This window comes from Mercenaria mercenaria, chromosome 1 (assembly GCF_021730395.1).
Source record: "Mercenaria mercenaria strain notata chromosome 1, MADL_Memer_1, whole genome shotgun sequence".
Lineage (NCBI taxonomy): Eukaryota > Metazoa > Mollusca > Bivalvia > Venerida > Veneridae > Mercenaria > Mercenaria mercenaria.
The window spans coordinates 92,316,271-92,388,359 of NC_069361.1; the positions used below are offsets into that span (position 1 = coordinate 92,316,271).

Consider the following 72,089-nt stretch of genomic DNA (forward strand, 5'->3'; position numbering starts at 1 on the left):
TCCTAAGTGTGAAGATTAAATAAGATCCAAACCTTTGTTCTTCTATAAGCTACCTATAACTAAAGTTATTGAGCGGAAATCATTTTTTCTATTTTTAGCAACAGCAACCTTGACCCAAATGCTATACTAACCATTGTCTCCTTACCATCTATCTAAAGGCCATGTTGGGTGTCTATAGCTTGTTCCAAATCAAAGTTATTGTGTGGAAACTAAGTTTGACACCTGCCCGCCCAACGGCATACCCCAATCTAATAACCATTTTTCTATGAAAACCTGGTTAATAAACTGATCATTTTTTTGGCCAAATATACTACATATGTAGTAAGAATGGGGTCTTTCATTTTAATAATACATATATGGTGATCTATAAAGTAAACAAATCTTCTAAAACAACACTTAGATTTTTGCCAATACCTTAATATTATTGGAGGTAATTTTCTTATACCAGTATTTGGCATATCTTAAGGTAACTGCAATGCAAATGGCATACAGAAATTCAATAAAAATTCAAACCATCTGATAATTCTACCCATTTTACAATCACACACAGTATTTAGAAAGTTACAAAAAGCACATAAACAAACATTTTAAACAAGGACATTTTATTTTAATAATATAAACAAAGCATGAAATATGTAACAATGCCACTGTTTTGTCAACGCTGGGAAGAAAAACTTTTTGAAATATACTTTTGATAAAACGTAAATCTTGATATACTCACAGACTGTGTAGAGTTTCTTTGACAGAGGAAAATAATAAAGGATGTGGAATCCAGTATTAACTACTTATAAATCAAAAATAGCAAATGATCATTATATTAATTCTGTTGAAAGTGGATAGGGATGACTTAACCCCCTGCTGAAATATTCTGACAATAATGGGGTCAAAAGGCGAAAGTTGCCTTGTGTGAAAAAAGAAAATTCTCGTGTGTCACATTCAACAAGAGTGCCAAACTGTCACAATATATGATATCACTGCCAATTACGTTTGACTTTTAAAAACCAACAGTTATGGAGCAGAAAAGACTGTCAATTTTCTAAATTTTGACTTATTCAAGTGCCTAACTTCAGAGCCACAAAGTTTATACAGCTAATTATTGATATCGGCTTATCAATATATGCCCATAAACAGTCTTAGTTTTGTAAAACTGGATAAGAATTGCCTAAGCCATTAAGCCAACATTGTCAACTTTTGAAATTTTAACTTATTTAAGGGCCATAATGCAAGAGTAACTTGGACTATCCAGCTGGTAATCAAAATTACCTGAGTTATCATACCCATGGAACACACATGATGAAGTATGAAACAAAATCATCTGTATCATAAAACATAAAAAAAAAAAAGTATACAGTATATTATCTCCAGAGAGACCTGGAGGATCCGGTTTATAGAAGATGGCTCGAGATATTATGCGTAAAAACCATGTGGCAAAAGTTTGGTGAACACTGGATAAGAACTGCTCGAGTAAGACAGTGGTCAACTTCTGTAGTTGTTATCCAACACAGGTCTTCCCATGTTATGTTCCATTTTCTCAAGCATATAAAAATGCGGTACAGTAAAAAATAAAAGCAATTAACCATAAAAATGTGAGCAAGTTACTAATATGAATGCAATTTATTTACCAATTTGTACGTTGTGACTTTTAAGACTGATGCTGGCAAAAACTAAGCGTTGTGTTACAAGATTTTCGATGTGTGTAGCCTCAACATTATAATGAATTAAACTTGCGTCAATACAATTAAAACTGATTGTCATTTTCCTAATGACTGTTTAAGTTCTGGTAGACAATTTTCTGGAGAATCAACATGTAACTGTAAGGTCCATTGTTCCTCCTATACAGGATGATTAATGTTGTGATTATGGCAGTGTTGTGTTCTTATCACTGAAATATCAGCCACCAATTGCTGCTGTTGTCTTGTATCAAAGTCATCCTACTGCAGCTCTCCTTAATTCAATGTTACAACCAGTAAAATCACATCCTGTTTGTACACTCAGCTAAGATCACATCATGTCTGTTTACTCAGCTAAGATCACATCATGTCTGTATACTGAGCTAAAATCACATCATACTTTAATACTTAGCCAAGATCACGTCATCTTTATATACTTAGCTAAGATCAAATCATGTTTGATGAAAAAGTTTGTCTCTTAACTGGATCCAACTACAATTTTGTACATTTCTAGTACATATTAATAGTTTGCAGCCCTGACCTCTGTTATCTGAATGGACATCCATTAGCCCAATGACCACGGCTACCTGAAATATGTTACACAGTATATACATAATAAGAAAATATATGAGCATTTGATATAAGTATCATCTTGTTTCAGAGTACGCAAAATGGTCTTCTCTGAGAGGATATGGTGATTCAAATATTTGAAATTCAGCCTGACAAAATATTACTAGAGTTAACTCTTATATGGTTATTCTTTAAACTTATCATCAAACTTATTACTTTCTGAACAAGGTAGTCAGTCATCAAAGCAAAAGTAATTTTACAAGTTCTGTGTTTTCAGCACTGTTTTTTATTACAGGCAACTATATCTTCTTCAAAATTATACCTTTCTGACCAACAATTTATACTATGACAGCATTCCATTTCTACTACTTTCATTATGGTCACAAAGACATCATTTTTAAACTGGCTGAGCAGTCAAGTGAGGTATTTTGGAATTGCAGGAAAATGTGCATCAGTCATTCATAATAAATATTTCATGCTATGAAGGTGAGCTGAAACTTAGTGATACTTACCACAGTTATAACAATGACCGTATCCTCCATAGTAAGCATCTCCATCACCTTCAATGTCAGAATCAGACAGGGAATTGTACTCATCATCATCATCAACATCACTGTCATCTTCGTCCTCAGAGATCATGATTGGTGGAGGTGGTTCTGGTAATGCTGGCGGTGCTGCCATCAACCCACCTCTAGTTCTGCCCCTCCCTCGACCCCCACGACCACGCCCCCTTGCTGGAGCAGGGGCTGGCTTAGGTTTGTTGGCTTCATTGAATGCAGCTTCTTCCTCTGTAACACAATATATAAATAAGTGTAAAACCTACAACCAGTCCAAAGTTTCAGTTTTAGATGTACTTCGCAAGAGCATGGTGCCATTACTGTGAAGAGCAACTTACGCCCAAAGCAATGTGCCTGTCAAGTACAAGAATCATAGGTGAAAGCATTCTTATGTAATTGAGCAGAAACTAAACTGCAAACAGGATTGATGACCCAAACCAGAATCACATTATACGCCTGTCTGATCATTCTGCGTGACGGTGACCATAATCTTTGACTAAGGAACCCCAAAATTAAGAGAGGTCTATGGTGAATATTCTTGAGCAACATGTAAGCAACGTTTGAGGGCCGTAGATAGAGTAATTCTTAAAATATTGAGTGGGAACCATTTAGGGATTTTTCTAGGGTTCCAAAAAAGGGCAGGGTGCATTATTCCCTGCTCACCATCTGGGGCAACTATGGAGCACAGTTTCATGGCTATAGAGAAGTCATTTTTAAATTCATTTAATTAGCATGTTTAGTATTTTTTAACTTCCACCTGAAAAAAAAGAAAATCTTCCATTTTATTTTGACTACAGTTTCTGTAAAGGTGTATATTAAATTAAAGTGTTTAAAAACTTACTTTTACGTTCAACAACTAGTTCTTGTCTTCGTGTTTTCATTTCTTTACTGAATTGTTCCACCATTTTTTCTATATAACTGTCTAGCACTACAGAGTGCATATGTGTAGTAATGGCTGCTCTACACTGGGGACATTCTTTCTTCACTTTCATCCACTGGTTAATGCACAATGAACAGAAGGCATGGGAACAGTTTAATGATGTTGCCTGCAATCAGGAAATTGGAATAATTTTTACTTTTCTGCATTATATAGTTTAGTAGAAATGTCTGTACGTTGCAAATGAGAAGTTTTTTTTGTAATTGTGATATACATTATACATACTTTATAAGTAAGCCGGTCATAAAGAAATTTTTATATGCTAGTACCTGTTTATGACTTTGAAGTTACTAAATTATATTCCATACATACTAAGTCTTATTATACATACTGTGAAATCATTAATATTTGTGAGGGACTAATTTTCATGGATTTCGTAGTTGAGTCAATCCACGAAATTTAATCCTAAAGAACAAATAAAATTGCCATTCATTTTATGTGTAAAAATTAAAATCCACGAATTCATATCCCCACGAAATTGCCATTTAGACCAAAACCACGAAATTTCATGCCCACAAAATTAAATGATTTTACAGTATTGCAAATATTTGTTTGTGTGTGAAGTCTAAAGAAGCCTCTTGTAGCCACGGTGCAGACATACAAGGTGAAAGGTATACATTGTATTGGGTTTATCTGTAAACTGATTAAAGAGAACACAAACATGCTTTTGGTGTCAATATTTTTAAAAACCCTACTTATTTGTTAATTTTGATTCAATGTATTTTAGGTCTGTAAGATCTGCATTGACACCAACAATTTCAAGGGTTATGGACTACAAAGTGTATGAGGAACAAAGTGTATGAGGAAAGTGTGCAAAGTTTCAATGATTCAGCTGCTTTGAGTAATAACTCAGATATGAGTTTGCAGAAAATCATTAACAAAGTGTTAACACGATGCCAACAGTATGGCAACAGTTCCATGGTGAGATTAACATGCAGTATGAAAATAAAACAACATGCCCTTAGGTGTTATTTCTCTGAATTTCTGTAAAACTGCTCTATAATATTCTGTATGTAAGTCTTTGAAAATATACAAACTGTACTGTATTTAAATTCTTTCATAAACTTGTATAGAAATCACACAGAATTCTAATGAATGTCAACAAACATCCTGTTTCATAAATCATCAATACTGTTAACACTTGATATACATCATTTTCTCACCAAAAATTTGCAAAGGTGACAATATTTTCATCTAGATGTATTACAGTACTGTAACTTCTTACCCTTACAAACAGTTCATTACATATGCTACACTGTAACTCTGTCTCCATCAATTCAGCAAAGTTCGATAGGACATCTTCTTTGGCTCGTAGCACCTCTTCTTCTTTCCTATCTTTCTCCTTCTTTGTATCATTGAGCTGACTTTCTAGCAATTTCTGCTCTGCTTCTTTGTTTTCTATCACCTTCAAATGAAAGATATTTCAATAGCTTGAAATCACAAACCTCATCAAGTTTATACACATCTGCTTGTCAAATATTATCTAAATATCAACATCCAGCTTTCATCACAATCAAGCTAAAATAAATTAAACTAAACTAAACAGAATGTTGAACAGTACAAAGAAATTTCTGAATAGAAACTACACCAGATCCAACCTAACTTTGATAATCTACAATGTAAATCGAGATGACAACAAACAGATAATATATCCAGTGTTGCATCTAGGACACACGATTCCCGTATAATTTTGGCCGATCGCGCTAAGTTTTTGCTGAATGAGCGACCAATCGCGCGCATATATTGGCTGTTCAAGTGTTTCGATGCTGAATCCATTCCAACCGTGGTGTAAACTAATCTCCACCATCTTTATCCTGGGCTGTGTCTATAACCCGTACTGAACCGGTATTGACACCGATATTCGTCAGCGTTTAAGTCAGTAGTGATCACCATTACCAGTAGTCTTCTGCGTGTTAGTGTAACACTTGTAAACAAAAGAAAAGTTTTATGCAGCTTATAGTTTGCTGTTAATCAGTGTAAATTGAAAGGTTTGTTATTTTTCTGCATTAGACATACTTCTTTGGACACCAACCCCCCATTTTTCACAGACCCCCACCCCCCTATTTTTTCTGAGTAGGAGCGGGGGAAATTCCCCCCTCTTTTCCGGATCCTAGATGCAACACTGTATATCTAAGAGACTCTTTTTCCTTATATCATATCATACAAGTCAATTCAAAGCTGACAAACAATGTAATTATGTTATAGTATATTTTCATTCTAAACTTATTTTTCTCAGTAAAAAATGGAATACAGTAATTTCATCTCAAAAATGCATTCTGAGAATCACGTCAAGCTTCAATGAGTCTGTCAACAATTTTCATCATTTATACAAAGATGTTGTCATCCAAGTTTCATGAAAATCCTTCAAGGGGTTAAGGGGATAGAGACCTCAAACCTTTGACCTTGAGTTTTGACCTTGACCTTATGTTGACATGGCTGACTCATGAGATCATTTGACCCAAGTTTGATGAAACTCCTTCAAGGGGTTTAGGAGATACAGAGTGAAAACAAAATGGAAGACTCAAACCTTTGACCTCAAGTTGTGACCTTGACCTTGAGCTGGCAAGGCTGACTCGTAAGTTCTGCAAATTGTCTTGATGAGGTGATCATTTGACCCAAATTTTATAAAATTCCTTCAAGGGTTTTAGGACATATAGAGCGGACATGAAATGTAAGGCTAAAACAATTCACCTTGAGTTGTGACCTTGACCTTGAGCCGGCATGGCTGACTAATGAGTTCTGCACATCGTCTTGGATAAGTGATCATTTGATCAAAGTTTCATTATGAATCCTTCAAGGGATTTTAGGAGATACAGATCGGACACAAAATGGAAGGCTCAAACCTGTGACCCTGAGTTGTGACCTTGACCTTAAGCTGACATGGCAGACTCATGAGTTCTGCACACAGCCTTAAGAGGTGACCATTTGACCTAAGTTGGATGAAAATCCTTCAAGGGGTTTAGGAGATACTGAGCGGACACAAAATGGAAGGCTCAAACCTTTGACCCTAAGTTGTGACCTTGACCATGAGCTGGCATGGCTGTCTCATGGGTTCTGCACATCGTCTTGATGAGGTGATCATTTGACCCACGTTTTATAAAATTCCTTCAAGGGGTTTAGGAGATATCGAGCGGACATGAAATGGAAGGCTAAAACCTTTGACCTTAAGTTGTGACCTTGAACTTGAGCTGACAAGGCTGACTCATGAGTTCTGCACATCGTCTTGATGAGGTGATCATTTGACCCAAGTTTCAAGAAAATCCTTCAAGGGGTTTAGGAGATATGTAGCGTACACAAAAGTGTTATGGACAGATGGAAGGAAGGACGGAGAGAGACCATTCCTATAACCCCCACCACTCGTGGCGGGGGATTAAAAACACTTTATCCAATACTGAAATATACTGGATATATGGTCACATGGTACAAATACATATCACTGACTGGAAGTGAACAGGAGGACCATGATGGTCCTGAATTGCTCACCTGTCCCCAAATGACCCAGTTTTGAACTGAGTATGACGTCGTTTTTTTCTATTATTTGACATAGTGACCTAGTATTTGAGCTCATGTGATCCAGTTTTGAACTTGACCTAGATATCGAGATAAAAATTCTGATTCATGATTTTTGTTTGTTTCGGGTTTAACGCCATTTTTTAACAGTATTTCAGTTATGTAACGGCAGGCAGTTAACCTAACCAGTTTTCCTGGATTCTGTACCAGTAGAAACATGTTCTCCGCAAGTAACTGCCAACTTCCCCACATGAATCAGAGGTGGAGGACTAATGATGTCAGACACAATGTCGTTTATCAAATAGTCACGGAGAACATACGCTCCCCCCCCCCCCCCCATGATCGAACTCATGACCCCGCGATCCGTAGACCAACGCTCTTCACCTACTGAGCTAAGCGGGCGGGCTCAACTTTCATGAAGATCCATTGAAAAATATGGCCTCTAGAGAGGTCACAAGGTTTTTCTACTATCTGACCTAATGACCTAGTTTTTGAAGGCACTTGACCCAGTTTCGAACTTGACCTAGATACCATCAAGGTGAACATTCTCACCAATTTTCAAGAAGATCTCATGAAAAGTACGGCCTCTAGAGAGGTCACAAGGTTTTTCTATTAACTGACCTAAGGACCTAGTTTTTAAAGGCACGTGACCCAGTTTCGAACTTGACCTAGATATCATCAAGGTGAACATTCTGACCAATTTTCATGAAGATCTCATGAAAAGTATGGCCTCTAGAGAGGTCACAAGGTTTTTCTATTTTTAGACCTACTGACCTAGTTTTTGACCACACGTCATCCACTTTCGAACTTGACCAAGATATCATCAAGGTGAACATTCTGACTAATTTTCATGAAGATCCATTGAAAAATAAGGCCTCTAGAGAGGTCACAAGGTTTTTCTATTTTTAGATCTAATGACCTAGTTTTTGAACGCATGTGACCCACTTTCGAACTTGACCTAGATATCATCAAAGTGAACATTCAGACCAACTTTCATGAAGTTCCATGGAAAAATATGGCCTCTAGAGAGGTCACAAGGTTTTTCTATTTTTAGACCTAATGACCTAGTTTTTGATGGCACGTGACCCAGTTTCGAACTTGACCTAGATATCATCAAGGTGAACATTCTTACTAATTATCATGAAGATCCATTGAAAAATATGGCCTCTAGAGAGGTCAAACAGTTTTTCTATTTTTAGACCTACTGACCTAGTTTTTGAAAGCATGTGACCCAGTATCGAACTTGACCTAATTTTCATGAATATCCATTTTAAAATATGGCCTCTAGGGAGGTCACAAGATTTTTCTATCTTTAGACCTACTGACCTAGTTTTTGACCGCACGTGACCCACTTTCGAACATGGCCTAGATATCATCAAGATGAACATTCTGAAAAATTTTCATGAATATCCATTGAAAAATATGGCCTCTAGGGAGGTCACAAGGTTTTTCTATTTTTAGACCTACTGACCTAGTTTTTGATAACACGTGATCCATTTTCGAACACGGCCTAGATATCATCAAGATGAACATTCTGACCAATTTTCATGAAGATCCATTGAAAAGTATGGCCTCTAGGGAGGTCACAAGGTTTTCTATTTTTAGACTTATGACCTAGTTTTGGACCGCCCGTGACCCAGTTTCGAACTTGACCTACTGACCTAGTTTTGGACAGCACGTGACCCAGTTTCGAACTTGACCTAGATATCATCAAGATGAACATTCAGACCAACTTTCATACAGATCCCATGAAAAATATGACCTCTAGAGAGGTCACAAGGTTTTTCTATTATTTGACCTACTGACCTAGTTTTGATGGCATGTGACCCAGTTTCAAACTTGACCTAGATATCATCAAGGTGAACATTCTGACTAACTTTCATGAAGATCCATTGAAAAATATGGCCTCTAGAGAGGTCACAAGGTTTTTCTATTTTTAGACCTACTGACCTAGTTTTTTGATCGCAGTTGACCCAGTTTCAAACTTCTTCACCAAGATGAACATTCTCACCAACTTTCATAAAGATCCCATGAAAAATGTGACCTCTAGAGTGCCACAAGCAAAAGTTTACGCAAGGATGGACGGACGGCGGACCCTGCACGATCACAAAAGCTCACACTGTCACTTTGTGACATGTGAGCTAAAAATAGATATACAATAATGTATTATAGCTGTAATAATCTTTTTTGATATACATGTAATGTAATATTTACAGGAGATTTATGCTAATACCTTTTCAAGTCTCTGCCTTTGCTGTATAAGCTCCTCTGACAGCTGTTTGTCCTTCTCTCGCTCTGACTCAAGTTCCTTTTTCAATTTCTCCTCTACTTTCTTCTTCTCTTCCAGTAAAGCTATAAAAAATGTTTGAATTTTTCTAACGGGGTTTAACACTGTTTTCAATGGTATTTCACTTTAATATGTGATGACAGGCAGTTATTCTAATTAGTGTTCCTGGATTCTGTACAAGTACTAACCTATTACTACTAACTGTTAGAACTAACCGTACTGAGCTAGTGGACTAAAAACTTTTGAAATATCAACATTTTTACACAGTCTATTAAAGAACACTTGTTTTTCAGGAACATTTTAATTTGGAGAGGTCCTATATTTGTTAATTTAAAGACATTTTTATTCTTACCTACATATTTCTTTTTAATGTATGTAATATATACATGAATATTTATACAAGAGCACCGCAATGCAGAGCAATATATGCCCGAAAGGTATGACCTTTCATCCCTAAGTGTGACATTGACCTTGAAGTGAGCCATCCGAAACATGAACTCTGCACATCGTCTTGATGTGGTGAACATTTGTGCCAAGTTTCTTTAAAATCCTTCCAGCAGTTCAAGAGATCCAGAGTGGAAATGAAACAAAGTCATATGACCTTTGACCCGTAAATATGAGCTTGAAGTGAGCCATCCGAAACATATGCTCATTATGTCGTCTTGATGTGGTGAACATTTGTGTCAAGTTTCTTTGAAATCCTTCAAGAGGTTCAAGAGTTACAGAGCAGACACGAAACTGCTAATGGACAGACAGACAGATGGACAGACAACAATAACACAATACATCCCTTTGGGCATATAATAAACGAAAGGGATCATATTAAAAAATTCAAATCGTTAAGCCATACAAAAATCATCACATCACTATTAAACAAGTCAAAATGACTTTGGTCAGATTTTTTAATAAGCACAAAATATATAAATTTCTTGTTTATTTGCTATTTTTGGGCATAGTCACTTCTTTTATTTGTAAAAGGTTAGAATATCTGGTTTACATAATAGAAATGACTGTGAAGTCCATTCTTTTTATATTACCTCCTATCTATAGCTACGTTAGTACAAGTTCATATGCAACAATTAAAGTACTGTTTTTTTACTTGGACAGCTGTTTAATCTGTCTCTAATATAAAATTTAAAGCACTACAGAACCTTAATTTATAACACAAAAATTTAACATACACAAACTTTAAACTTTTAAGTGCCAACAAAGGCTCAGAAAACCTACCTTGTTTCTGTTTTTCAAGGTTCTCTAAGAGTGTAGCTTCTTTTACCTCAAGCTCTTCTTTCATTCTCTCCTGCATCTCTTCTTTCTCTCTAGCAAGCTCCTCCTACATAACAAAATTTAAACCAGTTAGTTCTTAATGTAAAGTTTAATTTCACAAAGATTATATACTAAAATTAACAACAAGAGGGCCAAGATGGCCCTAGGTCGCTCACCTGAGAAACACACCATAATACACCATAACAGTGTAAACATGTTTGACCTAGTGATTTCATAGAAAAAAATATTCTGACCAATTATCATTAAAATTGGAGCAAAAACAAGTATTTTCTTTGATTTGACCTACATTGTAGTGACCTAGTTTTCGACCGTAGATGACCCATATTCGAACTAGATCTAGATTTTATCAAGGCTATCATTCTGACAAAATTTCATGAAGGTCAGATGAAAAATACAGCCTCTATCACATACACGAGGTTTTTCTTTGATTTAACCTAGTGACCTACTTTTTGACTACAGATGACCCATTTTCGAACTCGGCCTAGATTTCATCAAGGTAATCATTCTGACCAAATTTCATGAAGATCAGTTGAAAAATATAGCCTCTATCGCATACACAAGGTTTTTCTTTGATTTGACCTAGTGACCTAATTTTTGACCCCAGATGACCCATATTCAAATTTGACCTAGATTTCATCAATGCAATCATTCTGACTTAATTTCATGAAGATCAATTGAAAAATATAGCCTCCATCACATACACGAAGTTTTTCTTTGATTTGACCTAATGACCTACTTTTTGACCCCAAATGACCCATATTCGAACTTGACCTAGATTTCATCAAGGTAATCATTCTGACCCAAATTCATGAAGATTAACTGAAAAATACAGCCTCTATAGCATACACAAGGTTTTTCTTTGATTTGACCTAGTGACCTAGTTTTTGATCCCAGATGACCCATTTTCGAACTCGGCCTAGATTTTATCAAGGTAATCATTCTGACCAAAATTCATGAAGATTAATTGAAAAATACAGCCTCTATCGCATACACAAGGTTTTTCTTTGATTTGACCTAGTTTTTGACCCCAGATGACCCATATTCGAACTTGACCTAGATTTCATCAAGGTAATCATTCTGACCAAAATTTATGAAGATTAATTGAAAAATACAGCCTCTATCGCATACACAAGGTTTTTCTTTGATTTGACCTAGTGACCTAGTTTTTGATCCCAGATGACCCATTTTCGAACGCTGCCTAGATTTTATCAAGGTAATCATTCTGACCAAAATTCATGAAGATTAATTGAACAAGAGCTGTCTCCATAGGATGACACATGCCCCCGATGGCACTTTGAATGAATAGTTATGGCCGATGTTAGAGTTTAGGACCTTTGACCTACGGAGCTGGGTCTTGCGCGCGACACGTCGTCTTACTGTGTCACACATTCATGCGTAGTTATTTTAAAATCCATGCATGAATGACAAAGATATGGACCGGACACGCCCATCAATGCACTATCATGAAAAATGACCTTTAACGTCTAAGTGTGACCTTGACCTTTGAGCTACGGACCTGGGTCTTGTGCATGACACGTCGTCTTACTGTGGTACACATTCATGCGTAGTTATTTTAAAATCCATCATGGATGACAAAGATATGGACCGGACACGCCCATCAATGCACTATCCTTATAACGTCTAAGTGTGACCTTGACCTTTGAGGTACGGACCTGGGTCTTGCGCCGGACACGTCGTCTTACTGTGGTACACATTCATGCCAAGTTATTTGAAAATCCATCCATGGATGACAAAGATATGGACCGGACACGCCCATCAATGCACTATCCTTTAAAGTCTAAGTGTGACCTTGACCTTTGAGCTACGGACCTGGGTTTTGCATGCGACACGTCGTCTTACTGTGGTACACATTCATGCCAAGTTATTTGAAAATCCATCCATCGATGACAAAGATATGGACCGGACATGCCCATCAATGCACTATCCTTTAATGTCTAAGTGTGACCTTGACCTTTGAGCTACGGACCTGGGTCTTGCGCGCCACACGTCGTCTTACTATGGTACACATTCATGCCAAGTTATTTGAAAATCCATCCATCGATGACAAAGATATGGACCGGACACGAAAATTGCGGACAGACTGACAGACCGACAGACGGTTCAAAAACTATATGCCTCCCTTCGGGGGCATAAAAATACAGCCTCTATCGCATACACAAGGTTTTTCTTTGATTTGACCTAGTTTTTTACCCCAGATGACCCATTTTCGAACTCGGCCTAGATTTCATCAAGGTAATCATTCTGACCAAATTTCATGAAGATCAGTTGAAAAATACAGCCTCTATCGCATACACAAGCTAAATGTTGACGGACAGACAGACGCCGGACATCGAGTGATCAGAAAAACTCACCTGAGCATTAAATTAGAATCAAATCTATTTTGTTGCTGTTTTCTTTTCCAAGTATCTAATATTTCATTATGTACAAAATGTATTGAGCATGATTTAAGGAGGTAGGTTACCTTTATATTTGTATGTGCGCATGTCCAACCGGAAGCTAACGTGACGATTTACGACGACGTTTACGACAAACTAAATGTGTTTGTATATTCATTCTTCTGAAAACAAATCACAGACCTGTCTTCGATCTGACGCTTTATGGTTTAATAATGCAGAAATAATGAATAAATTGCCGCAGAAACGCTTCAAAACAATGTTGCCTTAAAATGAAGTCATTGACGTCATGACGTTACGTGTCAGTTACCGCGCAAAATTAATAGCTTTTATCTTGAAAGTACGTAATTCTGTGCATTTTCTTTATTCAAACTATTTTCAAATAACCATTATTTGCTGAAATATTTTTTATAAATCTTTTGCTCTGAATAATAGTCAATATTTTGCTTCTTTTATGTAGTTATATTGAAATGTTATGCGGAATGTAAGAAAATGGATGATGGTATTGTTATGTTATTTGGAATATAGTTGGGTCAGAGGTTACTTGTTACGGCCATTTTCAAATACAAAATCTAGCAGTTTGATTTGTAATACCTATTTTACAGGTTCCGTTGATAATTTGTTACTTATATACTAAAACTAAGATCTAAAATTGTTCAAATTTCTGTAGAAAATTGTGGTTTCTTGAATTGAATTGATGTTACCATGGAAACGAAGCCCGTGACCTATGTATCTAAATGTAAAATTCAAAAGCGTTGACACTAGTCTATTTAAGAAACACAGCTTCGGCTTTTTATTTTCATTTCAACAATATCCATGAGAATAATAGTAGCATGCTGAACGATTTTTCCATGAAAAATGCCAGACGAGGGGTACTGCTGTAAGTATTCTAAGCTTAGAAATTTGTTTGAATAAATGCAGATAACACGAAAATATAACTTACGTTAGAAATAATATGTTTTAAAGCTACATCAACTAGAAAGATAATCTTATTCAATATTATTTTATAAGAAATTACGACAAAAAGCAAGATATAAGCCATTTTAAACATCTCTGTTGCCATGGTTACTTTAAACTTTAAGAAAAATAGGGTACCATGTATAGTGCTTGGTATTTTGCTAATAATATTACCCAAATATTCCATGTTGGTCATTAACAGAATGGCACTGAAGCCATCGAAAACCCCTATTTTTATACATAGTTGTTTAAAAATGAGAGAAAATTCGTTACCATGGAAACACGAGCCCCGCGACATATACATTTTAAGCTTATATTAGAAAGCTAACGTGCATACTAGTAAAATTATAGATTATGCTGACTTCTACGGATATCAATGAAACTAAAATATACTGAAAAGTGTTAATTATCCGTATTTTCCTTCTTCTTTCAATATGAAATACCTTTGGAGGGTCATGTTCCTCAAACCTGAATAAAAAATGAACTTGAAGGGACAGAGACAAACGAAACTGAGATTTTAGCAGTTAAAACTTCATATTACACGAAATACAAAAAGATGCTGCGGTTCAACTAATTTGAATTTACCCTTGTAACAAGGTAACCTACCTCCTTAAGAGAGCACAATATTATCATAGATAGAATCCAATCTGAAATAGATGTTTTTATAGAAAAGCAAGTCTCCCCTAAAGCATTGTTGTAATAGGCAAAAAGTCAAAAGGGGACAGAAGCGAAAGACAAAGAGACTCTGCATGTCCAATCATCCCATGAAGTTTTAATGTTCTGGGTCAAGCGTTTCTCAAGTTATGGAATGGAAACAGTTTTTCAAGTTCAGACACCTGTGACCATGACCTCATCTACTTAGCATGTCCAATCATCCTATGAAGTTACAACATTCTGGGATAAGTGATTCTCAAATCGGAAACAGTTTTCCCTTTTCAAGCCCCTGTGACCTTGACCTTTGAATAAGTGACCCCACAAAATCAACAGGGGTCATCTAATTTGCATGTCCAATTATCTGATGAAGTTTCAACATTATGGATCAAATGGTTCTCAAGTTATTGATCAGAAACGGTTTTCCATGTTTAGGCTCTTGTGACCTTGATTTGTGATGGAGTGATCCCAAAACAGTAGGGGTCATCTACTCCGTAAGCCCTATCATCCTATTAAGTCTGAAGGTTCTAGGTCAAATGGTTCTCCAGTTACTGATCGGAAACAGTTTTCCATTATATGTCCTCTTTGACCTTGATCAAGAGATCCGAAATCAATAGGGGTCAACTACTCTGCATGTCCAATCATCCTATGAAGTTTCAACACTTTTGGTCAAGTGGTTCTCAAGTTACTGATGGAAAATTGTTTTTCCATGTTCAAGCCCCTATGACTTTGATCTTAATCAAGACCCCAAAAACAATTGGAGTCATCTATTCAATAAAACCTATCATTTTATGAAGTTTAAATGTTCTAGATCAAAGGTTCTCCACTTATTCATTGGAAACGTATTTCCAGGTTTTGTCCCCTGTAACCTTGACCTTTGATGGAGTGACCCCAAAGAACCATAGGAGTCATCTACTCTGTAAGTTATATCACCCTATAAAGTTTTAAGGTTCTAGGTCAAATGGTTCTCCAGTTATTGACTGGGAATGAAGTGTGACGGATTCTAGCCCCTGTGACTTTGACCTTTGATACTGTGACACCAAAATCAATATGGGTCATCAACTCTGCATATCCAATCATCCTATGAAGTTTCCACATTCTGGGTCAAATGGTTCCTAAATTATTGATCAGAAATGGTTTTCCATGTTCAGGTCCCTGTGACCTTGACCTTTGATGAGCCCTATCACCCTATGAGGTTTGAAGGTTCTAGGTGAAACGACTCTCCAGTTATTGATCAAAAATGAAGTGTGATGGATGGACAGACAGGGAAAGAACAATGTCTCCCCCAGTGGAGGGAGAGGAGGTTCAACTGAACATTTAGCTCAGAAATCTGTACAGCAAAACTAAGATCTTTATCACCTGTTTCTTCTCTAACTCTTCTTTCATTTGTTTTTCTTTCTCTTTCAGACCTTCCAACATTTTTACTTGGTTTTCTCGTCTCTGCTTCTCTTCCTTTAATTCCTGTTCCATTTCTTCTTTCGCTGAATCCTTTTCCTATTAAAATGTAGCATAATTGGTACTATAACACTACAGATGTTTGCAACCGTTGATGAACAGAATGTTTTTCTGATGGTGAACAAAATATACATATTAACTATTAGTTGAATAAGTTTTGTTTAAGGAAGGGGTTCATTTATCATCAAACTATGAAGATAAGTAAGTTTTAATGTCCGTTTCTAAAACATGGCAGTCCTAAAGTGATACCATTTTAAAGGGCAAGGAATGCCTGACAAGTGATATTATAAATCCTAGCTGACGAAATTTACATAAGAACAACTTTGCCTTTCCCTTTAAAATCTTTTAATTTGTTACGTGAACAACTTAAGGTATAGGTCCATGTTTCAGAGAAAAAAGTTCGAACATCATCAAATCATGGAAAGAAAGCATTGTTTTACTTGAAAATTTGACAGCATATAAAACATTTATATTATTCTACAAAACCATTATCAATTTACTGATATATGTATTGAATTCCGGAAAGGGACTGCATGAAGGGGCCACACTTCTGGACAGTTCAGCGCCTTTAAAAACTCACCATTTTTTAAAAGCTGTTTTCACATCTTCGTTTTGATGCATTTGCAACATCGTGCGAGTGTTTAAACTTTACATAACTAGGTAAAACATCGTTTTTGACAATTGTTTACATTTTTTCTTTACAAATGGCATTCTTATTTAAAGGGGGACAACTAATTAAGAATATTTTAAGTATCCAACTCTGTGGGACAGAACAGTAAAACATGTACTGGACAGATAAGTTGTGTGTCAAGATGCTGTTCATTCGTTAAAAAAATCTGTTGTTTTGTGATATACTACTAAACCTTAACTGAAGGTTACTCTAGTTTTCATGACTATTCGAGATGTCACTTTATAGGAAAACATACAGAAACTGACTGACAATATGCACAAATTGAAAGATTCCTTCTTCACATTATATATATTTTCAAGTATATACATTTTATCTTGGCAGTAAAATTCTGAGTTCTTACCTGTAGTAACCTTTGCATTTCTTTGAGTTTAGATTCCATTTCTGCTAATTTTTCTACTGCTTGGGCTTCCTGTTCCTCCATTTTCTTCCTGTACTTCTCATATGGAGAATCATGACCTGCAAGAGGTCTTTTCCGTTTTCTTGGACTAACATCATACCCAAGATCTGGCTGGGAACTAGTCACAGCACTGTCACCCGTTGGTTTCCCTGTCCTACTACAAGATGGTTTTTCTTCCTAAAATGTACAGTTATCATTCAGTAGTTTAGTTTAGCGTCTTCACAATAATTAAATTATACTTTCAAACACAGGTCCATGCCTGCAAATCTCAGGTCAATAGATACAACTTTTTTTTATCAAAGTACTAACTTCACAGTTAGAGCATACAAGTTTTACATCAATATTACAACTTCACCTTAATATTTAATTAAAACATGACAAGATAATGGGAAGTACGTTGACAATTTACCTCAGAACCTTCAATACTGTATATCCTGCAGAAAGACTTATAAACAGTCAGGGGTGTAACTGTTTTAAGTTATGTAACCTATTTCAGTTACTTTTTCAAGCATTTTATAACCTGTATTAGTTATAAAATATAGATAACCCAGGTAAGTTATTCAAGAAAAGCCTTTTTACTGTTCTCACAAAGTGACCTTCAACGTGTAATTAGTAGCAAACCAGGGTTTTCCCGGACGCAGGTTTTCTGCGTCCCTGACGCGCTTTTACTGCTTTCAACTCGCATTTTTTAGTGCCTCTGCGTCCACTGGACCCGCAAAATCGGTCACGGAACTCCTTTGCACTGAAGCCTCCTTTGCGCAGATACTCATGTAAAATGCGCAGTTTTTTACCAACGGGACCATCCCCGAATCGTTGGTGCTCATTATACACAGGTATAGACGATTTTCCAACTTCAAAACAAGTTTTGTTATCGATGTTCGCCATATTGGTAAAGGGAAACTACTCTCCGCGCTAACTGTCATCGCTAAAATCTAAAATTGCCGTTATGTTTCGTAAAAGATCGAATGGTTTATTTTTTTATTAAACAAAATTAATTTCATATAAATTTAAAGTATTTTGATGAAAAATATTAATAAATCACAAAAAATTATGATACTAATTAAGGATCGAGTATTATCTTTAACCGAGATAAAACTGTGAACAACATAATTGACACGAGGTGACACCTTAATTGCCGGTAATTACTGGCTATTTGATCATAACAAAAAGACTATCACACCTTTTGTAATCGGTCTGAATTGAGAAGCTCATGCCATTTTGAAAGATACCATTCCAAAATATTGAATCAACTGCTATCTAAATTAAAAAGATACAATTAAGTTCATTCGTTTTTAGGGTAAATTTTTATAGTATTAATGTCCAATTTCAAGATAAATAACTTGTGGACCCCCAAAAATTATTAGGGACCCTTAAATTAGCAGCCATGGGAGTCCAATAAAAAACTCGAGGGAAAACCCTGGCAAACTGTGGTTAATCAAATTCTCTTTTAGTCTGATCATGACCTGATGAGCATAATGGATGTAAAGAGTTTTATAGCTTAAAAACCATTTGCGTAAGACTTTATCAGCCTTGCGTAAAAAAATTTACTGCATAGCTGGAAAGATTAAAGGCCAAGGATTCAGGAAATGATTGCATTAGTCACATTCAAAATGAGGAATTGACACAAGAGGGCTTTGTAATATTTTATGATAACTGAAACAAGTTATGAAAGTAAACGCAATAACTCAAATGGGTTATAAACTGTGATAAATTGAAACAGTTACACCCCTGACTGATAAATGTAACTTAATAATGCCAACAATAAATTAATTGATCAACATATTCAGGATTGTGACTCATTACAACCTCTGCCTCATTGCCATCCAGCCTCCGTCTTTTCCCAGATGACTTCAATCCATCTACAGTATCCTCTGCTTTCCTCACATGCTTTACTTTGAGTGCAGCGTAGTACTGGAATAGGAACTCAGGCGGTGCTTCTGGACTTGTTCTCACTCCAAACTGAACTTTATCTCCATCTTGTAGCTTATACAATACCATAGGCTCTAACTTCTTGTCATTGATAAACACTCCATTCAAACTCTATAAATAATATAGTATACTGAAGCAACAAAACAAAACTTCATTTTTCTACATTCAATAAAATGGATAAAACAAGACTTAAGGATGTTACAATAAGCAAAGCAGTAAGAAATCTGCAATCTTTCTACAACATTTTCTCCAAACAAAGTTTAAGCTAAACCTATACAATATATAAATGCTCCGGACAAAGTAATTCTTGTATCTGACTTTTGGCCTCAAAGTGTGACCTTGACCTTAGACCTAGGGAATTGTTTCTTACAACATGCATGACACTCCGTCTAGTGGTGGTGAACATTTGTGCCAAGTAAAATCAAAATCCCTCCATGCATGAAGAAGAAATGCTCCGGACAATGTTGTCATTCTTGTATCCTTTGACCTTTAAGTGTGACAATGACCTTAGTCCTGGGATCTGGTTCTTGTGCATGACCAATTATGCGTATGGAGACGTCGAATTTGGCGTTTCCGAGAACCCTGTCTATTTTAATAATGACTATGTATGTTCCTTTTCTTTTAATCAAACACGGCACTTGAGAAATTTAGTATGGATACAAATCTGCATTGTACCAATGCCACCAAAGGAATATCAAACATATAGGAAAGGTCTTTCCAGATCAGATTTTACAGGAGTTGAAATCCTCATACATCACCAGAGCGGACAGATGATTATCACCCTCTACAGTACACTACCAAGCTATGTTTACAAATCTATGATGAAAAGAACCTTAATTCCCATGTGCAGGCAGCAGGGCTTTTCATCAGGATATTGGGAAGAGGCCTTGGCCTTTCAAACTGGGAAATTTATGCGTGACAATTGTCCACTTTGAGAAAAATAATCAACTGGAAGTAAACACGGAAAGATAAATTAAATTTATCTCCCTTGAAACACGGACTAAAATCCAGGCCATGGAACATAACAGATTAGACTTGTAATGTGTCACATGTGGTTCTGTGCACTGTTAGGCTATAATGCAACAAAAAATCAATGCCAGACATACGCTTTCTCTGGAAATACTAAAATGTAAACAAAATCTTAACCATCTGCTGGCATGATTTTGGGAAATCTACCTTACATTTTGGGAAATATCTCTGCCACGGTTGGGAAAAAATAGTATAATGACCTTATACAGGTCTCTGTTATATGAGGATGAAAAGGCCTGCACTGAGTAGATATTTTACACAAGCTAACCATGACTGCACTTTAAGAAATAAATGTATGAAATACCCAGTGACTGGGAAAGAATTTTTGTCTATGGGACAATGTCTCGTAATACATAAAAAGTTATGAGACATTTGAAAAATTTATGTGACATTCGGAAATTTCTATGAGACAGTTGCAACTTGTGTTCTAGGAATCAGTATCTTTGCAGATTAAAGCACCTCTTACATGTGATAGTAACTTAACACTGTGACAGCTTCACAACTTTATTTTCAATCATTTATGAATTTCAAAACAATGGCAAATAAAGTAACATTTAATACTTTTCAGACTTGAGTGTACGTCATTTAAAAAACCAACACAAAGAACCTTACACTCAACCATAATACTGTTTTTATACACTTTAAAACAGCTTTATCTTCTAAACAGTGTGATTGCTAGACTGCCTGCTGAAATTCAATAGCAAGTTTGGTGCCTCAGTTGCATTAACGTGGTCAGAGGGAGCTTCATGTCTCGTCATTGATCATAATAAGCTTGAAGCTTATATCAGACATAAAATTGTTTTTCTTCTCGTTATCAACACATGGTTTACAATATAAAACACCATCAGATTCATATAGCCAAGGCCAGAGTTTAAACCAATTAGACTGAATTTTTCTAATGTGTTTTTAAGTAGATGCAGTTGTTTCAGGCTCTGACTGACTAGACTTTTCTTGATCAACCTCGGTAGGCTCGGTCTCGGATAATGTCATTTTTCGGTGCCTCGTTATTGTTGACATCCTTTTGCATAAAATTAAATGGTAACTTCTGTTGACCTTTAATGGGCAACAATTTTCTCTTTCTGGAGGTCATGCTTGAAAACTTACATAAAAAACGAAGACTAGAAAGAAATGTTCTCCCAAAACAAACGTTTCTTAATACCGGAAGCGCTTTCACTACGCGCACAAGTTACATCCCTTTACATCAGATTCGTACTCAAAAATATTCGACATTTCGCCCTTTCGCGTTTTTATGCGACGCAGGGCGCACCAGCGCTTAAACTCGTGAGACATTTTTCATTTTTATGTGACTATGGCGCATGGCGCATGGGTTTCCCAGTCACTGATACCTTGTTATCTTTTATAGTCCAATCTCCACTCTTTTTTTTCTTCAGTATTGCATGGCATCTCGATATCATAGTAGATAAAATACACACAGTCACATCTGGATTCCGGCCTATGGTAACCTGCCCAAAACAAAATCAGTGCTTGTCAATAGTTGGCCAGAGCTCCTGAAAAGCTACATGTATTTGCCTATTTACGCAGTTAAATTTGCAGAAAACCCAATTGAATTCATGCAGTGTGCGTACTGAAATGCAATGAAATTTCCTAATACCCAATTCATTAAACTCGCTTGCGTATCGCATTATCCGTATCCTGGTTCCTTCCATGGATTCCCGCAAACATTAAATTTTCTTGAACAAACAAACAAGAGGGTCATTGACCCTAAAGCGCTCACCTGTGTACAAGGCTTTAAGTGTGTTTGTATAAGTACAGAGTTAGGTTTCTTCTATGTTAGCCTCTATTATATACGCCACACACACTTCTGAACCTAGGGCAATAATTTGAACAATTATGGTAGACATTACAATTAATTTTTATCTGATATCACATGCCAAATATCAAGGCTCTAGCTATTATTGATTCATAGAAGAAAAGTGACCACGCCCCCTGGCAGCCATGTTTTTTGACGAATCGGAATAATTTGAACGATCTTGGTAGAGGGTCACACAAGAACCATTTGTGTCAAATTATTGTAAAATCGGGCTTGCAGTTTCAAACAAGAAGATTTTTAAAGTTTCCACTATATACATATAGGGAAAAGTGACCACGCCTGCTGGCAGCCATGCTTTTTGACAAATCAAAACAATTTGAACAATCTTGGTAGAGGGGTTCACCCAAGGACCATTTGTGTCAAATTATTCTAAAATTAGGCTAGCAGTTTCACACAAGGGTGGTTTTCAAAATAATGAAGCAAAAGTGTGACATAGGGGTTGAAAATTCAAACTTATTTTTCAGGGTGGTCACCTATTTTTTATGATAGCAAATACTTCAAATTTGAAGGAAATAACTCTCGGAAAGTGTTGAGAAATGCCAATAAGAAAATATTTCAGCCTCTAATTTGAAAGTTCAGTGAATTTTTTCCATAAGATGGGTGATAAATGTTGCAGTGTTTTATGACAAGGAAATATGTATAACAGTAATTTTTTCAACATAAATGATAAGTAATGGGTGTATGTGTATGGTTTGAAACTTATTTACTCATATGTTTGTGGACATTGGCTTTTAAAATCACAATTTTTGCACAAATCTGACATGAAAATAATACTTTACCTAGAAAAGTTGTTGCTAAATGCAAAATAACTAACATATAATTATAAAACCTATTTTTCTCTCTCACTTTGCATGTTTATAAACCACATGCCAAATTTCAAGAATGTCCAGTAATTCTAATTTCTAGAATTGTCAACTCAAAATTGAGTTATTGTACAGATGCACAGGGGACACATACTGAAGATCAGTGTAAATTCATCCATTATTAGTTTTCTATTCGTAAAAAGACTAATGGTGATCAACTTTAGACAAATACTATTAAAAAATTAATTTATTCCACAAAATAACTACAAAATTGAAAATTTTCACTATAAAAACATGAAAATTCAACTGAATGTAATGCTTTAAATGAAAAAATAAGTGACTTTATACATAACTAATACACTGAAATCATTTAGTTTACATGCAATGCTTATTCATAGTAGAAAAATGACAAAATGCCATGCATGATAAAATGGAATAGTAAAATTCATACATACTTTATAATGTTACTAAAAAGGGTGCACAGGGGACAAATTGTATCAAAATATTTATTCATAGAATATGTTCATGGTAAGTAAAATTCTTTTAACTACACACTATTTACTAGTGAACATTACATATTAAGGTAAACTTAAAGAGCTTAAGAAGCAATAAAATTGATGTTTCCACTTTTAAACTTGAAAATTGGCAACTTCAGAAATAAATGCAAACAATGAATTTTAAATTGTTCAGGGTTTCTTATATAATGCTAAATTATCAAGTAATGCCTAAATTTTGCTTTCAGACTGTTAAGAATATAGAACTGCCACCACAAATTACAGTAATGCTATGAAAATTGATATATGTCAAAAAAGGGTGCACAGGGGACATCACTTTTGGCTCTGTGAATGTTTAACGGTCAGTAATATGTGAAGTTGAATGCTGCTTTTGTATCTGTTGTAACTCCCTTCCAAGGAAAATTAAGTAAAATCCCATTTTATTTAAAGAATATAAGAAATCTGACACTTTACAACTGAAAAGGTGCACAGGGGACATTTTTAGGTGTATAGACATCCATCAAGTTTCTGAGAAAGTTGATTTATTAAAGAAAAAAATCATACTGTGTCTTCACAGCTGAAGGGATAAGGATCTTAGAAAAACATTAAAACTTTAGAAAAGTAATAGGATTATGAAATTGTAGTGTTCAACATTTAAATTTAGTATTTTTTTCATTATTTTTTGTGAAGGGGGTTCCATCACAAGATGTGAAATATCGGTAACAATAAGATGTAGGTAATGAAAAGAAGTATTTTATTCAAATGTGAAGAGTTTAAGTTACACAAAAAAGCCAAAGCTGTAACAATAAAGCATGGTTTTAAAAAGTTAGCCACAGTTGAAAACTATACTTCATGTAAAATGTCACACTTTTTTGGGTGCACAGGGGACAAAATTAGCTATATAATTTAATATAACTTTAAAACTGTTTGATTCATTAGGCTGAAATTGCACACATTTATTGACTACATTGATTTGGATATAATTTGTCCCAAAATGCATTCTAAAACTAAACTGAATTAAAGTAAGGTGAGAGAAAAGAAAAAGCTTCATTATTTTGAAAACCACCCACAAGAAGATTTTTTTAAAGTTTCCACTATATACATATAGGGAAAAGTGACCACGTCCTCTGGCGGCCATGTTTTTTGATGAATCAAAATAATTTGAACAATCTTGGAAGAGGGTCACACAAGAACCATTTGTGTAAAACTATTCTAAAATCGGGCCAGCAGTTTCACACAAGAAGATTTTTTTAAAGTTTCCACTATATACATATAGGGAAAAGTGACCACGTCCTCTGGCGGCCATGTTTTTTGATGAATCAAAATAATTTGAACAATCTTGGAAGAGGGTCACACAAGAACCATTTGTGTAAAACTATTCTAAAATCGGGCCAGCAGTTTCACACAAGAAGATTTTTAAAGTTTCCACTATATAGATATAGGGAAAAGTGACCACGCCCTCTGGCGGCCATGTTTTTTGACAAATCAAAATAATTTGAACAACCTTTGTAGATGGTCAAACAAGGACCATTTGTGTAAAAATTATTCTAAAATCGGGCAAGCAGTTTCATACAGGAAGATTTTTAAAGTTTCCACTATATACATAGGGAAAAGTGACTACGCCCTGCTGCTGCCACTTTTTTGGACGAATTGGTATTATTTGAACAATCTTGGTAGAGGGTGACATAAGGACCATTTGTGTGAAATTATTTCAAAATCGGACCATCGGTTTAGGAGGAGATGTCGTTCGAATTTTTTTCTATTTTTAGCTCTGGCAGCCCCTATGTGCAACCAAGCGGAACTGTTGAACAAGTTTGGTAGAGGACCACCCAAGGAACATCATGGCCAAGTTTCGTCAAAATCCATTCATTGGTTTTGGAAGAGATGTCGTTTAAACACAAATGTTGACGAAGGACGGACGACTTGACGGACGGACGCAAGGAGACACGACGGATGACGGACACAGCGTGATCACTACAGCTCACAATGAGCACTTTGTGCTCAGGTGATCTAAAAATATCTACCGTTTCTACATGGGGCGTCGCTTAATTTGCATACATGTATAATCAACGTGGCCGATTTAATTCATTTCAAAGTTGACAGGTGACTTGGTGAAAAACGTGATAAAAACTGTGTACATGATAATTGCAGCGTTTTAATGAGATCGGGTAAATTATTGTTTTGTTGTTTTGTTTTTCAAGGCCTTGATCGAAAATGTAATTTTAACAGTGCAAATAATAAAGCACATTGTTAATTGTGGTTTTATTGACATATTTCGAACTTATGATATATATAGAAATTTTGGTAAATAAACGAGACAAGTTGTAACGACGAGTCCAATTAATTTTTAATTATTTAGTAATTTATTTTCGATAAGAATCTATTGGCCAATCTTTTTCATGATAAAATTGTTATGATTCTGGTGGCTGAACTGATCTTATATTTTGACCACCGACCGCATATTTTTTCGACCTCAAGTCCAAAATAACACACCAAAACGGGTCGCGAAATTAGGTGACAATGCAGGAAATGCAATGAACCACGTTAACGTAGACAGGTAAACGGTAAGATTAATTTAAGCATACAGCTATAAACTGTCTCTCTGTTATCTTTTAAAAGTTGGACGCCAACATTTTGCTGTTGGATTATTCCTTTTCACAAGACTGGAAACCTGGATTCTTATTTCTGAATTCCTGGTGAAAGCCCTGAACAATTTATTACATAAAGATTAAAATTATATTTTTTTATTTCACTTATTACTGTATGGGAAAACAGGTTGCTGTTAATCAGAAAATCACATGGTAATTCAAGCCACAAGAAGTGAATTACCAAACTGGTTTTAGCAAATACCAAATAACTTCTGAAAAGGCTGGTTAATGATATTATTTTTACCCAATTCAGATTTCCAATACTCAATTCAGACAAAAAGTGATGCATGAATACCCAATTGCACCGAAAGCTTACCTGGAGCCCTGGTTGGCACCGATTATTTTTCGTACATACTTAAAGACACAACTTGTTTGTTTGTTTGTTTTGTTTGTTTTGAGTTTAACGCCGTTTTTCAACAGTATTTCAGTCATGTAACGGCGGGCAGTTAACCTAACCAGTGTTCCTGGATTCTGTACCAGTACAAACCTGTTCTCCGCAAGTAACTGCCAACTTCCCCACATGAATCAGAGGTGGAGGACTAATGATTTCAGACACAATGTCGTTTATCAAATAGTCACGGAGAACATACGCCCCGCCTCGGGGTCTGCTGCTTCTTTTTACACCACATAAAAGAAATTTATATGAGATGAAAGAGAATTTTATAAGCTTTTGAAAGGTGTTTATTGTTTTCAGATTGGATGGTAAAAAATGATTTTGCAGCATTTTTTACACAAGTGGTATTACTAATTATTGGATTTCTAGCGATTTCCTGATAAGCCACTTAGACTTTTGTGGTTGCTAACTGATGTCTTAACTACAGATTTGTAGATAACACACCGATTTATGATGATCTCCAACCCGATATAACAGGGCTCCAGATAATTTTTTTGGCCAATGAGTATTTACTCATCATATTTTTTGTGAAAGAGTAAAATTGTAAAATCTGAAATTGGCTAGGAGTAATTTTACTCCTGAATATTTACAATGAATGTGAAAATAAAACAACAAACAGAAATGAGTTTTTTAACATATTCATTGGGGACATAACACCCATGACTTTGTTTGCAGTTCAGTTTCAATTCAGTATTCAAGTTTTTGCTTCTTTTTTTCTCCCTTGGCTTGCTTTGGCTTCATTCAACAAAAAATATGGAAGTTCAATATTCAATATAGATCTACCTTTAGCTATATTTTTGTTGGTTTAACCCTTTACCACACAGAACAGAAGCCAAAGTAACCTCTTTTACATAACACTGATAAGTGATAATCAATAATCGGTATATGGTTGATAAAGGTGACTGTCTTATCTGAACTGAACAGGTGTTGGCATTATTTTGTGAATACACACACTTATGTTAAAAATGTCATTATTTTAATATTTTCTGTAAGTTTGACATTATTTTTGTCAATATAAAGTTTATAGCAATTTAAATTCTCTTTCCGATGATACAAAATTTATTGTAGTTTCTCTTTGAGTTTCAAAGATATAAAGTGTTAAAGTACGGGAATATATATTTTTAGGCATAAAATTCTGTTTTGGATTACTTTCACATTGAAATTCATATACAATTTCATTTTGATGTTTGAAAGTTTGATTTATAGTTAATAGACTTATCTTCCGAATCGGAATCAGTAAGTATTTATATAAAAAAAACAACCATCAAACTGAATAACACTACAAAAATAACGGATCGTAAAATTTCTGGAAGTGCAAAAAGATTGCTGAGATCGAGACTCGTAACCGACTACAGTATTCTTGTGCTAAAAATTAAAATATTTTTAGGATAATATTACGTAATATTTTGATGATCAAACGTCGGTACATCACGGGTGACTTCCGCTGCAATTAACTCTTGGGGTGTCATAAAATATTTGAAAGCCGCGGTCCTTCTGTTTTGATTAAATTCCAAGCCATCGTATACACAAATTGTTGTTTAGGGGAAATCTGCATGTATCACGCATGACCTTCAAGACCTAACACATTTAAAAATACTTTGATGTTAAATGGTTGTTATTTTTAGAACGAGGAAAGCCCGCAAACCGGCCAGTTGCAAGCAGTTTTCTCAGTAATTTTCCATGACGTAGCGTCGTGCACATGTAGAAAAAAACCCCGGTGTCTTTCTTTGTAGCAACCACAGCTGATTTTTCAAAGTAGCTTAACCAGTGTTTTAATAACATATTCATATTCTGCTTAAATAATCAAACAAAGAACTTTTTAAATTTTTGAAATATCTTAAAAAATAAAAAAGTTATGAAGATTTGAAATTTCTTAAAACGTCATTTTTTCTGGAATTTTTCCTCTATATAAATAATAAGGAACTGATTCGCAGTCGCGGACCGTTAAAACTCCTATGTTTACATTAATGTTTGGTGTTCCACTCATTTTAAATGATAAGTAGCTGAAATTTGGCATACTAATGGTATTTTTCCTGTAGAATACATTTCTGGTGTGTGTTTTGGCATAAGGTGTATAGTTGCCTTTATATTTCACTTACAATGAGACATGGTTACGATTTTTTTTTTCTAATTGTTATATCTCGACTCCAACGCTGTCCAAGTTCAAGTATGTTACCATATTCTCACTGTTTTTTTTCATAAGACATACAAGACATAATGTATAGGACTAGGATTCTAAAATAAAGCATATAAAAACTAAATCTATCATTTTAATTAAGAAATTTAATGTATCAGATATTCCAGTGGACTGGCAAAATGGCTTAGACCGGTCATGACTCCAGATGTAAGGCATAAAAAAAAATATGTTTGTTTCCTGTAACATGCTGAAAAAAATGGGGGTCGGTAGGTAGGGAATTTTTTTTTTTTTTTAAATTTTTTTTTAGTAGGTGTCAGAACATTTCAGTGTTTAGTAACCTTATTATCGCCATTTAACTGCCTAATCAGGCCTCAACCTTAACTTTCTTCAGCAGTTGCCAGCAGGTTCACCAACTGCTAAAATCTAGTAGACCTGCTCAGACTTTAGTGGACCTCCAATTCTATCTCATAAATTGTGATGCAGTAGACGTCATAACTTCATATGACTCAAAGAAACAGGACTTATTTCTTAATAATTAAAAATGGAAGACTGTAGCAATCTGTTATCCCGAAAAATAATTATTTTGAAAAGTGTCCCAAAATATGGACACAATCAGCACCAGTGTTGAAAGTGAAAAAAAAAACATCAACAATTATCGGTAATCATTCTGATGATAAACTAAGTAATTGGCCTCGTTTTCGTCATCAATTAACACCCCCTCAAAGAGCTAAAAGAAGTGTGTCGGTTATTGTGGCATCTGCAGTGGAGATCAAAGCGGTATAGTTTCCACGAGATTGTCATTGCATTACGTCATGTTTTCGCGCCATGTGACACATCACTGTCTCATCGTACTTTCTCGATTCCTTTAATTGTTGAGAAGAAATCAGTAAAAAAGTTTTTTCTTTAATTTTTTAAAAAGCGAATGTGCAATATCCCGAATAAACTGACATGTAAATGTGTCAGATCGTGAACGATACTGACCTATTTGCCCTCAAGAAATTTACATTATTGTTTGAGAAGAATATCTAACACAGTGTTGTGTCAAAAAATATATGTACGAAGACTTATTTAAAACTTATTAAAAATCGCAACGACATCATACTGCCTCATTTTAAAACCACATTTGTATTTACGTTCATGAGGTCACGTAACCTATTCTGCCGTGCTAACAGAAATCTGTTTGCCAAAAAATCGTTTTACTCCATGTATTTAAATTGCTGCGGCTTTTTCATTATTTAAGATTTTTTAATTTTGTTTTTTGTACTTTCTGGTCAAAAGTCTGAATTTTATTACCATAGTATGTACCGTTTATTTACTTTAAAAAGGAAATAAATAATCAAGATCGCGCTGTTTGAAATTTTACAAAACATTATATGAAAATTTGATCGTTTTAAAAGAATTTTGCCTACATTCCTGTCGATATCTTATTAAAATTGTTATAGAATTCAAACTGTATTAGTTCTCAAGCGGTGTTGAATATCTGAAGCGAATATATTAAAAAATGAATGCACTACGCGCGTTTTTTGTGTCGAAAGTAACTGCGATGTAAATTAAGTATTACGATAAAGCGCACGTGCTTGTGGAATGGAAAATTACCAGCATGACGTTTTGATATTTTTACGATTCGCGGGTAAATTCCAGTCAATCCAGGTAATTTTGCCTGATGTAATTACTCAATTTGGTAAAGTTACCACGTAAAAACCACTCACCCGATCGGTGGAGTAGTCCATTTGTGCTATCCTGACTTTAACTCGCCAATGCTTATAACTGTAGAATGCCGTACTAAGGCAAAATCAACTTTCGTTTTGTGAATTCGCCGATATGGGTACGATCCCCCACCCCCCATCACCCCTATTTTTCCACTTTTAAGGGTTTTATTTTATTTGCAAACCGTGACTGAAAATTGGTTGACCGTCGGTCTACCCAACTTTTGATAGTGGACCTGCCGATTTTGGTTGCGTCGGTCCAACGGTCCACCGCTAAGGTCGAGGCCTGTATAAATTAAATTACTAATCAAATAAAATTGTTGAAAATTTGCTCCCGCCTTTCAATAACAGATGTTGTTCATACAAGTTTTTTTTCTACACTGATTCCTTTCGTTCAGTAAACATTGTGTAACAGGCAAAGTTGATAGTTTTGCAGACAGACATAGCTTCGGGCCGTTTTTGCCAATTAGAGATTTTCGGGGCCACAATTAATCTTTTGTCGCAAATGGCTCAAGTGCAACCGACAGCGTGACCCCTGAACAAGTGGTACAAACATGACAATAGACTGCTCTTCTACGAATTGTTTATCAATAAACGTTTACACCTTGATCAATAAACACCTTTCATAATGAAGTACAAAATACAAACCGCGAGATAACCACGTGTCAGTCAGCGCGTGGCGTGACTGACATCTGTCAGTAGCTAATTAGTATATGACGCTCCGCCTACTGCCATACTTCCGCTTGTGGCGGCGAACAGTATTGAAATTCACCGAGATTTTGATTGACTAGGGGCAGAACTTTTGAACTCGATATGCATCAAAGAAAACTTCTCGATTTTCGCGGGTGAAAACCCGGAACCTCGAGTCTACCGACAAACAGGCTTTTCGCCATGTTGTTTCATGTCGACAGAACCAGGAATGTCCGTGACTATGCGCGACGAGGTCGGGTGCAACTAAATTATCCCTATAATCAATAAAGATATGATCAGAATCTCGAATTTCAGCCCATAAAAAAATTGCGGTCGGCGGTAAAAACTTACGGTCGGTCGGGTTACAGGAAACAAACATATTTTTTTTTTAGGCCTAATTCTGAAATACACAGTGTAAACTGTATCAGTATATGACTATACATTTTAAATTATTATACATATACCTTTCAAATGATTTCCTAAACAAAAATAATATATAATAATCATTAGACACGTGCCATGTATGAACAATACTATTGAATTGATATTTTCATTTTTTCGTACCCGTTAGGTACGAACAGGTTGAGTACGAAACGCGTATGAAAAATCGTCCTTTTATGCATTGAAATTGCGTAAGTAATAACAATTATTAACAGACTTTAATTGGAAATAAAAACAATTTCTTGGAACATTCACTTCTGGGGGCAAATCGTGACTCTTTTCCTTAAATAAGAAAATAATTCATAACGAAAGTGAAATTCCGGTCAGCTGTTCGTCAGCGTTGTTTCGACATTGAATTTTCTCAATAAATATTACTTCTGCTTCATAGTTTCAGTCAAATATTAATATTTTTACAGACATACATATTTTCCAAATAAAAACCGGTGGAAATAGGTCTTTTTACATGATTTTCGAGCCGAATCAATCGATTTACCGCATTGACCTAATTGATCAATTTTCCAACATGGCGGACCGCCGAGTGAAAAAAAATGGAAGCGGGGAGTTTGAATTTAAAAATGAAAATGCGGCATACTTGTAATAGGTTCCGAAACATAATTTTGGTATCAAATTTATTGTTAGGGTTTGTATTTATTAAAAATAAATGTTAATTCAGCGAATATGGTATATTTGGGCGTATTTTTCACGTCAACTTACGAACATGTACGTTCAGTGTGGGAGAATGCCTACCGTGCTCTGTTACATAAAGCATCCAGACGAATCAGATTTTGTTAACTCTAGTAAAAAGTAATTGCTTGCGTTTTTGTAATTTCATATACGTTTTTATACGCTTAAAAATCATCAGACATGCGTATATGCATTATTTCAAAGCTTAATTTACGCTAATACGCATCTTATCTGGAGCCCTGATATAAAACAATTTGAACGTCAAATTATTTTGACTGAGACTTTGGCGTGAATGGGAATGCTGGGTTCTGTTGTCCTTGAGGTTGTAAACACACATAATTGCCTTCAAAGTATAAAATTTATAGTGTAGTGCCTGCATACAGTCTGGGTTGGCCTGCAGGGCGATAGCCTGAACCCATAGTCGAACTAATGCGATGTATACAGTTTGTTTTATATTGTGACGGTCAAACTGTAACGGTGGCTGGAAAAGTCAGAAACTAAAAAGCAGCCACTCAGCGACAGTAAGCTTGTCTACCTGAACCTAGTCCTGGCTTCCAAAACTCTAAATGCCGCTTTTTTATCCCCCGACGAAAGTCGGAGGGATATAGTTTTGGCGTTGTCCGTCCGTCCGTCCTTCCGTCCGTCCGTCTTTCCGTCCGTCCTTCCGTCTTTCCGTCCGGAGCCATATCTAGGAAATGGTTGGGAATATTTATTTAAAATTTCATATACATGTTCACCACTATGAGTTCTTGCGGCCCGTCAAGTTTCAGTCAGATTGCCCGAGTAACACCAGAGTTATGGCCCTTAGAAGTTTTTAGTATTAACTATATAGGGTACTATAAATATGGCAATTTCTGCATCATAACTTTTGATATATTTGACTTAGAACTATGAAACTTAAACAGAATTTAGATCACCATAATGTGGTTGTGTACACACAATTTCATTCGGATTTATTTTGTAAATTAAGAGTTATTTCCCTTTAATTGTATAAAAATCCACATATTTGTACATAACAAACTTACCATTTGGTAGAATTTCATTAAATTTCTTTCATTCTTTTCCATGAACATTTATTGTAAACATGTGAAGTTGTGTACCCACACCTGGTCACCCCTTACCTTGATCACACACCTCCCCTTGACACCCCCCCCCCCCCCACCCACAAAAAAAAAAAAAAAAAAAAAAAAAAAAAAAAAAAAAATTCCTTATTTTAGATTTTTTTCAAACAAACTTCATATACATGTTCACCACTATGAGGTTATGGGCCCCATCAAGTTTCAGACAGATTGCCCAAGTAACACCAGAGTTATGGCCCTTAGAAATTTCTAGTGTTAACTATATAGGGTACTATAGATCTATAGATATGGCAATTTCTGCATTGTAACTTTTGATATATTTTACCTAGAACTATGAAACTTTAACAGAATTTAGAGCACTATAATGTGGTTGTGCACAGACAGTTTTGTACGGATTTCTTTTGTAACTTCAGAGTTATTGCCCTTTAATTGTCTAAAAATCCACATAATTTATTTGTACATAACAAACTTACCATTTGGCAGAATTTCATTAAATTTCTTTCATTCTTTTATATGAACATTTATTATAAACAAATTCATTTCTTATTTTAGATTTTTTTCAAACCTTCCAAGTTGTACCATTCCCCCACCTCACTTCTCCACCCAGTCATGCCCACCACTGATCATGCATCCTCTCCCCCCCCCCCCCCCCATCCACCCCCACCAACTTCACCCCTTTTACCCTTTTTTTTTTCATGTTTAATTTTCAATCAATATTTATAATCAGCATGTGAAATTTTGTTTCCTCTCCCGTTCCCCTGCACTCCCACCCCCTAAAAAAATAAATATATACATATATGTATATATACATCTATATATTTCCATTCCTTTTTTTTTTTTTTTAAATGTTCAAACCTTCAACATGTTAAGTTGTGACTGCACAAACCTTGCCCTCAGCCATGTTCAAGATATCTCACCTGTGTTCTCTTAAGGAAACTGTCCTTTTAAGTTCAAATGTACATGTTAAACAGCAACACCTGGTGCCAAACCACTTGAAGACAATATTTCGTTCCAGTTAAACTTCAAGCTCATATTTCAATTAACTGCATTTAATTTTAAAAGCTAAGCTTATTACAGTAAGCATATCCCATTCAAAATAAATTCTTTAGTCAGGATCAAAGTATCATACATTTATTATATACTCTTTAATTAAACATTTGTTTTCTGTTAAATTGATTTTGACTAATGAAATTATTTGCTTCTTATTAACATCCTTTCACTTTTTGCTGGATATATCTTTTTGCCATTCCTCACCACAAACCCTTTCGGCGGGGGATACCAATTCATCGAATTTGCTTGTTATATTTTATTTTTTTCATAGTTGCGGCTTTAGAGTTTTGGACCAGGCCTACTATGAAACCATACCAAAAAAAAAAATTGTCCAACTTTTCGTCGCAAACGTAGTCAACTGAAATTTTGAACGAAGATGTATGGATATCTTGATAAAGTAATCACTTCTACATCAGTTAACACCATTTATCAAATTCTGGAAGCAAATCTTACAATAAAATCGCCGATATTTACAAGTCACTGCTAGATCAGCATTATTTCGGCGGCCGTTGTTGAATAGCTACAACGAGATTCTCGCATGACGTAACAGCGCGAGCCGCTAAAAATACACATGTAGAGTCTCTAGAGTACCTTGTAAACAAAAGAAATGATTTATACATACAAGTTTTCTTAAGGATTTATCTATGAAAGTAATCATTCAAATCAATTTCAATTAAAAATAACCATTTTCCCAAGTTTTTGTGCCACCGGGATGCTGATGCAACTTCAAATACGAAGCGGCACACGTGAGTGCTCTCTTAGCGGTTCGCGCGGGCGAAAGGTCAGTCTCGTATTTCAAAGGAGCAAGATGGCGGCGTAGAGTAAAAGTTTCAGACCAGTTCGAAATTGTCAGGTAGTTCTGCCATCAATTATGGGTTTTAATGCGTAAAATTTGGCACAATGGTAGATTTTACTATATACATGGGTGAAAGTTTGGAATATTGAAAATCCTGAAAAAAAATTGCTGGGGGCATGGGGGCCGCTAGGGTAGCCCTGGTAGGGGGGCCAGGGGGGCAAAGCCCCCCGGAAGCTACTGAGAATTAGTGATTTTGAATGCTTAGAACAGCCCTATTCTAGCCTTATATGTGTGCCAAAAAATTACTAATTATGTTGCACAAAATGCATGATTATCAGTTAACAGTAACTTTTTTAAGTCAACGACTTGTTTCAACAATATACCCTCAACATGTTTTTGTAAGGTTCAGAATCAGACTGAAACAACCCGATAATTCTAGCAACATTTTTGTTTTTTCATCCCACCCTTTTTTTTAAGTTTTGGCACAACATTCACTAAATGCAGACCCTGCAATATCCGGTTTTCGTAGCAAAAGACCCCATAGATCACCATCAGTGCCACATTCAGATAGCCAAACCAATCTCCATTTGTTACCATGTTTGCTTTCTAAGTCCTAGGTATTGTACGCTGGCGGTAAAAACTTCATTTTTCACCCACTATCCCGTGACCCCTAATTACGGCGCGTTCATCCCCAATAAAAATCTTGATTTTATTCATGTTCCTCATGGAAAAACTTTGGAGATAAAAAGCCTGCAAAGCGTAGAAATCAAGACATGCGTTTGAAAGTCCGTGCAAACTTTGACTCGGCAATTTTAGGCGCACGTGAAAGTCATGAAAACGTGAGTGAATAGTTATATAAATGGTCGTCTTGCTTCCTTTTATCAGTATGCAGCTGTTTATATATTTTTCCTGTATCCTATCTGATCTACATTGCTTTGGATTCGAAACCCCGGAAATAATTATTTTGAGAAGTGTCCAAGAATATGGACACAATAATTATCATCAACCATCCCTGTTCAAAGCGGAAGAACATTAACAATTATCGGTAAATATTCTGTTGATAAAATAAGTACTGGCCTTGTTTTCGTCATCAGTTAAAACCCCCTCAAAGAGCTAAAAGAAGTGTGTCGGCAACATGGCATCTGTAGTGGAGATCAAAGTTGCCCGAGATTGTCATGGCATTACGTCATATTTTCGCGCCATGTGACACATCACTGTCTAATCGTACCGCCTCGGTTCTTTAAAACAGTAAAAAGTATCTTCTTTATTTTCTTTTTAAAAGCGAATGAGCAATATTCCGTATAAACTGACAGGTAAACTGTGTCAAACGACAAGTGACCTATTTGCCCTCAAGGAATTTATATTTTTGTTTGAGAAGAATATCTTACATATCCTGTCAAAAATACACCTACAAAGATTCATTTACTTATCAAACTTATTTAAAACCACAGCAACATCATACTGCTTTATTTTAAAACCACATTTCTATTTACGTCCACGAGGTGTTACTGCCGCATTACAGAAATGTTTGCCAAAATTGTTTTACTCGATGTATTGAAAAAGCTGCCGCGTTTTTATTATTTAAGATTTTTTAATTCTGTTTTTTGTACTTTCTTGTCAAAAGTCTGAATTTTATGACCATAGAATGTATTACTTATTTACTTTTAAAAATAAATAAATAATTAAGACCGCGCTGTTTGAAATTTTACAAATAACTGTATGAAAATTCGATCGTTTTTATAGAATATTGCCTACATTTCTGTCGATATCTTATTAAAATTGTTATAGAATTCAAACTGTGTTACTTCTCAAGTGGTGCTGAAAATTTGAAGCGATTATATTAAAAAATGAATGCATTACGTGCGTTTTTTGGTGTACGTGTCGATAAACAAAGATATTATTATTACGATAGGTCGCTCATGTTCGTGGAATGGAAAATTACTGGTATGACGTTTTGATATTTTTACGATTCGCGGGAAAATTCCAGTCAATCCAGGTTATTTTTAAGGATGTAATTTCTGAATTTGGTAAAGATACGAGAAAAATCCACTCACCCGATCCGACGAGCATACAGAGAGGTCCATTCGTCCCTATCCAGACATTAACTCGCCAATCCTCGCATAAGACATAACTCGCAATATACGAGGTGTCTAAATGTTCTTAGTGTTTGAAGATAAAATTGCATGCAAGAAATCGAGAAATGCATGCTGCAGACATCCTGACGCGGGGGAACTTTTCGGCGCATGTAAAATTTATATGAAAAACTAACAGTTGTTTTTATTGAAGTACAGCGACTATGCGGGCCAATCAAAATTGTCATATGCGAGATGCGCTGCAAACATAGAGTCGGTTGTGTTTGTCGGCGATCAATTGATTTTTCGATCTTTGTGGGAATGACGACACTATACCCCCCCCCCCCCCCCCCCCCGACTTTCGACCCGGATTTAGACTATTTGGAAAAACGATCCCGGTCGAGATGGAAAATCCGGAACTTCCGGAGTATTCCGGAAAACTTTCACCCATGTATATATTAACTGATCAGAAAGTGCTGCTGCTGATTTCTTTTAAAATGTACAAACGCGAGCGTGTCAGATTTCTGGCACGATTATTGGTATGATTTCCCTACGGAGTGCACTTCAGCTCTCCCGTCCAAATCCAGTATATAAACCAAGAGAGCTGAAGATCTTAAGCTAACCTGAACCCAGATCATGGCAAGATTAATTTCCTTTGGAGCGTGCAGGGCAGAAAGACCTTGTGTAACTCTTGCCAAAGAGAATGTTTCGATTTGATCCCGATTAACATCAGGCAGAGACTGATTCTATCACGATTATGTACTAGTGTATTTGGCCGTATTATGGTTTGAATCATTTTGAGTACGAAACACAAGTTGCACAGAGTTCGAACAAAAGATACCTCTTCTTTTCCTTCCAACACGATAAGTTTATATTTTTTCACATTATCTCCTAGCCTCTTTAGACAGTTGATCCTTTCTGCCATTATAACGCATTTGCTAGCAGAGTTTTTAAAAAAATTACATCCTTTTTCGTACTCATTTCGCGCGTTCGATAGCGTAGAACGTCATCAATTTTGCGGCTGGGATAAAGAACGAAATGGACTCCATTTCGCGAAATATATTTTTGGTCAGTTTTGATGATATATTTATCTTATTTATAATCGAACTGTTATTTTCTTATTTGTGACTTTAACTTCAAAGATATTTTCTTCAAGTTCAACTTCAACGACGTAGGCCTACTCTCCAATGCCTCTGTGGACATCGACGGGAGAGGGTTAAAAACTGCACATGGCAGAGTGAGAAACGCATCTTCTAGTCCAAATAATATGACTGTCGCTGTCCTGTCACGTCCAAACTTATTCTGCATATTTATGTTAGGAAATCCCCAATGGAATCCGCTGGGAACGTTTTCTGGTACATGTACAAAGTCAAAGTCAAAGTCAAAAGTTTATTAAATGTAACAAAGGCCTCCGGTCCAAAATACACTACATAATATATAGTAAGTGGTTCAATCAGATAGTTGTGATCACACAAAATGTATACATATACACTGATTAAGTTGAGACACATATTCATAGATTCAGCACACAGTCGACTAGCAAACATATCTTAACATAATAGTTCTATAGGCTGCTGAATATCATAATTAACAGGTCAAACATTATTTAAAAGCTTCTCAAGATACAATGCTGTTTGATATAACACCTTTTCATTATCAGAGCTAAGTATGTTATAAAAACTTTGTATACTTCTGTCAGATGAATACCAATTAAGAAGATACTGATTACGGATCTCACTAAATTTCTCACATTGAAAAAAAGCATGATATTCACATTCAACAATACTAGTGTTACTTCTATTATAACAAAATTGGCAGATACGAGATTCAAAAGGGGTATTGTTGTGCCTACCAGTTTTAACATGCAGCTTATGGCTTGAACAACGAAATTTTGACATTGCTAGCCTGTATTTAAATGGCAAATTTATTGTAAGGTAACGTTCTGTATTTAATAAAGTTTTAAAATGTTTATAATGGTGACATCTACTTGATTCATCGATAGACTCTTTCCAGTTTTGTGTATGACAATCTATGAGTCTTTGACGAAAAATACTAACGAAGTAGTCAATATCTCCAACATCATGTGAAACCCAAACATAACCAAAACCATACAAAAATAACAAGTGTTTGACCTGAGTAGCCCAGGTGATTCTGCCTACGTTATCTAAAGATTTTAGCATATAATAACACCGTTTAGGGTATCTAGAGTTATCCATCTGTATTAGTTTACACCAATACTTAACACAGTTTGAATAATAGGTTATACACATTGGTAGTCTGCCACATTCTCCCAAAACAATCATATTATTCGTTGAGTTTTTTACTCCAAGAAATTTTTTACAAAAATTAGTATGTATGTTTTCTATTTCTGGCGAATATTTATATCCCCAAATCTGCGATCCATAGCAGAGTACTGGTTTTACCATAGCATCAAATAACTGAAACAACTGTTTAATGTTAAAATATCCAAATGGCCTTTGATAGTTATACATAGCATATATCGACTTTTGTGCCTGTGACGCTAACTTTTCTTTAGCTGCTGTCCAAGATAAGGTCGGCGTAAATAAGATGCCCATATTATTGTAAACAGCCGTAACGCTAACTAACTGGCCACGGAAAAAACATATTTCATTAATTCTTAAGGGTCCACCATTTCGAAATACAATTATTTTAGTTTTACTGAGGTTAACTTCCATCCCTGTTGAATTACAAAATTGTTCTATTACGTTGAGTTGTTGTTGTAACTTAAATACAGTTTCTGCACAATTTGCAATGTCATCTGCAAATATCAGACATAATATATCAGGTATTGAATTGTCGATAAAAATACCTGATTTGCATTTTTCACGCAGTAAGGAGGATAATTGATCAATAAATAAGGAAAAAATCACAGGACTACTTATGTCCCCTTGTCTTGTACCAATGTTACACGGAAAATAATCCGTTACTCTCCCCGTTGATGTCTTAACACAAGATTGTAAATTTTGATACATTTGAGCAAGGATCCTGAGAAAATTACCGTTTACACCTTTAGATTGTAAACTTTCAAATAACTTTTTATGGTTAATCTTATCAAAAGCTTTCTTGAAATCGACATATAGGCAGTAAAAACGACCACCAGATCTAGACAAGTATTTCTGAGCCATGGCTTGTAAACAAAACACGTTATCAATGGCAGAATAACCACGTCTAAAACCTGCTTGGGCTTCATCAATTTTTTGATTGTTTTCAGCCCACGAATATAAACGTGAGTTCATTATATTAGAAAAGATTTTGTACATTGTGGTAGTTACAGATATACCTCTATAATTGTTCGGATCATTAAGGGCTCCTGACTTATGTATTGGACAGATTATACTTTGACCCCAAGAAGTGGGGAAACTCCCACTCATGAATATCTTGTTAAATAGAGCGCATAGTTTTGTTTTTCGTCAGTTAACAGTTTTTCAATCTCGGCCAGACAAAAGTTGTAAGGCAGTCTGTCAAGCACTTTCATGATGCTTCCTTTTATATCACGCGGACTTTAGGGTGAAACAGATAGGGTGAATTTTATTCTATTTTTGCATCTTTACTTGTTTTATTGTATATCTTACTGACATATACTAACTGCGAGGTACATTTCTGATGCATGTTTGTGGTGTTTCCTTTCACAATAAACGCATGAAACCAAAGCTACCTGGTGAGGACTGAATAAGAGTGTGCAATATCAACGACAGGCAGTGTTCAAACGCATTTGAAAGAAGTCAAAAAAGCTGAATGTTTTTGGGAAAATGTATATTTTTTCCTTCTTATGTACAGTATAATACAATCGGGTGTAAGTTTTGTTGCAGTTTTCATCAGAGACTAAATTCTTTGTGCATTTTTAAGCAATGACAGGCAGTGAAAGTGCATTAATTTTGAAAGAAATTTCAGACGCTGAATGTTTAGCAAAAAACGTATTTGTTATTCTGAATTCCTAATATACCAGTTTTTTTCGCAGTATTTTTCAAAATTATTAGCAGCAATTGCAGCGCTTTGAGCGCTTTGAAGTAGAGTATGACCGAAAAGTAATATCGTAATCGTAAGTGACTAACTGACAAAACTCATGGTACCTAGTTAACGTAAGTGAATATGTGGATGGCAGTAGTGGGTAGTAATAGGCAATTTTGGCCTTTTAAGATACTTAAGTGGATAACACGCAGTTTTGTCACTTGCCAGATAATAACTGAATAAGTGACTTTTTTTACGAAAAATTCCGAGATAAATAAGTGGATATGTGATTGGCAGAAACATGCCACCATAGTAAACATAAATGTTGGTCACTTTTAATTATATATTTATCTAATTTATAACCGAAATATAACAATTATTAACACTGCGTCTTACGAATTGGACATTTTCAATCTTCCACGAAATGGACTTCTATTTCCTTAAGGACGTAGGATTAATTTTTTCTACCATTAAGATTTATTTAAGTACAGGTGAGATTGAAGAACATTAGTTTCTAAAACAAATAAGCGCACAAAAAGCAAAGGTCATCGCACTCCTTTTTCTTTTTTTATAGAGCATTTTCTTCTTCCACTGTTTAAGCATTGCTGAAGTTCCTATCTTCTTCTTCTTGTCGTTCGCGACATAGCTGAAGTTCCTATTATATGCCATAAATATAAAACAATTGTTATATATTCAGTTTAAAAAAAAAATGGTTTCCGACCTAGATGTTCAAACAAAAATTAATACCTCCTCTGACTGTGAAAGTAAAATCTCGAAATTTTGCTATTCAGATGCTAGTCATGTCATCACTGGTAACATTGATATTATTAAAGAGAAGCGTATTCGTAATAATCTATTTTTTAATGAACCTAAATACAGAATTCCTTCAAATCTGTCGCGGTCAGATTGCGGAATTCATCGAAACGTTTTATGTTAAATGGTGTCGTCGTGAGAATGCCAATTCCAATGTATAAACGTCTTCGAAACGAAATATTTTTAACATTGTCGATTCTTGTATAAAATTTTATAAAAACAAATGAACACTTACTTCCACCAAAACCCAAGTTTACTTTAAGACATCTGAAAAAAGAAATCGAAGAATTTAATTCAAATTAAAAGTAACAATTCGGATACATCTCTCTATTTATAACAATATTATACATACCAAAATTTATGACAAGAGGGATGATTTTAATTTTAGTATTGTAAATTTCCCCCATTTGGATGAGGATGTACCTCGGGCTACATCTTATGGTGTATATACTCAATCAATTCGGTATGTAAGAGCGTGTAATCATGTCAATGATTTCAATGAACGTAATCAATATATTACCAGTAAACTTCATCAGCAAAGCTACCGTTTTTACAAATTGCTTAAATATTTTGCTAAATTTTACTATCGTAATTCTGATTTGGTTTTAAAATTCAGTAGTAATTCAAAGACACTTCTGCGAGAAGGTATTTCAAAACCCGTTTTTATGGGGATGTGGTTTTCCCTGTTGGATATTCTTCCTTGTTTATTTTTTACAAACTTCGTAAGATCTTGGGTCATGGTAATTTTCCAACTGTATTTGATAAAATTATAAAACGTTTTATTAAAAGAGGTTACGACCCAACTGTTTTATGACTTACCGCATGTTTAGTGTTCAACCCGTTTACAGCTGGACACTACGCTTTCCTCTTTGATTGTGTCTGACAGAAGAGGGGGAGGACTCTATGATAAGCAGTTATTAAATCCCACCAGGACTGAACTGTTTTGATATCTGTCTTCTGGCCTATTTCGTCGGGCCCTTAAGGGTGGTTCTCTTGATGCTCTGTCTTCTGCAAAGGCATCGAGTACGTACGTTTTCGGTTCTTAAGGTTTGCTTTTTATATAATTATACAGGTGCATTTTTGTGTTTTACATGCCATGCCTTTTTGTTTCCATTACGTGTGTTAGAGATTCACCTGGCGGGGATTACTTTTATTTACACTGCCCCGTGTCTTTGGGACATGGTGGGGGTAAGAGTGAGGTTGGGTGCGCACCATAAACCAGTTTAAGCTCCCCAGTCACGGGTGTTTTTGCCACTGACCGTTCCAAGGCGGTGTCCCACTGTTCCTTTGTTTGTTCGTTTTGTCCTAGTGTGTCTGCTTTGTGTGAGAGTGTGTGTTGGTGTGTGTGTGCGTGTGTGTGCGCGCGCGCGCGCGTCCGCGTGCTGGGTTAACGTTTGGGGAGGCTGCGTTTTTGGAACGTGGCATTCCCTGTTTGATATTTATCCTTGTGTTTTAGAGATTCACCTGGCGGGGATTACTTTTATTTACACTGTCCCGTGACTGTGGAACATGGTAGGGGTAAGAGTGAGGTTGGGTGCGCACCATAAACAGGGTTAAGCTCCCCAGTGGTGTTTTTGCCACTGACCGTTCCAAGGCGGTGTCCCACCGTGCTTTGCTTTGCCTTGCTTTGCTTTGTGTGTGTGTATGTGGAGGGGGGGGGGGGGGGGTAGGTGTTGGGGATGTGCGTGTCTGTGTGCTGTTGGTTTCGTTTTTTTTTTGGAGGGGGGCTGTATTTTTGGAGCGTGGCGTTCCCTGTTTGCTATTTATTTGGGTTTTTTATGCTCACAACTGTGTTGTTTGTGCCGTGTGGAGGTCGTAAAAGTCTCCCCGTACTTTCAATCAATGTTGTTATATTTTCATCCTTTAGGGATTGTTATTCGTTCTAAACTCTCGGCCTCTGTCAAGATGAGGTGTATTTTATACCATGTTGAAGGTTCCGTGTTCACTAACATTCGGGTCCATGCTAGTTATCCCATCCTACTGTATTCTGGGACCTCCGGCGCTTTTATACCAAGTTGTGTTTAACTGTCGCTTAACATTTCCCCGTGACGAATTGAAACTAGTGACTTTTCTACCCAAACGCCACTTTTCACAGAATGGTATTATATAATTACATTTCATGAGTACATATAATAGAGTTCCGAAATTAATTCTTTCACCTCTTCGGTTACACTCTGTATCTTCTGTACATCTTCATAAAAACAACAGTATTTTTAAGACATACACCATCTCTCTCACTTTCTCCATTAAAGCTACATTCTGCACTGTCATTTTATATTCCACGAACTAATTAAAGTTCTCCAGCTGTTTTTCGTAATAATCTAAGTATTTAACTTCTACTATACTGAAGAAATATAAAATGAAACATACAAATTTTCCCGCAGAGATATAGAGGATACCGTTCTATTATTATATTATTATGCTGTGAAAAAATGGCAAACATTTACTTACTATGTTTGTGGTTCTTGACAACTCGTTTGTTTTTAGTTGCGAGGCTCCGGTGCCTACGCTTCCAGGTACTGGGCACGGTAAATTGCGCTACGAGGTATCCGTTATGGATTGACACCGTGGGATACGAATTTTTAAAGATCGCCCGGTTTGACCGACATACTGAATACCATCATTGGGTGCTTTTCAAGTCGATACATAAATCTCAATCAATGTCAGAATGTGCGGTTGTTGCAATCACTTACCGCACAGGTCTACAATTACCTCAAATGTTAATGGCAGAACTTTTAATGTGATACTTAAACAGTGCAATTCTAAGAAGTGCGGTTGTTGCAATCACTTATCGCACAGGTCTACAATTACCTCAAATGTGAATGGCAGAACTTTTAATGTGATACTTAATTCTGAGGTTTATTGAAATACGTCCCACGTGATTTTTGTACTGACTTGAAACTTCGTATCCCATTCATAAAAAATGCATAGTCAGAACAAGTTTACTACATTTTTATACCAACACTTTCGTAAATCTGGCCAAACATTTGATCAGGTAACAATTCAGTCAGTATAGCAAATCATATATGATACAAATTCCACATCTAGTTTTAAAATTAAAGCCAGACATTCAGCCGAATTCAAATGGATTAAAATTTAATTCTTTCAAACTTTTGTAGACATTCAATGTTTTCTCGTCTCACATCTTTATCTGTTCAGTCTCTTTAAAAAACTAGAGGAGGAAGCGGACCAGTACGTTATTCAAACAGATCCTTTTTACACTACCTCTTATCTTATTCAAAGTAACACACAACACGTTCTTGGTCCACATATTGACATCCAATATGACCATGACAGACATTTTCATAAAATTTATTTCATGAATAAAGGTATTGACTTCTTCTTCTTTTTCTTCTTTAATGGCAAACTTTCAATACTGATATATTATGTCCATGCGTGGGGGTTAGAGAAAGTAAAAGACTGTCAGGTTTCCTAGGCTACTCAATCCACCTAGTGCTTCCTAACAGTTGTGATAAAAAAAACAGATGCAAAAACCTAACACCTTAAAAACAAAGAAAAATATCAAACAGGAAATGCCACGCACCAAAAGCGCAGCCTCCTCAAAACGAACCCCCCAGTTAAACCTTAGTTCCTTTAACTTCGAAAAAATACATACACAATTACCGTTGTGCAGAAAGGAAGAAGTTAGTAGGGTTAAAACAGGATAAAAGCAAAACGATTTGTACTGGAATTATGGTGTAAACATCAATCTAGCCAGTGCTGATTTGAATCCGGTGACTGTTTCAACACTGACTACATAAGATTGTAATGTGTTCCACTGAACAACTGTTCTAGGGAAGAATGAGGTTTTGTAATAATTAGCTGTAAGATGGAATCTGAAATGCCAGATGATTGTAGTGTCTAGAATGTATTATAAACTTCCCAACATTAACAATATTTCTAATTTAAGCATATCAATTTCTTGCAATTTTGATGAATCTATTCCACCTAGATTGTTGAAAAGAACTGAGCGTAAGTTATTGTACCTGATGACAGTGAAAAATAAAATGTTCTTCGTTTCCAACAGTTAGTGAGTCACATTGTTTGCAAAGTCAATCAACATCTTGTCATTAGTATAAAGATACTAGTAATATCTTTGTAGAATTAAGAAATAATTTATAGCAAAACAGTGCTTTATCGCTATTTATACACTATGGGCGGTTATACGTCGGGCGTAATAATTTATTATTCGAAATTATTTCGAACGACGTATAACCACCCGAGTGTATAAATAGTGATAAAGCACTGTTTTGCTTTAAATTATTTCGCTTCTAATCTGTTCTTTATTGTAAAATTTATATCAAATATGATGGAACTGTTTCTTCGCGCAAGCATGGCGCCAGTAGTAGGTCTTTGTTTATACACGTCAGGGCCGGAAATGGTAATACGTCTTGCGGCAGAGTTCAGTTCGGGCGAAATTTTTTGCGAATTATTCAGCAAAGCGAATAACTAACTCAGTATGTGTGTAAATTAATCAACACATTTGTGCAATGTGACATTTCGTTTAAAACATGTTATTAAGTAGAATATTTCATGAAAATCGAAAGCTCTATTTCTTGATGCGTACAAGGCGCTATATATCACGTTGACGTGACGTCAACATAACATCATTGTGATTTTTAAAGCATTGTTAGTCATATTAGAATCAGAGTTATTTCTTGTTAAACAAGGTCTTTATATGAATTTCAAAGTAGTGTTCGAGGGAATTACTCCATTGACTCCTGTCGTATTCATCCCTCGACCTTATAAATCCCTCGACCATATAAAATGTCAAAACTCGAAAGGACTTCTTACTGGCATGGTTATGTTAGATCTTCAAAAGGCTTTTATAATAGTTGATCATGTAATTTCGTGTCGTACATTAGAGGCAATGGGTTAAGAGTCAGCGGAGTGGTCCCACTCCTATTTAACATGTCGTGATCAAATAATTCATGTTAACAATACTATGTAATATTCTGAAAAAATCATTTGTGGTGTATCACAAGGAAGTATCTTAGGACCTCTACTCTTTCTGTGTTAGGTAAAGCATCATGATATGAGCATCAGTATAAGTGAAAAATGCAAATTCATTTTGTATGCATATGATAGTGTCATTCTATTCTCTCACAAGAACCCAAATATTATAAATGTTTAAGGGAAAAAGCTTGAAGGCTGTAGAAAATGTTTAGTAGATAATAAAATGACTTTACATCTCAGTAAAACCGACTGTTTTTATTTGGATCAAAACGGAATTTATCAAAAGTTACAAGTTTTTCAATAGATTGGAATGGCCGCACAATACACTCTCAGTTACATTCAAATCAATAAATGTGGCCTCAAGAGTGTTAACAAGCTTTTCCTTTGATTTGACCAGGTGACCTAGTTTTTGACCCCAGATGACCCAGTTTCGAAATTGGTCTTGAGATCATTAAGATAAACATGTTGTGCAAGTTTGTTTCAAATCAGAGCATAAATGAAACCTCTATATGGCTGAAAGAGCCAAAATAGAAAATTTTGCCCCATTCAGGGGCAGTAACTCTAGAATCCATAATGGAATCTAGCCGGTTTTCGAAAGGAACCGAGATCTTATTGTGCCTTAAGTTGTGTGTAAGTGTGGTCAAAATCGAATGTAAAATGACACTTCTATCCTATTATTGGTTCTGACGGATTCATCATGGAATCTAAGATATATTGTTGCTAAAGATATTTTACAAGTTTGTTTAAAATCAAACCATAAATGAAGTCTCTATATTGCTGCAAAAGCCAAAATAGCAAATTTACTCTGGAATCCATTTTGGGATCTGGCCAGTTTTTGAAAGGATCCGAGATATTATGCCAATACAAGTTGTGTGCAAGTTTGATTAAAATCCATTGCAAAATGTGGTCTCTATCTTGTTCACAATCCAAAATAGCAAATTTTTGCCCTTTAAGGGGCCATATCTCTGGAACCCATGATGGGATCTAGCCAGTTTTCGAAAAGAACCGAGATATTATGCCAATACAAGTTGTGTGCAAGTTTGATTAAAATTGATTGCAATATGTGGTCTCTATCGTGTTCACAAGAAATTGTGAACGGACGGACGACGAACGACGGACAAAATGCGATCACAAAAGCTCACCCTGTCACTACGTGACAGGTGAGCTAAAAAGGTAAACTGTACATTTATTTTTCTTATAGACAGAAAAATCATCTGAATATGAATCTTGGAAAAATGCTTTGTAATTCGTTGATATAGTGTCATTTTAACTATATTAGTCATAATGATAGTTGATCTTTATTTCGTAGTTATTGTACCAAAAATCGTTCATTTTTAAATGTGTGCTAACAGTGTCCCTAAACTGAGAGAAAATATAAAGAAAACGATTTAAACTAAACTGAATATATGGCTTATTTTCGCACTTATAAAGCTATTTTCAAAATTGATTTTGACTCAGACTACACAAATATGCTGTTTATTTCCCTATAGTTGATACAAAATCTTTTTTTTTTTTTGTACGTAAGTATGTGCATATGGTCTTTTGAGGAATAGAAACGAAAGTTAAAAAAAATTAGAAACCTGGCTATATAACTTATTTTCGCTCTATTAAAGTTATTTTGACGCAAATAGATTATATTTGTTGTTTATTTCCAGATTAGTACAAAATCATTTTTGTTTATAAATGTCTATCTATCTATCTATCTATCTATCAGTCAAACCCCTTGCGAGGACATAGACTTTGACGCGCGTCAACTGACAAAGAATGAAAAGAATAAAAGCATAAAAGAATGAGTATATACAGATTGTATTAAAAATAGGTTAAAAACAGAGCAGGTTTCTAGGGGGACAAATGCTCAACCTGGCAGACTGCCTGGCTGAACTGATTAGCTCCAAGAGAGACAATATTCTCAATGAGTGAGTTCCAAAAGACAATAGTGCGAGGGAAAAATGAATACTTATAAAAGTCAGAGCTTCTTTGGATTTGTCTGTAGGCCAGAGAGTGGGATAAACGACTTGTCCTTTTATTTGGAATTAGGTAGTGTTCTGGGGGAATAGCAACTATGTTATGGGTGATGTTATACATCATAACCAGTCGTTGGTCAATACGACGTAGGTCTCCAGTTTGGGGTTGGGGGGGGGGGGGGAGGGGGGTCAACATGTCGGTAACACTGGAGGTACGTCCAAAATTGCGCATTGCCCATCGAGCAGCTCGTCTCTACGAGCAGCTCGTCTCTGCACAGATTCAATTTGTCTGATACCACCACTGGTATGTGGTGACCAAACGGAGGAGCAGTACTCGAGCTGGGGTCGCACTAGTGTTGTGTATGCTGTAGATTTAAGTTTGACTGAGTGGGCTTTAATATTAAGTCGGAGAAATCCTAATGTTCGATTTGCCTATTTAATGATGTTATTTATGTGCTTGTTCCATGTTAGTTCATTTGAGATTGTGACACCAAGATATTTTGCTGATGAGACTGTTTCTAATGTGGTGTTATGGAGTGTCTATTTCCGTTTTTCTTTTTGTAATGTGGATAACTTGGCATTTAGATGGATTGAAATTCATGTCCCATAGTGATTCCCATTTCTTGAGCTGGTTGAGGTCGTCATGTAGGTATTTGGAGTGTGTAGCTTCAGTGAGAGAAAGATAAATTGCAGTATCATCTGCAAAGAGGCGGACTTTTGAGTGGGAAGCATACTCAGGAAGGTCATTTATATAGATGAGGAATAGTAAAGGGCCAAGTATAGATCCCTGGGGCACACCAGAGGAGACGGGGTGGTATCTTATTCTGAGCCATTGACTGTGATCTGTTGTCAAGAAAAGACTTTATCCAAGACAGCGTCTTTCCACGGACGCCATAGAAGTGGAGTTTGTACAGAATTTTTTCATGATTTACCGTATCAAAGGCCTTGCTGAAATCAAGGAGAATTAGGTTTACCTGGCTTCTGAGATTTACAGATTTCAGCAGATCATCAACGAGCATAAGAAGTTGAGTATTGCAAGATCTTTTTTCTCTAAAACCATGTTGAAGTTCACAGAAAAGGTTAGAACTTGTGAAATGCTATGTAATACTGGACGAGACAATATGTTCGAGAGTTTTACAGAAAATACAAGTAATAGAGATAGGGCGATAGTTTGAGGGATCAGTTTTAGAACCCTTTTTGTAGACTGGAGCAACATATGCCATCTTCCAGGGTTGTGGAATGGTTCCAGAATGGAGACACTTTGAAAAGACAATCTGAAGAAATGGAGAAATTTCCTTGCAAATACTCTTTAGAATGATAGGTCGGATCTGGTCAGGATCAGCCGCCTTGTGAGGATCAAGGTTAGAGAGGAGTTTCTCTATCCCAGGTGTGGATATCTCAAATGTCTGGCATCTGCCTATGTGGGCTATATGTTGTCTGGGCTAGATTCCCTGCAACTGCTGAGTCTTGGAGTTTGGTTTCACAGAGATACTTTAGTAAGAGAGGAGATTTGGTTGTGAAAACAGATCTGAATTGTTCATTTAGTATGTCTGCTTTATCTCTGTCTTCTTGGTAGATTTTTTTTGTTGCTTTTTAAATGTATCTATACCCGAAGCATTTTGTTTTGCGTGTTTAATTTGTGAGAATAACTTCCTGTTATTTGGTTTTTGTTTACTTTGTTCTGTGTTGGGGTCTGTGCAGATGTTGAGAATGTCTTCCATGGGAACATATTGTGCACCCCTTGTCGCAGATTTGTTTTTATATTGTTATGAAAGAGACTTTATGTTGAGCCTTTCTCCAGATACGCAGGCCGATATTATAACTGCATTTAATAATACATCACGCTATCTGGATGATATTCTTAATATGGATAATCCGTTTTTTGGTCAATTGGTGGATACTATTTATCCTAGGGAGCATCAGTTAATTAAAACTAACAATTCGGATACTGATGCTTCGTTTTTAGATTTACATCTCTCTATTTATGACAATATTATACATACCAAAATTTATGACAAGAGGGATGATTTTAACTTTAGTATTGTTTATTTTTTTTCCCATTTGGATGGGGATGTACCTCAGGCTACATCTTATGGGGTATATATTTCTCAATTAATTCGGTTTGCCAGAGCGTGTAGTCATGTCAAGCATTTCAATGAACGTAATCTATATATTACAAGAAAACTTCTTCAGCAAGGCTACCGTTATTACAAATTGCGTAAATATTTTGCTAAATTTTACTATCGTAATTCTGATTTAGTTTTAAAATTCAATAGTAATTTAAAGACACTTCTGCGAGAAGGTATTTCTAAACCCGTTTGTATGGGGATGTGGTTTACAAACTTCGTAAGATCTTGGGTCATGGTAATTTTCCAAATGTATTTGGTAAAATTATAAAACGTTTTATTAAAAGAGGTTACGACCCAACTGTTTTGAGACATACCGCATGTTTAGTGTTCAACCCGTTTACAGTTGGACACTACGCTTCCCTCTTTGATTGTGTCTGACGGAAGAGGGGGAGGACTCTATAATAAGCAGTTTTTAAATCCTACCAGGACTGAACTGTTTTGATATCTATCTTCTGGCCTGTTTCGTCGGGCCCTTAAGGGTGTTTCTCTTGTTGCTCTGTCTTCTGAAAAGGCATTGAGTACATACGTTTTTGATTCTAAAGGTTTGCTTTTTATATTTTTATACACGAGCATTTTTGTGTTTTACATGCCATGCCTTTTTGTTTCCATTACGTGTGTTAGAGATTCACCTGGCGGGGATTACTTTTATTTACACTGTCCCGTGTCTTTGGAACATGGTAGGGGTAAGATTGAGGTTGGGTGCGCACCATAAACCGGTTTAAGCTCCCCAGTGGTGTTTTTGCCACTGACTGTTCCAAGGCGGTGCCCCACTGTGTTCTTTTGTTTGTTCGTTTTGTCCTCTTGTGTAGGCTTTGTGTGTGTGCGCGTGTATGTGTGTGTGTTCCTTTGTTTGTTCGTTTTGTCCTCGTTTGTTGGCTTTGTGTGTGTGCACGTGTATGTGTGTGTGTGTTTGTGGTGTGCACGTCTGCGTGCTGTAGGTTTCGTTTTGGGGAGGCTGCGATTTTGGTACCTGGCATTCCCTGTTTGATATTTGTCTTTGTTTTTTTCCAGATAGTTTTCATGAGCAATTTTTGTTTCTTTACGACATAATGTGTATGGGTCGGATTAATAATATAAAAAAACTCAAAATAAAATATGAAACAAAGAAGAAAAAAACAATACACTAAGTGATTTTCGTAAACATTTCCTATTTTCGCGAAACTCAAATAATATGACATTTTCGCGTAATAGCCTTATTTCCGCGCTTTATTTACACCCAAACGCATGCGCACGCTGTACTTCCTTTTCCAGGTGCTTTACAAAGTTGCACAAGCACGTGTAAGTTTACCGTATAAATTGTCCAATTTTGCCTTAAGTAGAAGTAGTTTGTGTAATGTGAGCGTACCTGTTAAAAGCCATATCGTTGAGACAAATAAAGCCAATCGTATATATTTGTTAACGGACTCGCTTTTGCTGTAAAGGTTTGGTTTTTTTGCCGGATCATGTAGTCTAGGATCTTTAAGTTTAATTTTTAAAATTTTGTCTAGCCGTTGGATAAACGAGCGCCTTGCCAGTGTTCTAGACGCCCGGTAACTGGACGCCAAGCATTTTTTCCATACTATATATTTCTTTTTTGATACGTTCAAATTACATAGAGGGAAATTTTAAAATATCATTCAAGCAAGAAGTCAGGACTCGCCAAATTTAACAGACTTAAAGTAAAATCAAGTGCGCCCATGATGTCATCCATCTATACGGAATAGTCCAGAGGTTTTGATTGGGGATCATGTGGTCGATCATGCATGTCCAATTGTTCCATTGGGTGGTTATTTTTGGAAACTAATAATAGTAGCATGGGAAATCCTGATATAAAAAAACGGAAAATCATGCATGATGTAATTTACTATAGCAGTAGGTCGCTATGACTAGATACCGGAAAGGGCCCTTTCCGCAAAAAGGGCTTAACATGATCGGAAAGGGCCTGCCATATGTTTATTATTGGAATTTATTTAATTATTTCTTCATATTTCATTATGACATAATAAAAGAAACTAAATTATGAAAAAAAGTTATCAATTTTTTTATTTTTAAATGAATTATAGACAAAATACAAGTCATGGCATAAACCGCGCTGATCGGAAAGGACATAACATGAAGGGAAAGGGCCTGTCATATGTTTATTATTTGAAATTATTTAAATATTTCTTCATATTTCATTTAACAAATGAAATAGAAAATAAATTAAGAAAAGAATTTTATCAATTTTCGATTTTTAAATGAATTATAGACAAAATACGGGTCATTGCATAAACCGCGCTGATCGGAAGGGCTTCAATCGGAAAGGGCCTGTCACATGTTTAATATTGAAAATTATTTTAATTGTTTCTTCATATTTCATTTAACAAATAAAAACGAAAATAAATTATGAATAAAAAATAGCAATTTTCGATTTTTAAATTAATTATAGACAAAATACGAGTCATGGCATAAACCGCGCTGATCGGAAAGGACATAACATGATCGGAAAGGGCCTGTCACATGTTTATTATTTGAAATTATTTAATTATTTCTTCACATTTCATTTAGCAAATAAAACAGAAAATAAATTCAGAAAAAAAATCAGTATTCGATTTTTAAATGAATTATACACAAAACACGTGGCAGTGCATGAACAGCGCTGATCGGAAAGGACAGTCCGTATGTTTATTACTGGAACTAATTGAATCATTTCTTCATGTTTAATTTGATAAATTAAGAAGAAAATAAATTATGAAAAATCAGTTTTCAAAAGAATTATATTATGTTTAATATATAATTACAAAAACGTTTACTGCGTTCATTGTCAAAGCACAATTAACATAATGTATGCGGCGTAACAAACACGTGCCTCTGATTAGTCCTGATAGAGTTTGATTGGATTATCACACCTATTGATTATATCAATTAATCAGTATATTTATAAGCACACACAAGTGACATGCGACAAATAATGTCTAACAATTTCTTTATACTGGACAGATAATCGCCTTGATGTAACTCAATGGCAGATTATTTTAACAACGAAAAGCCGTAAAAACATCCTTAACCTTCTTTAATTATTTTGATTGACGCGTATAGCAATCAGTGTTTACTCAACTTGTTGATTGACAGGTGACACTTGAATAACCTGTCCGTTCGTTATAAACAATTATAAGGTACTTTAAAGGTGGTCAATCACATTTAAACAGCATTTAATGACATTTTTTACTTTTTGTATATTCTGGTAGAGAATTATTTAAGGAACAAAAAGACCGATTACATAGAGTTAGATTCCTATTTGAAATGTATATTTTATTATTTTTATAAAATTTTGTAATTACTCCCCTTTAATATGAAAGTATATAAAAAGCTGGGTATTTCTTTTTATTTCGATACAATGTCTAGTTTTATATTTGCATTTGATAGACATATCAACTATTGAACAATCTGAACCAAAATGCAAGTTTAAAAGCTGTGTGTAGCTTCTGAATTCATTTATTTCCAATCTATCTTGATATCAGTTGTGACTGTTATTCATACAGTAATGTGGATGTCTAAAAGTAAATTATTAAAAGTCTCTTGTAATTCATTTATGAATGACAATGTACTTTAGTTTATATGTTTTAACTCCATGTATATTGTACATTGATGAGACTATAATGAATAAAATATATGATATCTGAATATCTATTTTCTTTCTTATGCCAAAAAGAAATTTGAAGAAATAATTCTATAATTTCTGATAATAAACATTTGACCGGCCCTTTCCGATCATGTTAAGCCCTTTCCGATCAGCGCGGTTTATATACTGACGCGTATTTTGTCTATAATTCATTTAAAAATCGAAAATTGATACATTTTTTTCGTAAGTTCTTTTCTTTTTGAATTGTTAAATGAAATATGAAGAAATAAATAAATAATTTTCAATAATAAACATAAAGCAGGCCCTTTACGATCATGTTAGGCCCTTTCCGATCAGCGCGGTTTATGTACTGACGCGTATTTTGTCTATAATTCATTTAAAAATCAAAAATTGATATTTTTTTTTCGTAAGTTCTTTTCTTTTTGATTTGTTAAATGAAACATGAAGAAATAATTCTATAATTTTTAATAATAAACATTTGACCGGCCCTTTCCGATCATGTTGAGCCCTTTCCGATCTGCTCGGTTTATGTACCGGCGCGAATTTTGTCTATAATTCATTTAAAAATCGAAAAATGATATATTTTTTTCGTAAGTTCTTTCCTTTTTGATTTGTTAAATGAAATATGAAGAAATTATTAAATTATTTCCAATAATAAACATATGACATGTCCTTTCCGATCATGTTAGGCCCTTTCCGATCAGCGCGGTTTATGCCATGACTCGTAATTTGTCTATAAATTATGTAAAAATATATAATTGAATTTTTTTTGTCATAATTTATTTTCTTTTTTAATGCAAAAATGAAGTATGAAAAAATAATTCCTTAATTTCTAATAATAAACATATGGCAGGCCCTTTCCGAACATGTTAGGCCCTTTCCGATCAAATACCACGGAAAGGGCCCTTTCCGGTATCTAGTCATGCCCGCAGTAGGTTACATAGTCTAGACAGTGTAAATTAAAAATAAACAACAGCAGGGATAATGTTGATAAAATACCTGTATTCCCCAATGGTACCGCGGTATCGCACCACGGGAAGATGGTACCACGGTTACCGGTATACCGGTAATACCGTGCACCTCTACTAATAAGGACTGTCGTTTAGATAGCCTCGGCTATTAAGTTTACAAATGTAGGTGTGTACAATACATACTGTTTTAAACCTAAAACTAAGAACTAGCTTTTTACACATACAGACATGTTAATTTTATGTTTACATAGATGCTATGAAGAAATTGTTAATGTTTTCAAACATGAATTTGGATGAAATATATCTATAACATACGTTGTTAAATTTGTCTTCATCGCATTTCAGGAAACACAATGCAGTTGTTCATCCGTGGTACGCAGACCCATGTTGTCCAGGTTACTGGAGCAGAAACAGTCGAAGATGTAAAAGTATGTTCAATTACATGTTCATTTATGTAGATATTTAAATTGTAACAGTTGCATGCATGTGATATTTGTCCCAATTGGCCGTATTAAGAACAGGTGGAAGTAAACATCATTGTTGTGATTGTAAAAATTGTTATGAAAATTAGATTGTTCTAAGCTTGATGCTTATTGTATTAAGTAGAGTTGCTGAAATATTCCCGATGCTAAAAAGTTTATGCAGTGAATGAGTGTCAGTCAAGAACTACATACATTAAATTAGTTAAGCTGATGCCACTGTTGCTATGGTAACTGTCTGTCTTAAATAATGCCAAGAGGGACATCTGGGATCTTCCTTCTGTATTCAAGGCTGGAGTGTCACCATATAACATAGTGACAGCCATGTTCAGGGTCCACGCTTCTAGGCGACGTGAGCGAAGTGGTCGCTTTTTTTCTGATGACTTCGCTCTGTTTGTACAGAAAAGCGAAAAACAAGTCGCCCTAAAATCTGGCGCCCGAGGCAGTTATCATACATGTATATATCACATCTATCAGCTTCTAATCAGCTTGTAAAAACATTACATAATCAATTAGCGAAACTTCTCCCGTTACGGGTTGTGAACTTCACGTGTCAACAAAGTATGCTCCGCCTATCACCGAATATCGTTAGGATGATTTTAATTGGTCGAAAACTTTGGAAACACCAATCAAACGAGGCGAAACAAAATTGCCTTTAATTGATTTTGTGCATCACGGATAAAAAGTGTGTGCATCACGTGTGAAAACAAACAACTAAAAACTGTCAAAAGTAGGGTAAATAAAAACAAAAACACAAGTATGTCGGCGCAAGAGTCAGTAGCTGGTTATAGGATGATAGCCCATTGCAAATTGACCGATAGGGCCTAAAGAAAAGCTCTGAATAATAACCAGAGTTGTTCGTAATGTATGGTTTTAATTGCGGCTGCCAGACGTAAATATTCTCGTGTTATACATAAATTAAATTGAAATTCAGACAACATGTATTTAATTTCAATCAGTCACAATCAATTTTAGATAAGAACACATTAGCTTTTATCTTTTTGTTAAAGTTTTTTGAAAACGAAAGTAGGCTGTCAGAATGTCTGCTCGCGGTGACAACTTGCCGGTATTTCATGGACATTTTTCTTAATTTTCTTCAATAAAAGGTATTGTCATTGTAGACTTTGATATTAGATACTGTCCAGTGCCGTTAAATTTTCTTTCCATCATCACAATTTGTCAAATATATTCTTTAGACTCGAGAATTGGGCAATGCTTATGAGTGTATCAGTATCCGGACATAAATTTTGGATATCCGGATTTTGACCAGCTGGGGTTTGAAACAGGGGTGTGCATGGATAAGAATTGAAAAATAATTTTCTATTGTTAGTTTTGACTGGTGGAAGGAAGATGAGCCCGGCAAATCGCACTGTGTTATATGTAGACTGGCAAAATTTGATAATGCAATGCAAGGGTCATGACACATGAGCCGAACAGCAAATAACACTACACATGCCTGTTATAATACTGATGGTGATTTAGTATTATTTATGAATGTTTCAAACTACTGCATAAATACATGCTCACTGTGTGTGTTTGTATTTGATACTTGGTATTTTGTACTTATTTATAAGTAAAATATGTGTTGTTTTGAAATGTTATTCCTTTGTGCTGTACCATCAAAACTGTAATATACGGTTTAATTAATGACTGTTTTGACCCGCAGCCTCACTTCTCCCTGTTCTGAGAAAACTTCTCCCTATTTTCACTGAAGGGAGAAGTCACTTCTCCCAATTTTTCTGGGCTAGCTTGAACCCTGATGTTACTAAAATAGCAATGGGTTGATTTTTGTGAATATTTGTTTGATTTCATTGGTGAAAACAAAACTTATTATGCAAAAGTTTTCTTTAGATAATCAAAAATTCAGTTCAATCTAGATTTTTTCTTTGGATTGGGAATTGCTTTTTATGCTTGAATTTGGGAAAATGTAGTCTACTTTACCTTATGAGTAGGGCCAAATATGGTCAAATGATAGCTTCTCAAGTTCTGTGATATATGTATTTTGTTACTCCTCAAAACAGTAATCTCGTTAACAAATGTGATTATTGCAGTTTACTCATTTGTTACGCAAATTTTGTTCAAGTCTTTAAATTCCAGCATGCAATTTGAATTGATTGGAAGGAGGTCAGAATTTACTAGGTCATTCGGCAATATTTGATTAAAAAGTATTTTGATTAGTCAATAGGCATCATAACATCATTTGTTAGAGTTGCAGCTTTCCATCTGATACGTTTTGAAAGTAATGTAACTGTCCGTAATTAAGAAACACATGGCAAGTGAAAAAGAAAAGTTATAACCTGCAGATATACAGTACTGAGACAAAAAAGGACATACTTGGCAGAAAAGAATAAGGAATGGGTGATGCTCCCTGCAGTTTGTTTCTAGCTGGGGAACAACTTGTAAAATGCTTGTTTTCTATTGACTTGTTTCCCTCTCAGTGTAGTAGTGAAAACACCATTGTTTTGTTTCTAAGTCTGATAATACTACTACTATTTTAGAATCTATAAGAGATCTTGATACTTCAGGCTTTGATTGCTGACAAGGAAGGATACCCAGCTGAGGACCAGATCGTTCTGTATGGAGGCAAGCCCCTGGACACTGGCCTTCTGGCTAACCTCTGTGAGGACATGACCACCCTTGAGGTCAACATCAAAATGCTCGGAGGTATCAAAATAAACAACTTATAATAGTTGTGATTTATTAGGTCTGAAAGTAAAAATTAGCAGGGCAGATCAAACTGCTAGATAGGTTGTCGTTAAGGGAGTTCTGCAACACAAATCTTGGTCACATTATACCCAGGCCTGGTGATAATTATGTCTCCCCCACTCTGAGGGAGACATATTGTTTTTGCCCTGTCCGTCCGTCCGGTCGTCTGTCTGTCCGTACGTCACACTTCATTTTCGAGCAATAACTGGAGAACCATTTGACCTAGAACCTTCAAACTTCATAGGGTTGTAGGGCTGCTGGAGTAGACGACCCCTATTGTTTTTGGGGTAACTCGGTCAAAGGTCAAGGTCACAGGGGCCTGAACATTGAAAACCATTTCCGATCAATAACTAGAGAACCACTTGACCCAGAATGTAGAAACTTAATAGGATGATTGGTCATGAAGAGTAGATGACCCCTATTGATGTTGGGGTCACTCCGTCAAAGGTCAAGGTCACAGGGGCCTGAACATTGAAAACTATTTCCGATCAATAACTAGAGAACCACTTGACCCAGAATGTTGAAACTTAATAGGATGATTGGTCATGAAGAGTAGATGACCCCTATTGATTTTGGGGTCACTCCGTCAAAGGTCAAGGTCACGGGCATGAACATTGAAAACCATTTCTGATCAATAACTAGAGAACCACTTGACCCAGAATGTTAAAACTTCATAGGATGATTGGTCTTGAAGAGTAGATGACCCGTATTGATTTTTGGGTCACTCCGTCAAAGGTCAAGGTCACAGGGGCCTGAACATTGAAAACCATTTCCGATCAATAACTAGAGAACCACTTGACCCAGAATGTTGAAACTTCATAGGATGATTGGTCATGTAGAGTAGATGACCCCTATTGTTTTTGGGGTAACTGTCAAAGGTCAAGGTCACAGGGGCCTGAACATTGAAAACCATTTCCAGTCAGTAACTTGAGAACCACTCGACCCAGAAGGTTGCAACTTCATAGGATGATTGTTTATGCAGAATAAATGACCCCAATTGTTTTTGGGGTCACTCCATTAAAGGTCAAGGTCACAGGGGCCTGAACATTGATAACCATTTCTGATCAATAACTTCAGAACCTCTTGATCCAGAATGTTGAAACTTCATAGGATGATTGAACATGCAGAGTAGATGACCCCTATCGATTTCGGGGTCACTCTGTTAAAGGTCAAGGTCACAGGAGCCTGAACATGGAAAACAATTTCCGATCAATAACTTGAGAACCACTTTACCTAGAATGTTGAAACTTAATAGGATGATTGGACATGCAGAGTAGATGACCCCTATTTATTTTGAGGTCACTTGATCAAAGGTCAAGGTCACAGGAGCCTGAACAGTGACTTGAGAACCACTAGGCCAATAGTGTTGAAGTTAGAGGGATGACTGGACATGCGAAGTAGATGATCCCTATTGCAGCCAACCATCAGTGTCTCTTTGACTTTCGCTCCTGGCCCCTATTGACTTCTTGCCTATAGGACTTTGCATTGGGGGAGACATGTGCTTTTTTACAAAAGCAATTTCTAGTTTTGAATTATATTTTACGGTAGATGATGGAATAAAAGCAGTATGATATTCGGGTTAAATTTCAAGACATTTTTTCTTTCAAGAAAACTAGTCCTTGAGAAAGTGAAAAAAAGTACTGTAACTAAGACTCAAGAGCACTAAATTTTGCCTCATATTTTTGTATGAACCATTTACATTGTTAGACAATTTGGTTTACCATCAATACTAGAGAAGGCTTGGTCTGCCAATGTTCAAACTTCATAGGATGAAGGTTTATGGTCAGTAGATGACCCTTACTGCTTTTGGGGAGGGGAGATTAGTTCAAAGTCAAAGTGACTGAGCCTGAAAACATTTTATGCTCATTAACATTAAACTTAACAATGCTGTGGACTGCATTAGTCACATAGGATGATTGCTTGTGTTCAGTAGATCTCCTGTGATTAGTAGATGATCCATATTACTTTGGCAGTCAAATTAGGATTGTTGCCTGTACTACATGACACAGACACTTGGGGTTAGGACCTCCACACACCCTATTCTCCTCCGCCCCTGGTTAAGTTTAGCCAATATATTTTAGCATTTTACCATGTATTGAGCGTAGGTGACGATCATAAAACGCATTTTGTAACATTTCAGCGTGTTTTTAAAAAATGTATTTTTACCATCAATGCTCTCAATATTACAAGATATGAAACACCGTACGAACACTAGGGAAACAATAGCCAGTTAAACTTTTAAATGAACCCCTACCAATGAATCACTGGTATCAATCGTCAGATCTGTTACCATTCTGTCAAATGACACCGGTCCCGACAACTGTCATTTGTATTCCGACGAGAAATCAATATAAATAAATCAATCAATCTAAATTTTATGGAACACTTCCTTGCGAATTGATCCCTGCTTTGAACTGCGCATATCGTTGCCGGGTACCAAAATTGATATCGTTTCGACTGCATTATACCGGATTATCGCTTCAGCACGTGTTACACGAGGTTTGTTTACATAAAGAAGTGTAATCTGGTTTAACATAGCCGTAAAAGTAACAATTTTGGTACCCGGTTTATGACATGCGCTACACAAAGCGAGGGTCCAGCGCAAGCAAGTGTTCCCATTGTTCGTGCGATGTTTCATATCTTGTAATATTGAGAGCATTGATGGTAAAAATACATTTTTAGCTCATCTGATTTTTTGAAAAAAAATGATGAGTTATTGTCATCACTTGAGCGGTTGTCGGCGTCGGCGTCGGCGTCGGCGTCGGCGTCGGCGTCTGCGTCGGCGTTGCCTGGTTAAGTTTTATGTTTAGGTCAGCTTTTCTCCTAAACTATCAAAGCTATTGCTTTGAAACTTGGAATACTTGTTCACCATCATAAGCTGACCCTGTATAGCAAAAACATAACTCCATCTTGCTTTTTGCAAGATTTATGGCCCCTTTTGTACTTAGAAAATATCAGATTTCTTGGGTTAAGTTTTATGTTTAGGTCAACTTTTCTCCCAAACTGTCAAAGCTATTGCTTTGAAACTTGGAATACTTGTTCACCATCATAAGCTGACCCTGTACAGCAAGAAACATAACTCCATCTTGCTTTTGCAAGATTTATTGCCCCTTTTGGACTTAGAAAATCAGTTTTCTTGGTTAAGTTTTATGTTTAGGTCAGCTTTTATCCTAAACTATCAAAGGTATTGCTTTAAAACTTGCAACACTTGTTCACCATCATAAGTTGACCCTGTACAGCAAGAAACATAACTCCATCCTGCTTTTTGCAAGATTTATGGCCCCTTTTGGACTTAGAAAATATCAGATTTCTTGGTTAAGTTTTATGTTTAGGTCAACTTTTTTTCATAAACTATCAAAGCTATTGCTTTGAAACTTGCAACACTTGTTCACCATCATAAGCTGACCCTGTACAGCAAGCAGCGTAACTCCATCCTGATTTTTGCAATAATTATTGCCCCTTTTGGACTTAGAAAATCATTTTCTTGGTTGAGTATTATGTTTAAGTCAACTTTTCTCATAAACTATCAAAGCTATTGCTTTAAAACTTGCAACAGTTTTTCACCATCATAAGTGGACACTGTACATCAAGAAACATAACTCTATCCTGCTTTTTGCAAGAATGATGGCCCTTTTTAGACTTAGAAAATCATGGGTAGGACAATATTTCTATTACACAAAAAAAATCAGATGAGCGTCAGCACCCGCAAGGCGGTGCTCTTGTTTAAAAACACGCTGAAGTGTTACAAAATGCAGTTTATCATCATCATCTACGCTCAATACATGGTAAAATGCTAAAATATATTGGCTAAACTTAACCAGGGGCGGAGGAGAATGGGATGTGTGGAGGTCCGAACCCCATGTGTCTGTGCTACATGATCCCTGATTTATTTGGTCATCTGGTCAAAGGTCAGGGTCACAGCATTTAAAATTACATACCTGTTTGCCCCTGTCAGGCCATCATTGGGGGTGTATGTGTTCTGCAAACAGCTGTTGTTACAGTAGGCTTACACTTGTATACCTGTCTATCTGACTAAATAAACATAAAAGTGTTTCACTGTAGGTATAGATTAGGTTCTCTGGTCAGTTAAACCAGTGTTTTTCACCACTGATTTAGAATTTCAGGTTAAAGTTTTGTATGAAACAAGTTAACTGTTTCTCAGAAACTATGCTGCAAGATGCTTTCAAACTTCATTCAGATAATTTTTTATGTCTTCAGGATCAAAAGATGATCTCCAATGACAAATTACATAACTAGCTTTTATTGTGTCAAAATTATGCCCCTTTTAGCTCTACTTTCCGAAGAGAAAGAGAGCTGTTGCACTCGCCCCTGTGTCGGCGTTGGTTAAAGTTTTTGATAAAGTCAAATATCTCTGTTACTATCAAAGATATTGACCTGAAACTTAAAATAGTTATTTACTATCAAATTCTGCACCAGGAGAAACAATTCCCATAACTCTGATTTGAATTTTAACAGAGTTAAGCCCCTTTTTAACTTAGAATTTTTGGTTAAAGTTTTTGATTGTCAATATCTCTGTTACTATCAAAGCTATTGACTTGAAAATTAAAATAGTTACCTACTACCAAAGTCTACACCAGGAGAAACAATCCCCATAACTCTGATTTGAATTTTGACAGAGTTATGCCTCTTTTTAAGTTAGAATTTTTGGTTAAAGTTTTTGATAAAGTCAAATATCTCTGTTACTATTAAAGCTATTGACTTGAAACTTGTAGTTATCTACTATCAAAGTCTACACCAGCAGAAACAATCCCCATAACTCTGATTTGAATTTTGATGGAGTTATGCCCCTTTTTGTCTTAGAATTTTTTTTTGTTAAAGTTTCTGATAAAGTCAAATATCTCTGTTACTATCAAAACTATTGACTTGAAACTTAAAATAGTTATTAACTATCAAAGTGTACACTTGGACAAACAATCCCCATAACTTTGATTTGAATGTTGTCAGAGGAATGCCCCCTTTTTAACTTAGAATGTTTGTTAAAAGTTTTATAAAGTTTTTACTGGCAATGTTCTAATTTTGAGTCAAGCACTGAGAAAAGTTGAGCGCGCTGTCTTATGAACAGCTCTTAATAACTTAGAATTTCAGGTTTAAAGTTTAGCTTGTAAGCAGGTTTTTCAGAAACTGTTAGGTCAAATGCTTTAAAACTTCATACATGTCTTTTGGGCCATGAGATTACTTCTTGTGTCAAGGTACATAACTAGCTTTGATTTAATCAAAATTTTGCCACTTTTTAACACAGACAGCTTTTGTTATTATAAACATGCATCATTACTTGTATTTACATAATTTTTATGTTGAGCTAACATTGCTTTTCTTTTCTTTAACCAGGAAAGGTGCACGGATCATTGGCTCGTGCTGGAAAAGTAAAGGGGCAAACACCAAAGGTATTGTTTGCAATATTACAAATATATTTGTATTACTTTTGTTTTGCACTAGGTATAAACTGCATGTAAGACTTAGAGAAATGCAACACACTTCAGATCTTAAGGTTAAAATCTTTTAAAATACTGCACATATAGTTTAATCAGATTAATTATACAGATGCAATGCATTTTGAACTGAATCAGTTTTGTATAATACAACGTGTAATTAAAATGCTGAATATTTAATTGAATTTGTTGAACTTCTATGAAATTTAATCATTATCAGTTTCAATTATCATTTCTGGGAAGAAGAAAAGTGGTCACAGATTTACAAAGTTTGTAAAACTTTGCCATGCAATTGTAAACGTAAATTATAAGTTATGAACTGTAATAAAACTAAACTATTACCAGTAATTTCATAAAGATTCAGGCAAAGTTTTGTGGTCTGTATTTACCTTATTGCTTAACAAAAATGTTACTGTAGAAATACATGTATATGGTCTAAAGGGATTTAAGTATTGAAATTTGAATATTTCTTCGAAATAATGACATGGTTTTAAGTGGGTTCAATAAGTTATAATTCAGAGGGCTAACAAATGGTTGGCGATTGTCCCCATATATCTTGTGTACCTGAAATAGTGCCCAAAATGGCATCTGAGGTTTTCCTTCAGTGTTTCAAGCTTGAAAGTAGCTGTGCTGTGAAATCAGTTAAGTCTGTGCATAAAAGTGTAATGAAAATTAAACTGTGGCAAACTTAAATCTTTCTTACTTACTTTTCTTCAGGTTGACAAACAAGAAAAGAAGAAGAAGAAGACAGGACGAGCCAAGAGACGTATGCAATACAACAGACGCTACGTGAATGTAGTACAAGGATTTGGCAGGAGGAAGGGACCTAATGCCAACTCATAAATCATTGACTTGTACATAACATTGTTTAAATAAATAATGTGAAACAAGATCTTTGCCAGGACTGGATTTTTATGTTGCTGTTCAGAAGACCCAGGAGGCATATATTGTTATCCCCCGATGAAAGTCGGAGGGATATAGTTTTGGCGTCGTCCTTCCGTCTGTCTTTCCGTCCGTCCGTCCTTCCGTCTGTCCGTCCGTCCGGAGCCATATCTAGGAAATGGTTGGGAATATTTATTTAAAACTTCATATACATGTTCACCACAATGAGTTCTTGCGGCCCTTCAAGTTTCAGTCAGATTGCCTAAGTAACACCAGAGTTATGGCCCTTAGAAGTTTCTAGTGTTAACTATATAGGGTACTATAAATATGGCAATTTCTGCATCATAACTTTTGATATATTTGACCTAGAACTATGAAACTTAAACAGAATTTAGATCACCATAATGTGGTTGTGTACACACAATTTCATTTGGATTTATTTGTAAATTAAGAGTTATTGCCCTTTAATTGTATAAAAATCCACATATTTGTACATAACAAACTTACCATTTGGTACAATTTCATTAAATTTCTTTCATTCTTTTCCATGAACATTTATTATAAACATGTGAAGTTGTGTACCCACACCTGGTCACCCCCTACCTTGATCACACACCTCCCCCCCCCCCCCCCCCCCCCCCACACCCCAAAAAAAAAAAAAAGTTCATTCCTTATTTTAGATTTTTAGCCCACCATCATCAGATGGTGGGCTATTAAAATCACTCTGCGTCCGTGGTCCGTCCGTCCGTCATTCCGTCCGTCCATCCGTTAACAATTTCTCGTTATGCATCTCCTCAAAACAACTGGGGGATTTTGACCAAACTTTGTAAGATGATGTATTGGTACCCTAGTTGGTCCCCCTGAAAATCAGACTGGTCAACAATTTATAGTGAGTTATGGCCCTTTGTTTTTTTTTTATAATTTACATAGATTTATATGGAAAACTTTGAAAACCTTCTGTCCAAAACCACAGAGCCTAGGCTTTGATATTTGGTATGAAGCATTATCAGTGGTCCTCTACCAAGATGATTCAAATTATTTCTTGGGTCAAATATGCCCCCCCTGGGGGTCACATGGTTTATATAGACTTATATATAGGGAAAAACTTCGAAAAACTCTTGTCCAAAACCACAGGGCCTAGGGCTTTGATATTTTGTATGTGAATCATTATGGTCTTCAACTAAGATTGTTCAAATTAACCCTAGGGTCAAATATGGCTCCACTCTGGGGTCAATGGTTTACATAGACCTATATAGGGAAAAACTTTGAAAATTCTTGTCCAAATCACAAAGCCTAGGCTTTGATATTTGTAATGTAGCATCATCTAGTGTTTCTACCAAGTTTGTTCAAATTATCCCAGGGTCAAATATGGCCCCGCCCCAGGGGTCACATGGTTCATATAGACTTATATAGGGAAAAGCTTTTAAAATCTTCTTGTCAATAACTACAACATTCAATTTGGACCACTTTATATTTTGGTGGCAAGATGACCTTGACATGATTGACCTGATTTTGACCTAGTGACCTACTTCCACATTTCTGTAGCTACAGCTTTAAATTTGGACCACATCATAGTTTTGTGCACTTGAAAAACTTTGACCTGATTTTGACCTAGTGACCTACTTTCACATTTTTGAAGGTACAGGTATCAAATTTGGACCATATGCATAGTTCCGTGTTTCAAAATGAAATTTGACATTGATTTTGACCTAGTGACCTACTTTCACATTTTTAGCTCGACTATTCGAAGAATAGTCTAGCTATTCTACTCACCCTGGCGTCGGCGTCACACCTTGGTTAAGTTTTTGCATGCAAGTACATACAGCTATCATTTAAAGGCATATAGCTTTGAAACTTATTTATTCTTTTTCTAGGTCAATTACCATCCTCACTGGGTCAAGTTCCATAACTCTAACATGTATTTTGAGCAAATTATGCCCCCTTTTGGACTTACAAAATTCTGGTTAAAGTTTTACATACAAGTTACTATCTCCAAAACTAATGCAGATATTGATATTGAAACTTCACATTTCTTCGGGTTAAAACTAGTTGATAGCACCAAGTCCCATAACTCTGACCTTCATTTGGCCAAATTTGCCCCTTTTGAACTTCTGGTAAGTTTTGCGTGCAAGTACTACAGCTATTTCTAAAAGGCATATAGATTTGAAACTTATTTTTTCTTTTCTAGATCAATTACCTACCTCACTGGTCAAGTCCATAACTCTGACAGTTTTTGGCAATTATGCCCCCTTTGACTTAGAAATTGGTTAAAGTTTTGCGTGCAAGTACATACAGCTATTACTAAAAGGCATACAGATTTGAAACTTATTTTTCTTTTCTAGTCAATCCTACCTCACTGGTCAAGTCCAAGATCTGACAGTATTTTGGCAAATTAGCCCCCTTTTGACTTAGAAATCCTGGTTAAAGTTTACATGCAAGTATATCTCCAAAACTGCTACAGATATTAAATTGAAACTTCACATGTGTCTTCGGGGTTATAAAACTATTGATAGCACCAAGTCCATAACTCTGACATGTATTTTGGGCAAATTATGCCCCCTTTTGGACTTAGAAAATCCAGGTTAAAGTTTTGCGTGCAAGTACATACAGCAATTCCCAAAAGGCATATAGCTTTGAAACTTATTTATTCTTTTTCTAGGTCAATTACCAACACTACTGGTCAAGTTCCATAACTTTAACATGTATTTTGAGCAATTATGCCCCTTTGACTAGAAAATTCTGGTTAAAGTTTTACATGCAAGTTACTATCCCCAAAAACTAATGCAGATTGAATTGAACTTAACATGTTTCTTCGGGGTTATAAAACTAGTTGATAGCAACAAGTCCCATAACTCTGATATGTATTTTGGTCAAATTATGTCCCCTTCGAACTTAAAACTTTTGATATTTAACATTTTGGGTAATAATTTCCTGCTTCTGTGACAATATTTCGAATAGTCGAGCTTGGCTGTCTTACGGACAGCTCCTGTTGAAGGTACGGTCTTCAAATTTGGACCACATGCGTAGTTTTGTGTTCCGAAATGAAATTTGACCTTGATTTTGACCCAGTGACCTAGTTTCTCATTTCTCAAGCTACAGCCTTCAAATTTGGACCACATGCATGGTTTTATGTACCGAAACAAACTTTGACCTTTACATTGACCATAGTGACCTACTTTCACATTTTTGAAGGTACAAGCTTCAAATTGGACACATGCATATTTCTGTATCTGAAATAAAATTTGACCTTGATTTTGACCTAGTGACCTACTTTCACATTTCTCAAGCTACAGCCTTCAAATTTAGACCACATGCATAGTTTTGTGTACCGAAATGAACTTTGACCTTAAGATTGACCTAGTGACCTACTTTCACATTTCTGTAGCTACAGGCTTCAAATTTAGACCACATGCATAGGATTGTGTACCGAAACAAGCTTTGACATTGACCTAGTGACCTACTTTCACATTTTTGAAGGTACAGGCTTCAGATTTGGACCACATGCATAGATTTGTGTTCTGAAGTGAAATTTGACCCTTGATTTGATCTAGTACCTACTTAACATTTCTCAAGCTACAGCCTTCAAATTTGGACCACTTGCATAGTTTTGTGTAACGAAACAAACTTTGACCTGAAGATTGATCTAGTGACCTACTTTCACATTTCTCAAGCTACAGCTTTCGAATTTGGACCACATGCACAGTGTTTTGTACGGAAATGAAATTTGACCTGGAGCTAGTCAGTAAGTCTTGAAATTTGGAACACTCAAAAATGGCACATTGGTTGGCACCAAGATCACTCTGTGATCTCTTGTTTTCAAACAAACTTCATATACATGTTCACCACTATGAGGTTATGGGGCCCATCAAGTTCAGACGATTGCCCATAACACCAGAGTTATGGCCCTTAGAAGTTCTAGTGTTAACTAATAGGGTACTTAGTCTATAGATATCCATTTCTGCATCATAACTTTTGACATATTTGACTAGAACTATGAAACTTTAACAGAATTTAGAGCACTATAATGTGGTTGTGCACAGACAATTTTGTAAGGATTATTTTTTGCAACTTCAGAGTTATTGCCTTTAATTGTCTAAAAATCCACATATTTGAACATTACAAACTATCATTGGCAGAATTTTATTAAATTTCTTTCATTCTTTTCTGTGAACATTTGTATAAACATGTAAGTTGCGCACCAACCTGGTCACCCACTTGCCTTGGTCACACCCCTCCCTCCCCCCCCAAATTTTTTTTTATTTTTTTTTTCATTTCTTACTTTAGATTTTTTCAACCTTCCAAGTTGTACCATACCCACCTCACTTCCCCATCCTCATGCCCACCATGATCATGCATCCTCTGCCCGCCCCCCCCCCCCCACCAACTTCCTTTTACCTTTTTTTTTTTTTTAATTTATTTTCAATCAATATTTATAATCAACATGGAAATTTTGTTCTCTCCATTCCTGCTCCCCACCCCTAAAAAAATAAAATATACATATATCTATATATAGATATATATATTCCATTCCTTTTTTTTTTTTTTTTTTTAAATGTTCAAACCTTCAACATGGTAAGTTGTGACTGCACAAACTTGCCCTCAGCCGTTTCAAGATATCTTACCGTGTTCTCTTAAGGACATCTGATCTTTAAGTTCAAAGATTCATGTAAAACAGCAACACCTGGTGCCAAACCACTCAAAGGCAATATTTCATTCCATTAAATTCAGCTCACATTTCAATTAACTGCATCTATGTTTAAAAGCTAACTTATTACAGTAAGCTATCCCATTCAAAATAATTCTTAAGTCAGGATTAAAGTATCATACATTATATGTACTCTTTAATTAAACATTTGTTTTCTGTTAAAATGATTTTGACTAATGAAATTATTTGCTTCTTATTAACATCCTTAACTTTTGCGGATATATCTTTTGCCATCTCACCACAAACCCTTTCGGCGGGATACCAATTCATCGAATTTGCTTGTTTGAACTGTGTGTTTGTCATTCAGTCCATTCATCTGTCCTTCTATCACACTTTCTTGTGTCCTTAACTCGCACAGTTTTCATCCAATTCAGATCAAACTTAGTATATATGATCAAGTTGAAATGGACATATATATGTTGTTAGGACTTTTATGGCCAATTATTAGTTCACCAGAGCAAACTTTTGCTTGAATAAGTTTTTGTGGTCAGCCTCTGTCCATCAGCATTGCATTTTACTTAAGCATCTTCTCCTCTGAAACTATTGGTTCTCTAAAGCTTTTTCAGATGGTTCCACTTGACTATTAAGGGGCTGCCTGAGCTATAGATATAAAAACAAACAAACTATAAATGACTTTTTCTCATGGACCACTTACGGATCATGACCAGACCTCGTCTGTAGCATCCTTGTAAAGTCCTCTTGTCAGATATGTTTAAATGGTTCTGCTCATATGATTGACTGGGCTATCTGAACAAAAAAAGCAAAAACAGAAAAAAAAACCTTTAAATAACGTCTTCTCAAGAAACACTGGATTGATAATTACCAAACTTGTTGTAGCATCTAGTAGGGTCTTATCTCATATTTGTTTAAATGGTTCCACTTGACTGATTATAGGGGCCACTAGAGTTAAAAGTAGAAAAACCTTGGAACAACTTCTCATGAATTGCTTGATGGATTGTTCCCAAACTTGGTCTATAGCATCCTTATAACAGTGCTTCAGCTAGCTATTTACAGCAGGGCGCAGCGCCCGTTCCGAAATTCGTTCCGACCTGTTGCCCCGCCAGGCACCCTGCCCGTTTTGCAACCATTCATTTCTTTTTAGCTCACCTGTCACAAAGTGACAAGGTGAGCTTTTGTGATCGCGCGGTGTCCGTCGTCCGTGCGTAAACTTTTCCTTGTGACATCTCTAGAGGTCACATTTTTCATGGGATCTTTATGAAAATGGGTCAGAATGTTCATCTTGGTAAATTCTAGGTCAAGTTTGAAACTGGGTCACGTGCCAGCAAAAACTAGGTCATAGGTCTAAAAGTAGAAAAACCTTGTGACCTCTCTAGAGGCCATAATTTTCAATGGATCTTCATGAAAATTGTTCAGAATGTTCACCTTGATGATATCTAGGTCAAGTTCGAAACTGGGTCACGTGCAGTCAAAAACTAGGTCAGTAGGTCTAAAAATAGAAAAACCTTGTGACCTCTCTAGAGGCCATATATTTCATAAAATCTTCATGAAAATTGGCCAGAATGTTTACCTTGATGGTATCTAGGTCAAGTTTGAAACTTGGTCATGTGCCATCAAAAACTAGGTCAGGAGGTCTAAAAATAGAAAAACCTTGTGACCTCTCTAGAGGCCATATATTTCACAAGATCTTCATGAAGATTGGTCAGAATGTTCACCTTGATGATATCCAGGTCAAGTTCGAAACTGGGTCACGTGCGGTCAAAAACTAGGTCAGTAGGTCTAAAAATAGAAAAACCTTGTGACCTTTCTAGAGGCCATATATTTCATAAGATCTTCATGAAAATTGGTCAGAACATTCACCTTGATGATATCTAGGTCAAGCTCGAAACTGGGTTGCGTGCCATCAAAAACTAGGTCAGTAGGTCAAATAATAGAAAAACCTTGTGACCTCTCTAAAGGCCATATTTTTCATGGGATCTGTATGAAAGTTGGTCTGAATGTTCATCTTGATGATATATAGGTCAAGTTCGAAACTGGGTCACGTGCGTTCAAAAACTAGGTCAGTAGGTCTAAAAATAGAAAAACCTTGTGACCTCTCTAGAGGCCATATATTTCATGAAATCTTCATGAAAATTGGTCAGAATGTTCACCTTGATGATATCTAGGTCATGGTCGAAAGTTGGTCATGTGCCATCAAAAACTAGGTCAGTAGGTCAAATAATAGAAAACCCTTGTGACCTCTATAAAGGCCATATTTTCCATGGGATCTGTATGAAAGTTGGTCTGAATGTTCATCTTGATGATATCTAGGTCAAGTTCGAAAGTGGGTCACGTGCCGTCAAA

At 35.8% G+C, this 72,089-nt stretch overlaps 2 protein-coding genes across 4 annotated transcripts; one reads left to right on the forward strand and one right to left on the reverse strand.

The window, feature by feature from the left end:
• Positions 1 to 328: 328 nt before the first annotated feature.
• Positions 329 to 38,174, reverse strand: LOC123530364 (E3 ubiquitin-protein ligase RNF8-like). 2 transcript variants are annotated; one of them, XM_045311138.2, is made up of 11 exons: positions 38,005 to 38,174; positions 21,685 to 21,801; positions 19,187 to 19,420; positions 17,324 to 17,557; positions 16,197 to 16,331; positions 10,759 to 10,861; positions 9,478 to 9,596; positions 4,960 to 5,139; positions 3,639 to 3,843; positions 2,753 to 3,028; positions 329 to 2,257 (listed from the first exon to the last, which is right to left on the reverse strand). In XM_045311138.2, the coding sequence occupies exons 1-11, from the start codon at positions 38,086 to 38,088 to the stop codon at positions 2,217 to 2,219; spliced, it is 1,728 nt and encodes a 575-aa protein (XP_045167073.2). In that variant the 5' UTR covers positions 38,089 to 38,174; the 3' UTR covers positions 329 to 2,216. The 2 variants fall into 2 exon arrangements, with proteins under 2 accessions (XP_045167073.2, XP_045167081.2); XM_045311146.2 differs by lacking the exon at positions 21,685 to 21,801.
• A 14,029-nt stretch (positions 38,175 to 52,203) lies between these two features.
• On the forward strand, positions 52,204 to 65,093 carry LOC123530348 (FAU ubiquitin-like and ribosomal protein S30). Of its 2 annotated transcripts, none has more exons than XM_045311120.1 (5): positions 52,204 to 52,272; positions 55,912 to 55,994; positions 58,571 to 58,709; positions 64,101 to 64,156; positions 64,919 to 65,093. In XM_045311120.1, exons 2-5 carry the CDS (start codon positions 55,920 to 55,922, stop codon positions 65,042 to 65,044), a joined length of 396 nt encoding a protein of 131 aa, XP_045167055.1. In that variant the 5' UTR covers positions 52,204 to 52,272; positions 55,912 to 55,919; the 3' UTR covers positions 65,045 to 65,093. The 2 variants fall into 2 exon arrangements, with proteins under 2 accessions (XP_045167055.1, XP_045167063.1); XM_045311128.2 differs by lacking the exon at positions 52,204 to 52,272 and adding an exon at positions 52,340 to 52,415.
• The last annotated feature ends 6,996 nt before the right edge of the window (positions 65,094 to 72,089 follow it).

Coding starts and splice junctions, on each gene's coding strand:
- LOC123530364 (XM_045311138.2), bottom strand. CDS start 38,088: ATGGCAGAAAGGATCAACTGTCTAAAGAGGCTAGGAGATAATGTGAAA. Junction 5,140..9,477: donor AAAGGCAGAGACTTGAAAAG/GTATTAGCATAA, acceptor TTTCATTTGAAG/GTGATAGAAAACAAAGAAGC. Junction 3,844..4,959: donor GTAATGAACTGTTTGTAAGG/GTAAGAAGTTAC, acceptor TCCTGATTGCAG/GCAACATCATTAAACTGTTC.
- LOC123530348 (XM_045311120.1), top strand. CDS start 55,920: ATGCAGTTGTTCATCCGTGGTACGCAGACCCATGTTGTCCAGGTTACT. Junction 58,710..64,100: donor CAACATCAAAATGCTCGGAG/GTATCAAAATAA, acceptor TTCTTTAACCAG/GAAAGGTGCACGGATCATTG. Junction 64,157..64,918: donor TAAAGGGGCAAACACCAAAG/GTATTGTTTGCA, acceptor ACTTTTCTTCAG/GTTGACAAACAAGAAAAGAA.